This window comes from Agelaius tricolor, unplaced genomic scaffold (genome assembly GCF_023055355.1).
Source record: "Agelaius tricolor isolate 1412-34295 unplaced genomic scaffold, bAgeTri1.0.p SCAF_48, whole genome shotgun sequence".
Taxonomy (NCBI): domain Eukaryota; kingdom Metazoa; phylum Chordata; class Aves; order Passeriformes; family Icteridae; genus Agelaius; species Agelaius tricolor.
In genome coordinates this window covers 2,163,550-2,233,689 of record NW_027269308.1, presented here as the reverse complement: position 1 = coordinate 2,233,689, position 70,140 = coordinate 2,163,550, and the positions used below count along the sequence as shown (strand labels likewise).

At 50.2% G+C, this 70,140-nt stretch overlaps 1 protein-coding gene and 1 pseudogene across 1 annotated transcript; one reads left to right on the top strand and one right to left on the bottom strand.

Annotated features, from left to right (window-relative positions):
• Positions 1-2,433: 2,433 nt before the first annotated feature.
• On the bottom strand, positions 2,434-8,053 carry LOC139604250 (maestro heat-like repeat-containing protein family member 6). The gene is made up of 13 exons (XM_071455347.1): positions 7,375-8,053; positions 7,004-7,068; positions 6,748-6,897; positions 6,417-6,565; positions 5,282-5,419; positions 4,904-5,018; positions 4,612-4,731; positions 4,248-4,403; positions 3,958-4,113; positions 3,711-3,812; positions 3,242-3,344; positions 2,909-2,965; positions 2,434-2,636 (listed from the first exon to the last, which is right to left on the bottom strand). The coding sequence occupies exons 1-13, from the start codon at positions 8,051-8,053 to the stop codon at positions 2,434-2,436; spliced, it is 2,193 nt and encodes a 730-aa protein (XP_071311448.1).
• A 29,589-nt stretch (positions 8,054-37,642) lies between these two features.
• Positions 37,643-58,131, top strand: LOC139604249 (serine/threonine-protein kinase PAK 3-like; annotated as a pseudogene).
• Positions 58,132-70,140: the final 12,009 nt, after the last annotated feature.

The window sequence follows — 70,140 nt, the reverse complement described above, 5'->3', positions numbered from 1 at the left end:
GAGCCTCAGGTGGCCAAAGGCAGCTGCTCTTGGTCCCTCTGTGTGCCCGTGTTCAGCAGTGCTGCTCCATCAGTCTGTGCCCAGCAACGGGAAAAGCCTCAGCCCTGCAGGGCCAGGAGCTGCCGGGCTCTGCCTGAGCAGCTCAGCCAGCAGGAAGGGAGCTGCTCCACACGGGAACCAGGAGCAAAGGACATTCCTTTTGTAGGACATGTTTTCTGTTAAAAAAAAAAAAGAAAGACAAAGAATTTAATAAAAACACAGAAGAGAATGTGAAAGATAAAAACAAAACCCAAGTGTGTAAAGAAAAATAGTGCATAACTTTGGATTAAGAGGTAACTGATCTTTCTTAAAAAGAGAACTCAGGTATTTATTTTGTAAATGTGGTAATGGCATGGATCCATCTTACTGACCTCAGTAACCTTTTTAAAAAAGATTTTGGGGTTTGTTTCCAATACTGTAATTTTGAATTGTGGTGAAATTGGTGTGAAGGAAGAAGAAATTGCCTTGTGCCCTGCCAGCTCCAAGCAGGATTGGGAATCTAAACTCTGTCAAAGCCCAAATCCTTGAGAAGATGACCTTCCTTCTCAGCCTGGGAATGAGCTGCACATTCCCTTTGAAACTGCCAGGGATTTCTTAGAGTCACAAAGTCCCACTGAGAGCTTTTTGCTCTGGTTTGGCAGTGCAGAAGGGCAATTCTCCATCCATCAGCTCCAGACTGCACGGCCTCAGGAGCACGGCCCACTCGCCAGCTTTGGCCCACTCGTGGCACTTCTAGAGGAAGAAGAAAGTGCAATTGCACAATTCCAGCCAATCAAGAAGAAAGAATGGGACAGACAAAACACCCTGGGCAGATCCAGGCATTCAGCTGGGACTGTGGAGAGTTTGGGTCCTTGCCAGTTGGATGTGTGTCCCCAGCTGCAATCTCTGGGCCTGCAGCAGAGTCTCACTCACCTGCCAAAGCAGAAAGCTCAGGCGCTGTGCTCGCAACGGGCTCGTCTGATGCAAAGCTGTCAGAGCAATGTGAGGGCAGAGCCATCCCAGCTGGGCCCAGGGCAGAGCCCAGCAGAGCCCTGGCAGAGCCCAGAGCAGCCTCAGCACCCGCAGAGCCCGGCTGCAAGGAGAGAAAGCAGAAACCACCCGTCAGCTGAGGGCTCCTGTGCCCTTGTGCCAAGGCCTGCGGTGCCCAGGCCATGCTGGCTGTGCCCAGAGCTGTGCCCAGAGCTGCCCATCCCTGCTGCCTTTGGCAGCAGAGCAGGAGGGCAGGACATGTGCCCAGCCTGCAGCCAGCCACGGCACATCCAGCCCTCAGCAGCTGCCCAGAGCAGGATGCTCCTGTGCTCGCTGCCATCTCCCAAAAGCTCTGATCCCACCCTGCCAAGCACACAGGGACCCACCTCACACCACCCACGGCTGCAAGAAAAGCTGCTCCCAAACCATGGCCTCAGCCTTCTCCAAGGGCACGGCCCATCCACGCCACAGCTGCTCCCAAGCACTTCCCCATCCACACTGGACCACCTCGAACGCTTCCTCTGGAAAAATAAACAACACATTATTGAAAAGAGATTAGAGACAAAAAGGCAAAACAAGAAAAACAGTAAAAACTCTTATCTCTGTCAGGGCCTTGAGGAAGGCCCAACTCCTACATGGTGGGGAAAAACCCAGCCATGGCTGAGGGAAGCCCACTCTTTCTCTCTTCCCCCCTGTACTGCCTCCCCCAAAATCATGGTGATCCCAAAGCAAACAAGGGCTGCTTGTGGCCTCTGACAGCCAATTGCTCAGGGCTTGCCAGCGCCCCAGCCCCTCAGGCTCTGCCCCAGCCCGGCCAAGCTGCCCGGCAGCAGCTCCAGAGCAGCCCCATCCAGAGGCACCTGGGAGCCCTCAGCAAGGCAGCCAGCAGCACACGGGCAGGAGGACACGGATGGCGCTTCCTGCCTGGCACAGGGCTTGTGGCCATCTCCAGGCACCGCTCTGGCAGGGATCCCCGCAGCTCCGGCCCCTGCCCAGCCGCTCTGGCGGCACCACAAAGGCTTCAGCAGAACCACCACAGGCCAAGGGGCTTCTGGCCATTTCCCCTGGCCCACTGCACGCTGGGCAGCTGGATGAGCACAAGCACCCTTTCCCCTTCAGGGCCCCACCACCCCTCAGCCTGCTGTGCTGCTGAGCACAAGCACCCTTTTCACCCTTTCCTGCCTCTTGCCCTGCACACCCTGGGCAGCAAAGAAAAGCTCCTGGCAGTCTGTATATCATAACACATTCTAGAATTGAGGTATTTACAGTAATCTATAGTATATAATAATATATATAATTATAATATACTCTAGAATTTATTTACTTACAATATAGACAAAAAATGGAAAAGAAGAAAAGAAAAATCTTGAAGAAAAGGAAAATTACCCCTGGCTCAGGTTGCCCCAGCAAAGAAAGCCTCCCAGATCAGCTCTCCTCCTCAGTCATCCGGCAGAGCAGGCAGCCGAGCCCCGACAGGCGAGGCCGAGTCCTCCATGCCCTGCGCAGCTGATCTTGCAGCCTCTGCATGGTGGAATATCGCCCACGCTGTATTGCCCGGAGGACATGCAGTGTTTCAAGTGCCAGCGCTGACACGGCACTGCTCCTGTCCTTCGTCCGGCGTTCCAGGGCTGCAAGAAAGAGGAACAGAGCCACGGTCAGAGCCGGATCTGCGGGGAGCCCAGGAGAGCCCCCTGCAAGGGCCATCGCAGCCGGCTCTTGCCATGGGCAGGAGGGAGCAGGGAGCAAGGGGATCAGGCCGAAGCTGCTGGCCACCAATGGCCCACGTGGCCCTGAAAGCTCAGCGCGCTCTGGCCACGGGAGCAGAGCCCTCCGCAGCCGGGGCAGGGCTTGCAGCTCTCCCCCCGGCAGCCCGCGCTGCCAGCCCGCTGCCCTCACTCACCTCTGCAGATCAGCTGCAGCTCTCGCTGCTGCCCCCTCAGGCGCCGCCCGGCCATGCCTGTGAACACAGAGCCTGTCACGGCGGCAGCGGCACAGCTCCCTGCCAGCGGCGCTGCCGGCGCTGTGGCCACACGGGCTGCTGGCCCGGCAGGGCTCAGCCCGGCCCTTGGCGCACGCTGCCGCCCCAGGGCACGGCTGCCAGAGGGCGGCAGCAGCAATGCCCAGGCCAGGCGGGGCTCCACGGCGCCGGGCCCGGCTGGCGCTGCCGGGGCAGCAGGCGGGGCCAGGGCCGAGCTGCGGCGGGCCGGGGAGGGAGCCCGGGCTCGTGGCTCACCCATGAACCTGATGGCCGCCTCTCGCAGGGGCTTCTGTGGGCTCTCCAGGTAGCGCAGGGCCCGGCGCACGTGCTCGGCCGCTCGGCTCCTGTCCTCTGCCAGCTGCAGAGAGCGGCAGGAGGGAAGGGTTGGTGCGGGCTCAGCCTCTGGGCCGGGCGCTGCCTGCGCCCAGCCCCGGCCTCCCCTGCCCGCACAGGCCTGAGGCGCGGCCAGCAGCCGCTGGCCAAGGGTTCCGGGGGCAGGGGGCAGCGGGCCGGCTGCTGCCCGGGGAGCCGCGGTGCCGGCCCACAGCCCCGCCGGGCCGGGGCTCCATGGGCACCCGGCTCAGGCCCACGGGAGCCTGGAGCAGAGCCTGTGCGGCCTCTGGCTGCAGCAGCGGGCGGGGACACAGCTGCCCGCCCCGCACCCTGAGCACCGCCCTCAGGGGCCTTCTCCAGCCTGAGGCTGGGGCTTGCAGGCCATCCTTACCAGGAGCTCAGTGAACTTCGAGAGTTTCTCTTTCTTCACAGTTTTTTCAAGATCCTTCCTTTTCAGGAACTTGACCGCACAAAGCAGCGTTCCCTGAGAAGTCTGGAGAGCAGCAGAGACGTGGAGATGGCCCCACAGCCCAGGGCACAGGAGCCGCAGCCTGGAGGAGGCTGCAGTCCAGCAGGCGCAGGGCAGGAGGCAGCCGAGCCCCCTGCCAGGGGGACAGCAGCAGCCCATGAGTCCTCACCTGTGCCACACGCAGATTCTCATCATGGCAATGGAAGAAGAGTGGGAGCAGGCTCTGACACACTTGTGTCATCAGGGGCTTTTTTCCTTCTTCTTCTACAGCAGACATCAAGGTGTGAAAGAGAATCATGGAGAGCTGCTGCACCTGGCAATCGCCCTGTAGAACAGGAAGGCAGCAAGAGCTCAGCATCAGCTGATTCTGGCCCACATTTGGTGCAGGCCTGCATCTCCACAGGGCACCGAGTGTCCAGGCAGCAGCCAGTGGCTGTGGCTGGGGGCACAGAGCCTTACGTTGTCAAAGAGTGGCAGGAACAGCTTAGCCAGGTCCAGGGCCACGGGGCTGGGTATCCTGGCACCATCATCCAGGAAGAGATAGCCCAGTATCCTGGTGGTCATCCAGAGCAGGAACTCCATGAGCCTTTCAGTCAGGCTCCGCCTTCTTTCAGCCTGTGCGGAAGGCAAGTTTGTGAAAGGCCACCCTGCTGCCGCAGGGCCCAGAGGCCAAAGGCCTGTCCTGAAGCACTCGGGCAGCTGAAGCGGGAGGGACGAGAGCTGGGAGCAGCTGCCCCAGTGCCCAAAGCCCAGGCAGGGCCAAGCAACTGCGTTGCCCAGCCCCACGCTGCCTGCACGGCTTCCGCCACTGCCCCCTTCTCACCAGCGGGGAATGGTCCCTGAGATGCTGGCTGCCAGTGTCTGCGCGCTCCCTCCGCAGGTGCCTTGGCAAGACATCCATGATGCTGTCCCTGCATTCCCTCAAGTCCAGGCACTCGAGGCCCTGAAAGGCACAGGCCAGTGACGGGGGAGCCGGCCGGCAGGAGCCCGGAGCCGCACAGGGCTGGGCCCAGGCAGCAGCACAGGGCGCGGGCACCGTCCCAGGCGGCTGCGGCGACGAGAGGGCAGAGAGCTGGGAGGCAGCTCAGCCAGGTCATGCTGGCCTTCAGGCTCACCTCTGCAAGGAACGCCAGAGCAAGGAAATCCCAGTATGGCCTCTTTTTGCTGAGCATCTCAAGGAGGCAGTCTAAGATCCTTATACACAAGGGCCTGGATGCATGGCACATCTCCCTGGAAGGTGGAAAATGGCACTAAGACCCTGAGCCAGGGGGGAAGCCTCTCCCAGCACTGACTCACACAGTTCTTGTCTTTCCCCACCACCCTGCCAGGGGACCTGGGCCCTTTGAGATGTGGCCACTCCTGGGCACCCTCCTTTCCCAGCCTTTTTCCAGCCTGCTTGGCTGTCCCTCGTCCCTTTGGCCCATGGGGACTGTGTGGGACAGCCCGGGCACAGGGCGCAAATGCTGGGAGCAATGGGGACAAGGGGGTCTCACCCGGCCAGCAGAGCCACGGCACAGTGGTGGGTATCAATGCAGAGCAGCGTGTCCCAGCCACGCTTGCCTTCCATTGACACCACCACGTGCTCACACTGGAGAAGGCAGAGCAGGGACTTCAGGGTCTGCACTGCAAACCTGTGTGCACAGCAAAGCCCAGGTCACACTGGCAGCACTGGCTCCTTTGCGGGCCATGTGGCAGGGACAGGAGGACTGGCATGGAGCACCTGTTGGGGCTGGTGGCAAGGCCGTGCTCTTCCTGGCATCCCTTCCAGAAGGTTTCAACCTCCTCTGGCATCTCTTCTGTGCTGAAGAACACTTGGAAGAGCAGATGCACAAAAAGGTGGGGAAAATACGGCTCCACTACACGTGGGACAGGGGGCTCCTGGAGGATCTTCCACATCACCACGGTTGCCTGCAAGGGACAAAGCCCCCCAAGACAGCGCTCAGTGCCGAGGTGTCTGTGTGGCAGGGCCCGAGCATGGCAGGGAGAGGCCCGGAGAGACCTTGGCAGGGCGAGCACGGGCCCTGGTGGGCCTGAAGCTGCCCCTGGGCCAGGTTTCAGGCCAGCGCCTGAGGCAGGGAGATGCAGTGGAGGAAGGAGGATGGAGAGCTGCTGGAGAGGCGGCCTTGTGGCCAGCAAAGGCCACTTGCAGAAACTCACAGCCAGGCCAAAGACACCCGTTTTGTCCCCATCGGAGGTGCACGTGCTGCGCTCTGGCCAGCTCCCCAGCACATCCAGGAGTATCAGCTGCACTGGCTCTGCAGTCCTGGACGAGCACATGATGGTCTTCCACATGGAGATGGCAGCTCTGCGGGGTTAGAGCTCTGTCTCAGGGGGGTCTCAGACACAGCACCGTGGCCTGGGCATCCCTAGGGGCCCGGGCTGACCGCCAGCTCTGCCTCTGCCCACTGGGCCTGGCCAGCAGCAGCCAGGCAGCCCAGCCCTGTGGGGACAGAGCCCTGAGGGGCGGCAAGGGAACATTGGCAGCAGGCTCGGGGGCTGACGTGCCAGGGCTGGGAAAGGCAGCAGCCAGAGGGCCCTGGAACTCTCTGTTGGTCAGACACCTGGGACAGGCGGTACAGGGTGATGAGCTGGGGAGGCCTGAGCCCTCTGGGCAGGTGGGCCCCATACCTGTCACAGGAAGGGGCCACACGCAGCAGCGTCAGGACTGTGTCATCCGGGTGTGCTTTGGTGACATTCAGCAGGGCCTTGTCCAGCCTGTGCTCGGCAGAATCATTGGCCTTGAGCCATCGGTGAATGTACCTCACCGTGGCAGGCACCTGGAGAAGGCACGGGGAGACTTGGAAAGCTGCCAGAGGGAGTAATGTCCCCAGGGTCCCCAGAGAATGCTTCCCTTGCCAGGGCACTGCCATGGCCTCAAAGGCTCCCAGGGACCAGCAGGCGTGGCTGGGGAAGCCACGGGACTCATGGGGACACTGAAGCCTGGCCCCAGGCTGCTTACTTGCTCTGGCCTGGCAGCCCCCTTCTCCAGGAGCAAATCCAGCAGGGCGGCACTGGTCTCATGATTGAGGAGCTCCGAGTGAGCTCTGAGCCCAGTGCCCATGGTGCTGCTCTCTTCCTGACGAATGCTCCTGATGAAGTCGCCAACCATCTGTAGAAGGGCAAGAAGCCAGGGATATTGCATGGAGTGCTCCACACACAGGGCTGGGCTGAGCAGGGACAGCAGGCCCAGCCCAGCTGGGGGTGGCTGCAGGTACCTGCGCTGTTCTTCGGAAGCGGCCTCGGGTGCGTTCCTGCTCTTGTGTGCGCTCCAGGGCTGCATCTGGCAAAGAGCGAGCGCAGCCAGAGCTGAGGGGCTGCGGGAGAGGCCGGAGAACACAGCCCAGCCCTGCGCTGCCCAGGCAGGGAGAGCCCTGGGATGCTCCAGGGGGATGGAGCATGGCCACTGCGGGGTGTCTGCCCGGCCCCTCTTCCGTCCTGTCCGTGGGCATTTCCCCAGGGAATGGCATGGCATGGCATGGCATGGCATGGCATGGCATGGCATGGCATGGCATGGCATGGCATGGCATGGCATGGCATGGGACGGCATGGGGCCAAGTTGGCTGGAGGTTCCAGCCCTGCCACTCACCCTCCTGCGGTGGATGGAATGGCACCACCTCTTCAGTCTCCCGTGCTGGGATAGCTCCAGGGCCTTCTTCCTCCTCCTCCTCCACGCAGGCCAGCTTGGGCACTCTCGAGGCTCTGTGCTCCATGGCTGTGCCTGGCCCGCGCCCCAGCAGCGAACCCCGCCGGTGCCGCTCCTGCAGGGCCTGGTGCGCCTTCCCTGCGGGCGGGACGCGGCTGTCAGCGCTCGGCCCGGGGCCAGCAACGGCCCCCGAGCGCCCCTCAGCCGCCCCGGGCCGGCCATGTCCAGGCGTTCGCTCTTTGGAACGCGGCACGGGAGGCTCGGGGCCGGCGGCCGCGCTGCCGAGCGGCGGAGCTCGGGCCGGGGAAGCCGCAGCGGAGGCGGCGGGAGCGGCCGCGCCGCCTGTGTCCTCCGCGGGCCCCGGGAGGAGCCGGGGCCGGGGCCGGGGCCGGGGTCGGGGCCGGGGTCGTGGTCGGGACTGGACCCTGCCTCGGGTCCGGGGCCGGGCTCGGGCCAGGCGCAGCCGAAGGGCGGCGATGCCGCCCCCGCACCAGGAACTGATGCCCGCCCAGCAGCGCCACCGCCAGTAGGGCCAGAGCCGGGCGGAGGCGAGAGCGCGGCGGGACGGCCGGGGCCGGGCACGGGGCAGCCCCGCCCGGGGCCGGGGGCGGGCCGGGGGCATGGCCCGGCCCGGCAGGGGAGAGGGAGGCAGGGAGAGGAGAGGGACGCCGGGCAAGGGACCCCGAGAGAAGGGTGCCCGACAGCGGGAAAGGGAGAGAAAGAGAAAGAAAGAGAAAGAAATAGAGAAACAGAAAGATTTTTCTTGTCTATCTGCTTTTGCTTCCGCTTCCGCTGCTGCTGCCGCCGCTGCTGCTGCCGCCGCTGCTGCTGCCGCCGCTGCCGCCGCTGCAACTGAAGCACCGGGGCCGTTCGTCCCCGTGTCCGTTCCCCTCTCGCCCCACGAGCCCCACGTTCGAGCCCCGCGCGCCCCGGGGGCAGCCCCTGAGTCTGTCCAAACACGGGAACTTTGCAGCGGTGAGCCCAGATGCAGAGCCCTGACTCCTGCACACTGGCACAGCAATCCCCTCGCTTGCTGCTCTGCATTGGCCTGGATGAGGGTCAAACACTGTCGGGCCACCTTCCCTTGGGCTAGGATTCCTACCTGACCCCAGCACTGCACTTACGCTTCCAGTGTTGCTTTCCCGTAAAAACAGGGGAAGGAAAACTGTGTGTGGCTCATGGTGTTTTAGAGTGTCTAAAAATCACTAAGTCACCGATCTTAGAGGTGAGGTGCATCTGGAATTACATGGAAAAGGGGAGCATAGAAATAAATAGAGGAAAACATCTTGGATTGTTTCTTTCATTTTCATTTCACTTCTGGAAAGCTGTTTCAGTATTCCAGGAATCTTCTCCTGTCTGCTCTTCTCACAAACCTCTCCTGGAGAGCAAGGTTGAGCTTCTGTCACAAGATTTGCCACCAGCTGCAGCTTCTCTTGGCTTTCCACACTGCACAATGTGTGCAGCCTGACTTTTGCAGCAAAGCAGGACAAATGTTTGGAGAACTTTACATGTCCTTTCTTTTCCTGGTGGGCTGGGGAGTTGTGCCACTGGTGAAGTTTTCATTGTGACTGTTTGTGCTGGTTTAGGGCAAATTTTGGGAGGAAACCTCCAAAAGGGTCCATCTAGAAAGCAAGTTCAAGCGGCCCCTCCCCCTACTAGTTCAGGAAAAGACTTCCCTCGAGAAAAGTGAAAAAAACCCAGTTTATTTAACAAGTAAAGTATTCACAAGGATGAAAAATGAATAATATTAAATGAAACCTCTGACAGTGCTGAAGAGATGGCAAATTCAGAAAGTCCTTTTTGTGGCTTGTAGTTGGCTCACTCGGTCTCTTCTAAGTCTCTTTGGTGCTGGAATGCAGTGTCCCAGAGCTCGGTGGGCCACAGGTGTGAGCTGCCGGTGTTTTTCTGGGTTTTCAGTCCAGAGCAGGTTTAAACAGTTCCAAGAAAAAGGAAAGTCACAGTCCAAAGGAACTTCTCTGCCCCAGCTAGCTAAAACCAAATTGCTAGACCTGGGCTGTGAAGGCACCAGGATATTTCCAAATCTGGGCACTGTCAGTCCCAGCAAACACCAGATCTGGATGGTGCTGGAGCCAGAACCTGCAACTTTCCAAATTTTGTCTTTCTGTGCCAGCAAATCACTGGACTTGGGCTGTGCCAGCACCAGGAAGTTTTCAGATCTGGGCATTGGCACTGCCAGCAAACACCAGATCTGGGTGGTGTCGTTGCCAGCGACAGAAATCTGCCAGATTTGGGCTCTGCTGGCATCGGGAAATTTCCAAATCTGGGTTCTGGTGCAGGAAACACAAGATGTGGGTGGTGCCAGACCCAGTAGCAGGAAGCTGCCATGGCTTTTGGATTTCTGTGCCAGCAAATTGCTGCATTTGGGCTATGCCAGAATGGGGAAATTTCCAGATCTGGGCACTGGCAGTGCCAGCAAACAGCCCATTTCAGGCTCCAGGCTCCAGGAAGGACTGGATCTGGATGCCTTCTTCTTTGCCTTCCTTCTTTCCTTCCTTCTTTCCTGGGGTCCTGCTGCCAGCAAACCCCAGATTGGGTGGTGCTGGCAAGGGGAAATTGCCAGGTTTTAGCTTTCTTTACCAGCAAATTCTGGACATGGGCGGTGCCAGAAGAGGGAAATTGCCAGATGTGGGCACCGGCAGTGCCAGCGCACACCAGATCTGGGTGGGGAATGTGCCAGCACCGGGAAATTGCCAAATGTGAACTTTCTGTGCCAGCATATTGCTGGAATTATGCTGTGCGGGCATCTGAAAAATTCTGGATCTGGGCACTTGTGGTGTCAGCAAACACAAGATTGGGTTGCTGTAGGTACCAGGTATTTGCTTGGTTTTGGCTTTCTTTGCCAGCAAATTGCTGGACTTGGGCTGCACCGGAACCACAAATTTTCTGGATCTGGGCACTGGCGATTCTGGGAAACTCCAGATCTGAGCAGTGACAGTCCTGGTTCCAGGAAATTACTGGGTTTTGTCTTTCTGTGCCAGCAAACTGCTGGACTTGGGCTGTGCTGCCACTGAGGAACTGCTGGATCTGGGCACTGGCAGTGCCGGCAAACACCAGCTCTGGGTGGGGCCAGCACCAGGTATTTGCAAGGTTTTGGCTTTCTGTGCCAGAAAATTACTGGACTCGGGCTGTGCCAGCTGGGAAATTCCCGCAACTGGGCACTGGTGGTGCCAGCAAACACCAGATCTTGGCATTGCCAATGATGGTAGCAGGAAATTGCCAGAATTTGGCTTTCTGTGCCAGAAAACTGCTGGACTTGGCTCTGCCAGAACAGGGAAATACCAGATCTGAGCACTGGCAGTGGCAGTAAACACCAGGTCTGGGCGCCTGTATTGGCATCAGGAAATTGCCTGATTGTGGCTTTCTGTGCCAGCAAATTGCTGGACTTGGGCTGTGCAAGAATATGGAAATATCAAGATCTGGGAACTGGCAGTGCCAGCAAACACCACATTTCAGGAAGGATTGGATCTGGACCCGTTCCCTCCCTGCCTCCCTCCCTCAACAAGGTGCCAGAGGGGCTGGAGAGCAGCCAGGCAGAAAGGGACCTGCAGGGACAGATGGACAGCAGGCTGGACATGAGCCAGCCGTGTGCCCAGGTGGCCAAGAAGGCCAATGGCTCCTGGCCTGGCTCAGGAATGGTGTGGCCAGCAGGGGCAGGGCAGGGATTGTTCCCCTGTGCTCAGCACTGCTTGGGCAGCACCTCGAGTGCTGTTTGCAGTTCTGGGCCCCCAATTTAGGAAGGACATGGAGGGGCTGGAGCGTGTCCAGAGAAGGGCAACAAGGCTGGGGAGGGGTCTGGAACACAAGAGCTTTGAGGAGCAGCTGAGGGAGCTGGGCTTGTTTATCCTGGAGAAGAGGAGGCTCAGGGGAGACAAGGCAGTGTCAGGGCACAGGTTGGACTTGATGATCTCCATGGCCTGTTCCAGCCTTGCTGATTTGGGATTCTCTGAAAGAACCCTTGGAGCAGCTGCAGGATGAGCCCTGGGCTCCTCTTCAGGAGCTCCAGCAGCCCAGGTCCCTCAGCTTCTCCTGGCAGCCCCAAAGCCCATCCTGTCAGTCGTGCAGAGCGTGTGCAGCTCCTCCTCACTGCCCAGAACAGGGAGCCCCAGAGGCAGACACAGCAGCCCAGATGTGCCCCCTGGCCTGGGGTGCCTCTGGCAAGGGAGCAGCAGCAGGCACTGCAGGAGCCTGCAGACAATTCCTGCAGCACTTGTAGGATGATCCTGCTGCCCAAGGGATGTTCCCATGGGGCCAAGTCAGGAACTGCAATGGGCAGTGGGGCCAGAGATGAAAGGGCAACCAGGGATGGGCTGTTTGCAGGGGAGGGAACGGGGGTGGCCAATGGGAAGACATTTGTATCAGGAAGAGGAAAGAAAGCAAAGGTGAAGCAAAGGAAATGCTCAGGGCAGTTTGGGGGTGGCTGCCAGGCAGCCCTGGCTCTGAGCAACAGCGTCTGCAGTGGCACAGGGAACTCCCAGCTGATGGGAACAAACTTTCTGGCTGAGTGCAGAGGCCAGGACAAAGCTGAGTGGTTTCCCTGGTGTCCCCCAGCCCTTGCTGGCCCCAGGGCTGATGTTATTTGTGCTTCCTCAGGTTCATGTCCCCACAGCAACAGCATAGGGGTGCTGCCCCTGCTGTGGGCAATGCAAGCAGGGGCTGCTGAGCCAGTGCTGCCGTGTCTGTGCCTGCAAGGATGGGGCACCTGTGTGAGCTGGGGGAGAGGCCAGGGCTGCAGAGGGGGGATGTTGTTGGCAGCTGCATGAGGACGCTCTGGGACGCTGCCCTGGGCTGTGCAGCGCACTGGGCATGGATCAGCCCCTGCTCTGCTGCTCCTTCCCGTCTGCCCCAGGGCCCTTGCAGAGCCCCAGCCGTGCTGTTTGCCCCCAGTCTGCCCACGGCCAGCCTGGGGCTGCTCACGGGGGTTTCTGTGCTGAGCATTGGCCTGGCCGTGTTCTTGAGAGAGCCTGGGCCAGGAGCCTGGAGCCCCCAGGGCCTGGGCTGAGGCGTCAGCGCTGCCCCAGCAGTGCCCATGGCCTGTCCCTGCTGCAGCCCCGGCACTGCCACCCCCAGGGCTGTGCCCGGCCCCGAGAGCACTCAGGCCCTGCAGCAACACCAGGGCCACCAGGGCAGCGGGGCAGGGCCACGGCAGCAGCACTGGCAACACCAAGTGCTGCTGCTGCTGCTGCTGGGCACAGCTGCTGGGCCAGCCCTGATCTGCCCCAGCTCTGCACACAGACATTGCTGCTGCAGCTCCACAGAAGGCAACAAAAGGGCATCTCTGCAGAAAACTCTGCTGGGAGATCCTTTAGTTCCTTTAAAGGCACCAAGAGCTCATTGACACAGTCTGTGGCCACAGGGAAGACGGAGAGAAACAAAATGAGAAACGGCACAAACAATGACATTTCTTTGTGGACAATATGAAAAAAACTAAAACAAAGAACTGCCAAACTGAAACCAACAAGAAGTATTAAAGATGACTTTAATTACAAGTGATTTGCTGAAATTGGCAAGCAGATTAATGTTCCTGAAAGCATCCAGTCATCAGTCTCCACACTGCAGCCTTGAGCTCCTGGTTCCTCAGGCTGTAGATGAGGGGGTTCAGGGCTGGAGGCACCACTGAGTACAGAACTGACAGGGCCAGATCCAGGGATGGGGAGGACATGGAGGGGGGCTTCAACGGAGCAAATATGCCAGTGCTGACAAACAGGGAGAGCACGGCCAGGTGAGGGAGGCAGGTGGAAAAGGCTTTGTGCTGTCCCTGCTCAGAGGGGATCCTCAGCACAGCCCTGAAGATCCGCACATAGGAGAAAACAATGAACACAAAACAACCAAATACCAAAGAGGCACTAACTGTGATGAGTCCAACTTCCCTGAGAGTGTTGGAGTGTGAGCAGGAGAGCCTGAGGATCTGTGGCACCTCACAGAAGAACTGGCCCAGGGCATTGCCATGGCACAGGGGCAGGGAAAATGTATTGGCTGTGTGCATGAGAGCATGGAGAAAGGCACTGGCCCAGGCAGCTGCTGCCATGTGGGCACAAGCTCTGCTGCCCAGGAGGGTCCCGTAGTGCAGGGGTTTGCAGATGGACACGTAGCGGTCGTAGCACATGATGGTCAGCAGTGAATACCCTGCTGTGATAAAGAACAGAAAGAAAAAGAGCTGAGCAGCACAAGCTGAGTAGGAGATGGTGCTGGTGTCCCGGAGGGAATTGTGCATGGCTTTGGGGACAGTGGTGCAGATGGAGCCCAGGTCGCTGAGGGCCAGGCTGAGCAGGAAGAAGAACATGGGCGTGTGCAGGTGGTGGCCGCAGGCTACGGCGCTGATGATGAGGCCGTTGGCCAGGAGGGCAGCCAGGGAGATGCCCAGCAAGAGGCAGAAGTGCAGGAGCTGCAGCTGCCGCGTGTCTGCCAATGCCAGCAGGAGGAAGTGCCTGATGCAGCTGCTGTTGGACATTTGCTGGGGCTGGCCATGGGGACCTGTTCATGGAGAAAGGACAGTGAAGTGTTAGAGGAGATCCCTGTAACCAAAACCAAAGCCATTTCCCATACACTCTCCCCAAAACACACACAGAGACATCCTTTTGTGTTCAAGAGTTCTGGGGTTTTTCTTATAAGCTTCCCCACATCTCTTCTGGTGTTTTTGGATATCAGAAGCCCTCAGCATTTCTGCTGCACTCAGGGAGAACAGAGCAAGTTCTGTGAGGCAGAGTGATGAGTGGAGACTGAGGAGAGATGGTCTGTCATTGTGACCTGTTCAGAGTTTCTCTGGGCTTTAACCTGTCTCAGGTGGAGGGTGATCACCTTCCCATGCTTCCCCTAAAATGTCACCAGGTACTGCTGAGAGCAGATGGATCCACCCCAGCCCAGCTGCACATTTGTAGCCAAGGACTTGCATTGCTCATTTCACCAACCCAGCAGCATTTTCAGAGTCAGAACACCTCTGCCTTTCCCCATCAAGCTCATGACTCAGAGATGCTCTAGGACAGGTTTGCACCCTGGTTTGGAGCTCCCAGCTTGGACTGAAATCTCAGGGAGACTCCCAAGTGTCCTTCTGATGGCATTGGATTGTGGGAGATGCAGCTCCTTCCCTGGCTGCCCTGACAGCATTGCCCAGAGCCGGGCCCTGGGGACAGCGTCACCCTGAGCCAGCTGTGCCCCCTCCAGAGCCCCCAGGGCCAGGCAGCTGCTCCCAGCCCTGTGCTCTGCAGAGGGACCTGGGCCCGGGGCTGCAGAGCTGCCCCACGGCTCTGCTGCAGCTCTGCCTGCACAGGAGGGGCTGCACGCCTTGGAGCCCCGGCCCTGAGGGCAGAGGCTTGGCTGGGGCACAGGAGGGAGGGGGCTTGTTCAGAGGGAGAGGCTGCACTGGAGGGGATCCTGTGGACATCTCTAATCTTAGCCTGCCACAGCATTGCTGGGTTTTGTTTTCTCTCCTTCCCTGATCTTGTCTCTGTTTCCTGGAGACTTTCCTCCTGCAGGTGTTTCCCTGTGCCCGATCTCTCCACACCAGCACTCACAGACCCCAAATCTCTGTGCACTCCCTGTGCCCCTACAGCCTGTTTGCAGGGCATGGGCTGGGGGCAGGTTCTGTTTGCAGCTTGGAGAAAGGACAGCTCAGACTGAATCTCATGGGTCCAGCAAAGGTGATGCTGGTCTGGCCATGGGCAGAGGAGTGGCTGAAAGCACATTAGGGATCTCCTGTGAACCTATTGATCACTAAAAGTAACAGTTCAGGTGTCTCAGGCACTTGTCAAAATCCATAATCATCCTTTAATAGTTATCCCCCCCTCCCTGCCATTCTCCAATAGTAGGAAACTGAATACAAAGTCTTAGGAAATTTCCTCATTTTTATCAAAATCCTTGTCTTGGGAATATTCTGTGATTGATCAGAGCCCCTCAGTACATCAGAGCTTCATGAGCATTTCACCTCCCCTGCACCAGAAATACCCAGAGTAGTACTCACAGAGTCTGCAGGCATTGGGATGTTGCAGCTTTAGGAGATCACTGAAGGAGAGAGAGGCTGGAGAACTGGCCAAGGAAAAGCCTGCTCTACTCCCCTGGAGGACCAACCCCTAAGCCATAACCTCTGGTTAGGGAGAGCAAAAAGTTCACCCCCAAAATCCTTTGTTGCTTTATGTTGATCCCTTGCAATCCATTGGTCCTTCCCCTTTGCTCTGCCCCTGTGCCCTGATCCCATTCACTCTAGTGTTCTGTCCTGCCCTTCGAGACCCCAATATAAACCCCTGCTTTCCCTGCCTGAGTGGCTTTTTGTCCCTGGACCCTTTTGAGGATGAAGCTCAGGAAAGGTTCTCCTTGGAACCCCACACCAAGACCCCGTCTCTCCTCCTGCGTCACCGGGATCACAGAAGAGCTGAAATCCCTCGGCATGAGCACAGACATTGCCTGTGCCCCGAGGTGTCTTCTTCAAGAAGTTTCTTCGGGAAGGTTGCAGCGCTCTGAGCACCACCTGCCACAACCTGTGGCGCCCAGCGTGCGGCCTCTGCAAAGAGATCCCTGAAGAAGTGTCTCCTGCAGCCTCCCACTGCAGGACAAAAGTCGCTGTTGGCGCAGCCGCTTTCCCCAGGAGAAGCCCTCACGTTTTAGTGGGGGCTGTCCGAAGGGCGACCGGGACCCTCCGAAGACTGAAGAGGCCAAAGAGCTCCCGGAGTAGCAGAGGCCAATTGAGGGGCTGAGCACCTGCCCAGCAGATTTTCATTGACCCGATGGGCAATGGCCCAAAGAGCAACTGTAAGTTATAATATATATATATATATATATATATATATATATGAGGGTCTTCTGTTTTTTCATTTTCCTTGTTCTGCTGGGTGTGGGAACAAAGTCTGAAGATGGACAACAACCTTAGTCATCCTAAGCTGAGTCCTCCTCAAAGACACATCTATTCCAAAGTTGTGGGTGCCCTTGTTGATTGGAGAAATTGTTTTTTTAAGGGAAATTGGAAAGCTTTTGTTCATTTTCTTTCCAAATACTTTGTGAATGTTATGAGGGAATCAGTTTTATTGCTTGAGTTTTGGATGTGGTTGGGATCAAGTTATTTGTTTTACAAATGGAGGGAAATTTTTAAGTGGGGAAGTTTTATCCTCTTTTCCATTTATCCTTATTTTCATTCTATTTATGATTCAGTTAAACAATCGGGGGAAAATTCAGGAAAAGGTTTTGATCCCCAGTTCAAAACCACTTCCCCTTCTTCCTGTCCCCATGTACCCAAAACCCTTCCTCACCTGAGGGGCAATGGGCTGGCAGTCGTTGTCACTTGGCCCAGGGTTGCTATCGATCCCCTGACGCCTCCCGATCCCCTCTCTCCCTTTGCCTGGACAGCAAAGCGTCTGCTGCCCTGGACCTTCCCCTCATCCTCCCTCCTGTGCCCCTTTACCCACTTCCCCCTCCTGTTGATTCCCCACTAAACAGTGCCAGCAACGTATCCAGCCCCACCATTTTGTTGCCTCCATTTCCAAGTTTTCCTGCTCTTACACCCCAAAGTGGCCACCTCCCCACCTCTCCTCCTCCCTTTTCTGTGCCCTCCATTGCACTCGTCTCCCCCCTTCCCCCCATGTTGATGGGTGTAACCACACCAGGACCCCCCCATTGGTCAGGAATCCCCTCCCCATCGTGGACCCCATTGCAGTTGTGTATAAACAGGGGAGAAGGACAACATCACCCAGCTCCTGGGACCCCATCCCCTGCAGGGACACCTCCTCAGCAGAATGTCCCCGGGTTGTCCAGAGCCGTGCCCCTGCCCCAGGTGGGGATGGCGAGCTGGGGGTGCCCTGCTGCTGCACAGACCTGCAGGGACAGCCCCTGCCAGTGCCCGTCACCAGCGGAGCACACTGCCCCTGGAGCAGGCAGGTTGGAGCTGGGAGACATCCTGCCCCGTTTGGGATTTCAGGAGGCAGCACCCACTCGGGGTCACAGGCCCATGGACATGAGCACTGGGTGGAGGAAAGATCTAATGTTAAAAACATCATCCAGGCAATGCTCTTTTGACAAGTTCTGCCCTGAGTTTTCCTTAAGAGGATCTGAAATGTTCAATGTCACCAGCAAAAGCTCCTGCAATGGCTGCAGGCCAGCAGAGCAGGGCTGTCAGCTGTGAAACAAGTGCTGCCACAAGCAGCAGCTCCCCCAGGGCAGCAAATCAAGAGCTGGGAAGGAGCTGATCTGAAGGCCAAACCTCCTTAGCTCCTTCTGAAAGAGCAGGAACAGTTCCTCATTCCAGTGAGGTGGAATGCTGGGCACCACAGCTCCAGGTGAGGACTGGACACAAGTTTGCTCCCACTGAGTGCTGTGATGGGTTCTGCAGGAGCTCTGGGCTCCTGTGCTTGCCATGCACAATGAGCAGAGAAGGAGCCAAGTGCACTGATGTGGGAAATGGGTTTGTAGAAAGTTTTCAGGGCCTAATAGAAGGCCCACACAGTATGAATCTGTTTATAAACCTTGAGACAAGAAATGCTAACTTAAAAATGCCATGGAATGCTAACTTAAAAATGCCAGGACAGATATTGTTGAGAGAGGAATGGAGCTGGAAGAAAGTTTCAAAAGATGGCCTTGCAAATAAGACTTTGGAAAAATAGAGCTAGGAAAGATGCATTGTAGAGGGACCCACAAGGGGTAGTTTTAAATAATTGGCTTTAAGGCATCTACAACATGGTGTGGCAAAAAGCTGAAAAACGAAGAAACACTTATAATGTATTGTAATTAGGAAATAGTCAGCTTCTGATTGAATTATAACATCTGTATTGTCTCATCCTTCTCATGAGACTGAAAATGGAATACAAGTTTTTAAAACACCTCTCAGTGTCCCCATCTCTAGGTCAAGAAAAGAGTATTATCCAACACACTGACACACCTTTGCCTCGAGCACAACCCAGCCTGGACCAAACACACTGAAAGGTTTCCCCTTTGGGCCATGACTCGAAACGTCAGGTCTGCTGTTTGACAACTCAGGTTGGTTTGGTGTCAAGGAGTTTCCCTCAGAAATACTGGGTTTGTCTTCCTCTGTGCCTTCCCCTCAGCAGCCTTGGGGATGCTCCTATGTGAAGCCATCTGTCTCACACAGTTTGAGACAACTTAAAACAGGATATTGTGCAATAAGTCATCTCCTCTAAAGTGTTCCCGCAATCCCTTTCCAGCAATAGGAAATTGGTACTAATAGATGAAAGTGGAAAAACCCCAGCAGTTCATTAACAAACAGAATCCCCCCATGACACGCGTTCCAAGAAGGCGCCGGGTTCTCTCTCGGGAAGAACAGGAGCTGTCACGGAGCAGTTCCAGCAGCTGATGGAAGCTCGGTGGCTCGTGCGGCGTCGACTTTCTCCCATGGCAGAGCTCCATGGAACGGTCAGGGCAGGGGAAGCAGCTGGGCTGGAGCCCCTCGCTGTCTTTTCTCCCCGGTGTGGCTCAGCTCACAGACTCTCGGGCTGGGAGTGGGGCCGCTCCGCTTCTGCCGGCACCATGTCCCTGGGCTTGGACAAACAGTTTTCTGTCAGGAGAGCCCTGCACACTGCTCCGCAGATCTCCCAGAAAGGCCCAAACCAACTCCAAACACTCTGTCTGCAGCAGCTTTTCACAAAGGGCTGCAGAAATCCAGGACAGCTGCAAGGGAGTGTCGCAAGGCTCTTGTCTTGTTCCTGACAGCAGAATTCTTGATGATCTGATGCAATTTTATTCAAATGTAACAAGAGAGCTGAGATATTTTGTTAAAATATTTCATGAGGAGTAACAAGCCTTGGGAGCATGAGGTACAGGACTGACATGCAAAAGCATGAGCATATCCTCCAAAGTGGCCAGTTTAATTGTCCATTTTATTACTCTTGTATTTACTCCACACTAATGAGGAAAACCAAGCTTTTCTTGGAGGCAAAACAGGCATGGGATACACTACAGTCCCTCGCAGGCTCACCAGGGCTGGCAGTGACAAAGCAGGCAGTCTGCTTCATTGTGAACCACTACAGAGCCACATCCCAATCTGGTTTAAGTAGCGTGGTATTATTAAGAGCTCCTTTTCTGCATGAGATACAAAAAGGAGATCCCAAATGATCTTCATGCAAGCATGCAGTCAAGAACTGGTCCTGCTATGCTAATGAAGCGTTTGCTTTGGCAATTACACTCTTCCCATTCATCTTTGGATGCAGACACTTCAGGTTCTCCCCTACATCCCTGCAAGGCTGGCAGTCGCTGGTTCCCATTTCCTGTTCTTCCCTAGAGATGGTGCAGTGGCTGCTTTGAAACAAAAAGCCCTGAGATCTGGACAGCTCGAAGGAGCATGAAATGCTAATTAAGTGCTCATATTGGTAATACCCAGGTCTGCACTGCCCAGTGCTCTGAAGCAGCAGCAGCAGCAGGACCATGCATCATTCCTGCTGGTGGATGTTCATGTTTCTGGTGTGCAAGAGCAATGGCTTTGAGGAGGGACAAAAATGCCCCTCTTCAAACAGTGGGTGTGCAAGGAGATGTGAAGTTTCACAGCCTTTTCTAGGATATTTCAGAAAGATCTAAGAGAATATTGTGTCATGGAGTAGGTCCCTAATTTTGTCTCCAGAGAAATCCCCAAAGGGCACATTCACTCTGCTGCTGATGGCAACCCCATAAGCTCATGGACCCGTTTTCCCTGCAACATGCCACCCTGCCTGGGCTTTACTAGGCCAGGACTAGACCCAGAGCTCAGCAAACACATGCAGCCAGGTGACATTGTGTGACATCAGAAGCTGGCAACCATGAGGACTTTGCTGTCAAAAGGTTACAGTTTGCACTGGGCCCAGAAGTGTTCTTCCCTAAGGCAAAGCACATTGAAATGTGAAGTTTAAAAGCTTCAAATGATTATGAAAGGAAACTGCAGAATCATTTCTGGGAGGGCAGCATTGTCAATGACCATGCAGCCCACCAAGAGCTGGAGCTGAATCCAGAATTGCTTCTTCCAGCTGTGCAGGAATTCATTACACTGCAAGCACTGGTCCATGGGAACAAATGATCCCCAGGCTCTGGGCTGAATGGCACCCAGGCTGCAGTAGAGATTGGAGGAACCCTTGGCACTTGTTATTGGCCTCCCAGTGCACTCATCTTTCTGCAAACAAGGTGCAAACAACACAGCTGGACTGCTGTCCTGGGTAAATATACATACAGGTGACTCTGCCAAAGCCATGCATCATTTCCCAGGGAAAGACATGACCTCTTCTTACCTATGGAATTGTGATTGAAGACACCTGTGAGCCAGATCTGTGGGAGATTGCAAAGGAGCAAAGCTTTGGCATTTGGGCACACTTCTCTTGGTTTCTTTGCTCAGGCCTTTGGTGAGCCCAGAACACACCTAGGTAGAAAACCTTTGACTAGACAGGATCTTTTGGATCCATTGTCCCCCAAACAGGTCAACAGGAGACCCTGTTGTAATGCCAAGTAACAAAGAGCAGCACAAATGACACAAAGAAAACACGGCCAAAGAGGAAGAGGAGAGGCCCAATGAGGAAAGGATGTGGTGAGACACTGGCACATTGAGTGAGCTGCACTCCCATAATCTCTAGGCTAGCAGATCCTGGTCTCACATTCTCCTTTTGGTTTATTTAAATTTAATTTATTTATTTATATACTTTTTTTTCATCATCAAAATAAAATATATACAATTAAAAATATGTCATCAAATTTTAAAGACAGAATCAAAACACATTAGTTCAAAACTACATCTAAAGATCAGAACATATGTACAGCTTTAACTACGAAGCCTAAGGCATCCATCCTGTTCTTCAAACACTCTTCATACAGGTGGCAGCTTCTTCCTGAGCTTGGAGGAAAGAGAGCTCTTCTGGACGGGAGGCGAGGACTTTGTGGGTGAGGGAACATTGGAAGTGTCCCGAGAAAACTTCTCGGTAAGACTGTAACCAGCCAGATCTGCAAAATGGAGACACAAAGTTTAACAGAGGCCACCATGCAAACCTAAAGCAGCTGCAGCTCCATATTTCATGGGACACATTTCCTGCAAACTTCTAAACAGCTGCACAGGGAAACATGCTCCTGCTGGCAGACACTTGAGGCAGGCCAGGGCAAAACCCTGAGCCACTTGCCCAGAGCTAGCACAGGCACAGCCTGGCCTCTGGGCTGCCCTGGGACAGCAGGGAGCCCAGAGCCCTGTGCTCTCCAGGAATGGCTCAGCTGCACATGCACCCTCCTGCTCCTCTGCCTGCCCCACAGCTCAGCAGCCCTGCAGCTCCAGGGGCACTGGCAGCAGCACAGCTCCTTGCAGGGGCACATGCAGGGCACAGCTGTTCCCTGGCAATGTGCACAGCCTCTCTGCACTGCCACAAGACCCTTCCTCCCAACAGAGACTGGCCCAGCTCCCCCCTCACCTCTGTGTGAGGCTGAGCCATGGTTCCCTTCACCTTGTCCTCCATCTGGAGCTGCTCCAGGCCCCCCATGCCATGACCAGGAAGGGCAATGGAGAGAGCGGGGGCAGATGCAAACCCTTCCTTTGGATTTGGTCATTTTTGGCACAGCTAAAAAGGCAAATCCAGAGGTGTCCAACTCAGCGCTTCCTCAGCTTTCTGGAGAACATCTCGCCCTCACCAGCCCAGCATTTTGGAGAGGTTTTCCCGCACGTGTGCAGGCTTGCTGGCAGCACATTTCTTCAGCTGGGTGCCCATCACCTTGTAGAGGGCAGAGGCGAGCTTGGTGGCCACGGTGCGGACATTGGCGCTCCGCACGGGCAGCGCCTTGTTCTCCAGGAAGGACCAGAGCACGGGCAGGGCGTCGCGCTGGACGACTGCAGGGCTCCTGGCATGGACCCACTGCACAAGCACTGCCGGCACAGAGACACAGCTCCTTAGCCACAACCTCAATGCAAACAAGCATCTACCTCTGCTTTTGCTTCTGGCAAGCCTCTCTGGCCAAGGTCAGCAAAACGGCACACAGAGCCCCTTGATCCAGAAACGGGCAAAGCAGCTGATCATCCTGGAAACAGAACCACCAACCCCTCAGGACTAATTGCTCCAACCAGAGCCTTGTCCCTGTGGCAGACTTTGCACCTTTACTAAATTATTTCACAATCTCTTTCTGCATGAACAATGAATGAAATGTCCAACTGCCATCTATTTCCATTAAGAAGTTGTCTAACCCCACCCTGAAGATTTGGAACTGCACCACAGAGAGGAAATGGAGAGATTTCTAATAAAAGGGAAGATTCCATTTTTGTACCTTTGATGTCAAGTGCCAAATGCCTAATCTGGCTCTTCCCTTGGCTCAGTGGCACACAGCAAAGGGCAGGATTAGAACACACCTCAAAACTCCAGCCCACCAGAGATGGCTGCTGCCTGACAGCTGGATGAGAAACATCAGGGACCAGCTGGTGTCTTTGGCAGAATGCTTTTGGGGCTTCCTACAAAGAGCTGTTTCAAACCTCAGGGTGTCTTAGAGAATTACCCAGACCCCATTGCTGTGGCATTTGGGCATCTCCACATTTTAATGCCACTTCCCCTCTCAACGTTAATGGCATTTTTTCTTATAATGTCCACTGAAATAGGGGCATAGAGAAAGAAAAATGCTACACAGGGGACTGAAATGTAACCAAAACACAATTGTTTTCTCATATTGTCTCTGAAATCTCTCTGCCCATTTTCTGAACTGAACTGTATCAAACACAGACAAAAAGTTACTACCAACAGGCTTCTTGCATGGCAGATTTGGCTGAGAGATCAAAACCTGAAATGCTCTGGAGACCATTCTTATTTTCTGATCAGACAAAATGTTATCTAGCAGCCATTTAATATTCTGTGGTGGAAGAGACTTCATTTTCTTGATGCTGTTAATCCACCAGCAGTCATCAAGATTGAAAGAGCTCCTGCAAGTACCCAAAACCAATTCTGCTAAGCAGGAAAGGGTTATGGTACCCATTTTAAAGTGGGAATTCATTTGAGTTTAAATGCAATTAAAGACATTGGTGACTACTGAACATGAGGAACAGCTGTCTGTTCCTACTAAATCTCAGAGAGAACATCTGCTCTTTCTAAAGTAGTCCTAATTTATGGTTAATTCCTTTATTTGAAAAAGAGATCAAAAGAACTGCTAAACTAAATTCCCTATTGCTGGAGATCTACTTTATTCAAATGCTCTTTAAAGGGCCTTTGACATTCTCAATTGCTGAACATGCCCTTTTGAGATTCCTAATGAAGACACAAAGTGTATTAAACCTTGCATTCAAAGATGCTGGCATCATTAGCAGTGGATTTAGCCCCAGGTAAAGCAAGGCTATCAATCATCTTCTCTACTATATATTGAGATTATCCTTTTTCCATTCCTTGGCTATTGCTGACATAGCAAGCTCCTCTGAGGAATCAATTATCAGCTGCATTTGTAGCATTTTGGACAGTGCTGGCACAGGCAGACACTGTTTGCACACCCTGAAAGGCTCAGTCCAAGGCCACTTGGACAGCACAGGCAGGGAGCCTCAGCCCTCTGCTTCTGTCCCTGTGCCCCAGAGGCTGCCTTGCACTAAACCCGTGCCTCTGATGCCTCTGTTGAGTTTTGACCTAAGCTGTGACCCCCAGGCTCTGCACGGTTCAGCCTCAAAACTTTCCAAGAGAAAAACAAGAATTCCGTGAGGACAAAACAAACTGATGCCCTGAAAGAGCATTTGCCACCATTTCCCCTCAAAGATCACAGATGTCCCTGAGCTTCCCAGAGAGGAGCCAGCTGGGGTATTTGTAGCCCCTCCCTTTGCTGGAGGTGGTTCTGAGATGCCCCAGTGAGAGCTCAGCCCCGAGGCCGAGCGCTGCCCCCATCTCAGATGCTGCCCAGCTCTGCAGCAGCCAGGGCAAACCTGCCAAATCCACCTGCCTGGGCTATTGGGCAGCAGGGACAAGCTCAGCACCTCCTGATGTGGAGGAGCTGCTCTGCTGTCTGTTCACAGGCATTCCCTGTCAATACTCCCTGGGCAGAGCTCTTGGCTTAGAAGGGGAGGCCATACCTGTGATACGCTCGGTGACATCCAGCAGAGCTTGGCCACTCAGGTGATTCCATTGGTAGCTGAACTCTTTCAGCAGTGACACTTGATCTACAAGGCAAACACATGGTTCTGCTCACTTTTCTCAGGTCATAGGAGAAAGGACAGTGGGGAGGCAAAGGGCAGGGCCAACCCCATTTTATAAAATCAAGTACATTTCTGCTGGGTTTTGAATCCTTTTCTTCATTCCTTCCAGCCTACTTGGCAGGGTTTTAAATTCCAAAAGAAAAGCTCTCCTTTCACATTTGTAAATGCAAACTTGTCTGCTGTAGCAGGAGCTGTGTTAAAACATTTCACATCAGGGACCTCAAGAGTTCAGTCACATGGAAGCAGTGAAAAGGTTTTGCATCCCAGAGCAAAAAGGAAGAAGCCCATACTTGGGTCACAGAAAGGCACTGAGTCAGGCAGCTCCTGAGTTCACAGAGCAACTGGGGAGGAGAAAGTGCAAACTCCCCTTGAAGACCTGCCTCTTCAACACTCCTTTTTCCAGGCATATTTCCCAGGTGCAGCATTCTCAGAGCTGACATAAATCTGTGTGGCAGAGGAATTTAGAGCAGCCCTTGCCTATGTAGTTAATTGCTGTGGCCATCTTGCCCCATGCAAAACAACATGTGGAACAAGGCATCATTGACAGCTGGGTTTATACCCATTTGTTCTAAAGAAATGAACTTGGTGAATCATCAGTTCCCCTTTGAAAACAGAAGACAAAGAAGAAAAGTGGAAAATAGGCAGCTGATGCCTCTAATGTAGAGCCTTGCAGGTGGCTGCTCTGCAGAAGCTCTGATGGGTCAGTGTCCCTTCATGCCAACAGCAAAGCTGTTCATTTGGGAAATCAGACAGGGCCCAAGCAAACTCCAAACCCCCTTTGCCTCTGAACTGCAGCAAAGCTGTAGCCCAGGACCTGCTCTTCAGACAAGCAGCACAGAGCCAAGGGCTCCTGGGACTGTTGGGAAATGCTGATCACATTCCAGCCTGTTGGGGATGGTGCATAAGGACTGCAGCTGCACAGCTTCTGGTGGGTGTCAGCTGCAGTGTTCCACAGACAAGAGCAGCTGTCAAGGCACTCAGCGCTCTCTTGTGCAGGAGAGACAGAGACGAAGTTGAGGAGAGTCCCTGCCAGGGCTCAGCCTTACCCAAATGAGCAATGGATTCTTCCAGTGCTTTCACAGCTGCCCCACGAACCCTGGCATCCTTTGAATTCAGGTTCTTTGTTATTCCTTCCACCAAACCAATGATCACCGGGTTCAGGGCATCTTTCAGGGCTCCTGTGATTTCAGCCAGCACGTCCAGCGCCCTCTGCTTCACTTTCTTGTGGCTGTCAGATATTCTCAGGACAAAATAATCAAAAATCTGTGAAGAGAACAAGCAACGTGAAAGCTGGATTCAAATGTCCTTGTTTGAAGAGTGGCTGTCGCAGTCAGCAATGTCAAAGATGAAAGTGATCCTTTCTCTCAGGCCAGCACTCGCTTGCACAATTGCACTGTTTTCCTGTGGGCCACTCACTGGAATGGTGGCCCAACCTCATGCTGGTTGAAAGATTTTCTTCTGTTTTTAGGAGGTTTGGCTGGGGACAGAATAGTTCCTATGGCATTTCTCTCCATCTCTAAATCATTAAATCAATTCCATTGATTAATGCTAAAGAGTACCTTTGCTTTGAATGGAAGCAGATGTTTACAATGCCCAGTTTTCTATACAGTTGCCTCAAGTACTGAGGGCAGTTATGATTTTGCCAAAACTATGGCTGGAGGAGATCTGTGTTTTCTTTTGTTTGTCTCAGAGCCTGTGTCTGGAGAAGAGCAGGGCTCTGATCAACTCTTCCAGCATCCAGACCATTTCTCTAAGTAACAGGTGGACTTCTGAAATGTCATGTGCTGTACAGCTCTCATTAGAGCAGGCTCAGTCCCTTGACAGCCTCATTGTCAGGCACCTTTTCCTGGAAAAAGGGAAAAAGCAGCTACTGGGAGGAGAAGGCAGAGATGAGTCCTTCGCTGTTTTCCTCCTTTTCCAAAGAGAAAAAAAGACCCCCAAGAAGGGTGAGCACTGTCTTTACCAAGAGGAATAGGAACAAGGATGGAAATGAGTAGCCAGAGCTGTGCCTGTGTAAGACAAGATGGAGTTTACAGAAGTATTCTTTAAAAAAAAAAACAACTGGGTTTAAATCAACCAAGCCTGATACTTCTTTTCCCTATGCAAACCCATTTTTGGTCTAGAGAACAATTGCCATGCTTTCAGGGGCTGGATTCCCTTAACCCAACTGGGAGTAGGAGAGAGCAGCAGTTACACCAGCAGAAAATTCTGCCATCATCTGATGAACAGCATCGATAGGCACCTGCCAGACAAATACAGCTGGACTGAAATAACTTGTCCTGAAGCCTGGACCTGAATTACATTTGTCTGGGTAAGAGGGACCAGCATGTTCCAAACAGCCAGGACAGAGTGCCAAGACACACTGAATTAACTTTGCTGCTACAGGCTTAGGAAAGGAGCTAAAGGAAAGGAGCAGTGAAGATACCCTACATACTTGGACAATGTTAGTGGAGATGAGCTGGGGGTTTGTTCTGCACAGGTCTTGGAGGAGTTCCACTCCTTCCATCCTTGTCTGAAACCCCTTGGCTTCCAGGAGATGGTAAAGCTTCTGGAGCAGCTCTGTTTCTTCCACAGCTGGAGGTGACGTGACCTGGGCTTTTGCACGGTGTAGGAGGTGCCCATCAGAGGGAGATTTCACCCTGGAAAATAAAACCAAATGAGGACCTGGTGGTGATAATTATCATAGCATGGCATCCCTGTCGAGGAAATAATTAGCATTGCCTCCATGATTCCAGAAGGCTGAGGCTGATCAATCACTTTATTATACTGTACTATACTGTACTATACTATACTATACTATACTATACTATACTATACTATACTATACTATACTGTACTGAAACTCATCACCCTTACAGACAGTCAGATACAGACAGACCAGATTGGTCAATTGAATCCAAAACACCATCACCAGTGGCCAATTAAGAAACTACCCTTTGGTAAACAAATCTCCATAACACATTCCACATGTTCACAACAAGAGGTGCAGCAAGTGCAGATAAGAATTGTTTCTCATTCTTTTCTCTGATCTTCTCACAGCCTTCCCCAGGACAATGCCTGGGAAAGTTGTGCCTGCTGCTCTCTGTGGAGAGAGCTGCAGCCACAGACAATACCTTCAGTTAATTGTGAGCAAAACATCTGAAGCAGCTTTCCCAATTATGTGATTTCAAGCTGGAAAATCATCAGGCTCTGAAGAACAACGTGGACCTCATGACAATCATTATGGCAGACAATCTGCAAGTGACATTCTCAGCACTGCTCACTCAGGAAAACCAAGGATGAGATGCATCTGATCTATCTTCAGATGGCTGCCAGGGCACACAGGTCACATTGCTTTGTGGAGAAAGAGAGACACTACTTCCAAGTTTAAATGCCTCCTCATCTGGGACGTGTGTGTCTTACAATAAGGAAACTCATCACTCTGGAGAAGTGTCTCTACAACCAGGCATGACAATCTGGAAAAGTAGCTCAGATGCATCTGAACAGATAAACAGGGCCATATTTGAAGGATTCAGAAAATCAGTAACAGAGATAAAAACAGAAGCCTGACATGCCAGAACTACACTCACATTTCATTTGCTTCCCTAGAGACTAGATGCACAGCTTAACAACCCCACTGGGAACAATTCCCCTGATCAACCTGTCTCTTCCACGAGCACAGGAAGATGCTAGCTGTGCTACTGAGGCATGTGGTCACTTTCCTGCCACTGCTGAGCAGGACAGAGCTAAAGAAATCCCCTCTGCTATCAGAGGAGAACAGGTACAAGTAGCTCTGCCAGTGGCATGAAGAGACAGCAAGGAGAAAATTCCTGTCTTAAATGCTGATTGCAGCACAGGGGGAAATAAACCAAACATGCTGTCCATCAAGCAAGTTACATGAAGGACAGGAATATCAAGACAAAAAGTCCACATTCAGACACCTGTTGACTGAAGTTGTTCAGAAATTGCCTTGCTCCTTACTACTCAAACTTGGTACTGTTTGAGGGTAAGAAAACCATGATTCAGCCAGGCCAAACCCCATGGATGAGAACTGCATCTTTGTGGAATGGCATCTTGCATCCAGACTGAGATTTCTCATCAAAACACCCATCTGAAAAAGACTCCACTCAGATGGAAAAAAAGCCCTGGTTGAATTTACTTGTCCCAAGTCAGGCAGCAGAAACTTGGCCCTCTCCCAGCCTCCACAACACTGCCCTTGCCACTGCACTGCATCGTCTGAGCTGCAACCAATGGGTGTCTTTTTGTCTCTCCATTTTTGTGGAAACCCCTCCAGAGAAGTTGTGTTCAGCACAATGCAGAAGTCGACATTTTTTATCCTAGAGCATTTGTAGGGAAAGGAAACAATCTGTGGCACTGGTCATGTCTTCCAGGAAGATTTTCCTGAGGAAGAGACATGTAAAGCTTGTCATGTGCTTTGTCTCATCTGACAAAAGTGCTCAGTACCGTTTGCTAGAAGACAATGTGGCCTGGGGCTTCTTTGAGCCATCGCTCCTCTCCTTCACCGGCTCCTTGACAGATGGGCCTTCAGCCTTCTGGTTTGCCATGCCCTACAAAGACATAGAGAAACCCCATCCATCTTTAGAATATAAAACAGGAAATTCCCTGTTGAAAACACAAGTTAGAACCAGGATCACTGCTACCAAGGCTTAGGGAAACATTTCCTAACTTACAGATGGAAACAGAGCAGAGATTGAGTGATGCCAACTCTTTGTTTTCAATAGCCCAAGGCAGGTTATGGGTGCTACCAGACTGAGCAGCAGTCTAAAATCCCAAATTCCTTTGTCTTGAGCATAAATGGGAATAATGCAAAGTGGCAGGCAATGAGTGTTTGTGAAGGAAGCAGCCGAACAAACTGGACTCTTTGGGGGTTGGCCCATTGTGTTGGAAGTTGATTTGGTTCAACACTCACTCTCCCTGTGCCTGCACAAAGGCAGGCTCCCTTCTGTAATGTTGATAAAAAAATAAAATCCCCCCCATCAAACAAACAAAGGATTTTCCACTGGATGCTGCTGAATTCACCAAGCTCCTTCCAGCTCCACAGGGCTTGACAGCAGGGCAGCATTCCCAAAAGACAGACAGTCATTGTAGTAACTAGGATTGACTTGGACATCTTTTGTAAATTTGGAAATTTTCTTGGCGCTACTACTTCCAGTGTCCTTTGCAAAGACTCTGTTATCTTCAGAAGCACAATTCTCACTTAATTGCTTTACAGGGGGCAGAGTAGGGAGAGCATGGTGGGGGTTACTCTTAAATGTAAACCCATTTTCTCCTCTTTCCCTTCCCTCTTTGTGACCAATATTGAAAATATTCAAAACCCCACTTTGTCCCTAATAATATCAGTTCCTTTGTGGCCTGCTGATGAACAGGCTGAGGATCAACAACTCATTCCCAGGAGCAAAATGATTCAGCAGAAGATGAATGAGCTAAAGACAGATTGGGTATGTTTGATCTCATATTAGCAGTGGCAATACTTGCACAAAGGAGACATTTCTCCTGCCAAGCACTTACTTCCTTCTTAATTCTTGTCAGAATATCTTCCAGGTCACGGGGGGAAAGAGATTGTTCCAGAAGCATTTTAAATTGTTGATGAGTGAGCAACATCTTCACCATCTCCTGTCCATAATGCCTAAGGAAGGAAGGCAGGAAGGAAATGAAAAAAAAGGGAACAAACACAGGAAGAGTGTTAACAGAAGAGGCTGATACCTTAAACTCATCAGGTGCAATCCCTGCATGAGAAGACATTACCTACTCAGCAAAGAGGGAGATTTACCTCACTTGACACTGCACAGTGCTGTCAGCTGAACACAAGAGGCTGGAGGAGAATGTGGAGCAACAGAAAAATACCATTTCACTCTGAAACTGGGGGTGTGCTTCTGTGGCATCAAAGGATCCCAGGGAACAAGCAAAACACATCTGCTTTGTTGTAAGAGCCTCTTAGCAGTGTCTTGCTGCCATTGCACAATAATTTGCCTTTCTTTAACTGGCAGGGAAGCCAGGACAAAACACCTCATGCATCCTCTTGATTATTCTATACTATGTGTATGCACAGGGACAGCTAGTTGCTCTGGTGTTCTTGGCAGCTATTCATGGGAATTTAATCCCCAAAGGAAGGAGATTTAGGTGGTTTGGGTTGATTTTGCCACTAGGAAACCACAGTTTTCTTCAAGAAGAAATGTGGAGCTCACTGAGGCACAGATAACAGCATTCTAGAAATCTGCAGAACAGGTTTAGAAAGACTGAATATGTTGGCTAAAGACCCCTGAAATATTTCTAGGAAAGTCTGAAGTTAATGAGAAATGGATGTTTGGGATCCTTCAGTGATGAACATTAGCCAACACTTTGGCTTTGTGTTGTGCACCTAAGGCCAAACAAGACTGTTGGACTGGCTGATCTGAGCTCTTTTGATCTCAGTAAAGAATCCTTCAAGCCACAGGAAAAAGTTGGCAATGCTCCTTTTTGCTGGCCAACCTCAGGTTTCCCAGTACAGCCATTTGCCCAGGCAGCCCAGAGCAGTGGTCACAGCACCAAGGCTGACAGAGCTCAGGAAGTGTTTGGACAATGCTCTCAAGCACATGGAGTGACTCTTGGGGTCACTGCACATGGCCAGGGGATGGACTCCATGACCCTGATGGGTCCCTTCCAACTCAGCATATTCCATGATTCTACGACCTTTATTCACACCATGAGGTAACTTCATATTCCCTTTAGTTTCCACTCTTGTGTGGTTTCACCTTTATAGCCAGACACAAAAGGGTTTTCCTGTTTTAGGAGGTGAAATGAAGATCATTACCTTGTGTCCTTGTGATAGTCCTGAGCAAGCTTCCCTGCCACGTGTGCCAGCCTCTCAGCCCAGGCTGTGCCTGCGAGCTTGGTGACTCCAATTGTCTGCATCAGGGACAGGAGGAGTTGGGCCGCACACTGCCGCACCGGGGCGGGGCGGCTGCTGGGGAGGAGAGAGCAAACCCTGGGCCACAGGGACCAGGAGCAGCAGCAGCACAGGCCTTGGCCAGAGCCTGCTCCCTGCCCGTGCTGGGGGAAGGAGCCTGGGCTCTCCCTGCACCTTCAGACACCTGCAGAAGGTTCTGTCCTCAGGTAAACACAAAGTTAGCATTGTACACAAGGCCTGCCTGCACGGAAGAGGGAGGAATTCAGTCTCCCTGCACTGTCTGATACTCAATTTCTTTCACAGTATTTACTCGGAGAAAGATTCAAGAAATAGATGACATATGAATAATTTAGAGATTAAGGACAATTCATGCTGACCATCAGAGGGCACCCAGTACACAGAGCTGCAGCAGGATTGAGGCTCTTTCCACCCATTTATCCCCAAATCTGCAGACCTTTGGAAAACAACAAATGCAGGGAAAACACATTGTGGGCCGTGAAGTTGCAGAATATCCAGCAATGCAGCCTGTTTCTTCTGTGGGGCTTGGCAACGGATCCATCTGAATGTTTTACCCTATTCCAAAGCTGAGGAAAGGGTGGCAGGCAGTTTAGCCAGGTTGTCCTGTTCTAGGGAGTGTCTCTTGGGAGCTATCAGGCCCAGCACCAACATTTAAGGCAGCATTTGCTTCAACTGTCCCATGGCAGTCAGCCTGTGAAGGTGCCTGTAAAGTGATTCATCATCTCAAGGCTAACATGAAACATCAGTTTGAATAGAAAGTAGAGCTCTAAGGCCAGGACAGTCATACAAGGCTTCTTTGGCAGGAGCTGCACCTGCTGTGCAGGCTGGGCCACACCCAGCAGATTATCCCCCATGTGCTCCACGCCCCAGCAAGGACCCTCCTCATTTCTCAAGTTAATGGCATCATGAGGAGCCATAGTTTTCCCAGGGCCTCTGTGGTTAGTGCTGTGAAATACCAAACACTGCTCACAGCTGCAATTGCAATTGTCCCTCTTCCCACAAAAGCCCAAGGCTCTATCCTTGGCCTTTGCAGGCACTTTCACTTCCCCACTGATCACCACATCTAGGAAAATCTGACAGGCTGGGAGAACTCCAGGAAGCAGCAGGAAGCTGGGTCAGAGGAGCTTTACTTTGGGTATCAGGAAAAAGGGTTTTTCACCCAGAGGATGGTTGGGCACTGGAACAGGCTCCCCAGGGCAGTGGTCACAGCACCAAGCCTGGCAGGGTTGAAGAAGCATTTGGACAACAATCTCAGGCACTTGGTGTGACCCTTGGGCTGTTCTGGGCGAGGCCAGGAGCTGGACTCGATGGTCCTGATGGGCCTCTTCCAACTCCCCATATTCTACAGTTCTGTGATTCTGAGAACTGATAGGCTGCAGGAGGGCAGAAATAGGTGACAAGAGGAAAGAAGTGAGGTTGGTCAGAGAATCAAGTCACTGAGTCCACAGAAGATGCAGGATACAGGACCCTTCCCTCCCACCATTCCCATTCTCTGTCTCATCCCTTCTCCCTCCCACGCACACGAAGGTGAAGAACATCACTAAAAGAAGAAGAACCTACTTGACTCCCATGTCCATGAGAGCAGTCATTGCTCGTGCAGGAGTCACATTCTCCACCATGATCCCCAGGGTCTGACTGGCTGCTTTCCGAACAAATTCTGGGGAGTTGGACACCATCTGGAGAAGGACCCGAGCAACCTCATCCACCTCAGAGTCCATGTCCTTCTTCAAGGTCACAAAGAGCTCTCCCAGAGTGACAATGGCAGAGTAGGACACCTTGGAACGGAGGTTGGTCACCTGGGGAAATCATGAGGGGAAACATAAGAATCACCTTGGAAAGAAAACCAGTTGCCTTCAACAGAAGTCCCAGGAAATGACAACACATCCCACTGTGTCCAGAGGAACATACAAGTACAGGGAGAGCAGGAGAGCACAAGCACAGAAAGGCACTTACTCTGGCACCAATTTCTGGCCTCAGACCTGCTCACTGCAGGCCTAAAATAAAAATTTCATTAAGTGTTCTACTTGACCCTTCTAAAATGTCCACAGCTTTGATTTTAGGCCCTTTTACTAGAAAATCAAAGCAAGAGCTGCTTTCAAATCATAAAGGCACAAGTGATAAAGATAAAAGAGTCAGGTGCTCCTGTTCAAAAAAGCAAAAAAGCAACACCAGCAGTTGAAGCACTCAGCCAGGAAACAGAAAACACAGGCTCAGCTCTACAGATTCATTTGCACTGTTGAATTACAACTTGGGCAGAGGTTGGGACTCTGGCAAATAACAGCATTAGTGTCTCAGTTTCTGCATTTGCACATTGCATTATAAAGGCACCACACTCAAAGATGAGTGTCAGATACCCGACCTGCCAGTAAATACAGCTGCATGTGCCCACAGATCCTGCAGATAGCTGAGAGACATTGGAAATCTCAGGTCTAAAACCAGAAATGAAGGCAGACCCTGAGCACACATGGAGATGAACAAGCTCATCCCTACTCTACTCACTGTGTATCAAGTATGGGGGACAATTCAGAGCAATGTTCTCACCTCGCTGGTAAGTGCCAAGCAAACCTCACGAAGTCTACAAAGCAGGACCTCTGAATGGGACCCAGCCAGGTGTTGGATGCTGAAGAGTCCCTTCTCCTTCAGCTCCCTGAAAGGCAGAAGTGTTGTAGTGCGTTCTTATATTTTGTAATACTTTGAAGTAGTTTGTTTTGTATTCCCATGTTTTTCCCAAATGGTTTATCCCAGACTGTATCCCCCCCCCCCTCCTTTTCCCTCTACTTGTGTTATCCCTTTCCTGGGATAAGATCTCCAAAACCCCCACCCTGGCTCTCTGTCAGTCACCTTGGCATCCCAGCCCCCTATCCAGAAGTTTCGGTCCAAGTTGTCGAGTGATTAGCCAGGGGCCAAGGGTCAACCCCCCAAGTCCTGCCCCATACGCTGTTTTGTATGTCTATCCCCCCAGCACCCATCCCCCAGAGATACCTATTGGTCAGTAGGATTTTATCTATGTTAGTTTCCTCCCCCCTTTAAATGTGAGCTCCGGACATCCCCCAGCGCTCTCGGCAGGAGACCCCTGGGGTATCGGAGCTCCCTCGGGACTCCTTAATAAAACCTTGGAATATCCCCTGCTGGGAGCCGGCCCCTTTCCTCTTCCACCGACGTCTCGGTCGTCTCTGCTGCAGCAAAGGCAACCAGCCTGAGTGCCCTCAGCACCCTCGGGGCACAGAGAGTGTCTCCCCGCAGTCGGCCGTGGTGGGGCTGCACCCCCCACTCTCTGCCGACCCGGGTAAGGCCCAGGGACTTGAGAGGCTTGCAGAGAGACTGGGACACAGAAGATTGATGTTTCTCTCCACCAAGGCAGCAGCCTCTGAAATGACCAGGCTGGCAGCTCAGTTGAACAATGAGAGGAGCTTTTCAAGGAGTATTTAATGAAATCGTGGAACGCGTTGCCCCAGGATGCTGTGGCTGTCAAAAGCATTCACAAACCCAAGAGGCAAAGAGAGGGGTTTCAGAGTGGCCATTTAAGAAGACAGCCTTTCTGAAATCTCTGGCACATGAGGCCCCTCTGTCACTGCTTCCTAGAAGCTGTGAGACCGGGCCATGCTGCTGTTTCTTGTCACCTCCCTGTACCTGTCCCTGAGACACAGTGCCACCGGGCTGTTATTGGGGCATTTTCCTTCTTTGTCAGCCCCAGCAGGCATTCAGCAGGGAGAGTCTGCACTGCCACTCTGGAGCTGAGTTTCCACTCCACAATCTCAGCCTCTCTGTCACCCCCTCCACTCCACCTCACACATTCCCCAAAAAAGCAGCAGGATGTCTGCTGGGACTGCCTCAGCCTGCAGGAAGGCCAAGTGGGTCCTGGCCTTTCCTGACCCACAGCACAGCTTTCTTTCATCCCAGCATGGAAATATAAAAACTGTATTATCACATCACACAGAGGGCCAGGAGCTTTTTATTTTGGCTGCAAGTGTCCACAGGCATTGGGGAAGAGGAGAAAAAGAGTGTTTTGCAGCAAGCAACCCAGCTACTCAGGCAGGATGGTAGGAAAAGTGTCTGGAAGCTGCTTTTTAGGACTTTGGTTGTTCTGCTGAAGCCTCTGACAGAGCTGATGGGCAGATCCCAGAGCTGTGGGGCGTTCCTGGGAAATTTGTCCTTGGATATGTCTACGAATGCTCTCCCAGCCATGAACTGCCATCTGTGTCCTGTCCATATGTCACTGCCTTGACTGTTGAGTGTCTGAGGTGCCTCTTGAGGCTGCTATGGACCTCCTTCACCAAGGAATGGATTGTGATACAACATCCCTTTCTGCTTATGTTTGGGCACTGACAGAGCCTGGAGCCCTCTGGCTGAGCTTGGGCTCTCGCCAAGCAAGATTGCAAATGAGAGCAGCTCATGGTCCTCAGCTCCTCCCTCCTGCTGTGACAGACAGACATGGCCATGGGGACAGAATGGAGCTGCCCCATCTGCCAGGTCACTAAGAAGGATGTGAATTTTTCTCTGCCCTGTCACCACCAGTTCTGCCTGGGCTGCATCCTGCAGTGGGCAAAGAGAAATCCAGCGTGCCCACTCTGCAGAAGAATGATAGAAGCTGTCAGGTTTTCTGAGTAGGATGAACAGGACTACATACAATTTGCCATCAGCTCCCCCAAACAATTGCTAGAGTCCAGCAGGGAGAGAGCCTGGCCACCTTGCTGAAAACAGCCCCCAAGACCCTGAGATGGCTGCTCCATCTTCCCCACGGGGAACACTGTCCCCAGCTGAGCAGGGGCCTGCAGGACCAGAGCCTGTGGATGGCCTCCTGCCCAAGGTGTGGGCCGAATTTTTCAAATAACAATGTCATCTACTGGACCAAAGGTGGCCCTGGCTGCACCAGAAGCTGGAGGGAATATGCCAGCACCAGAGATGGCTGGTTAAAGAATTCATAGAGCAGCATCCTGCACGCCCTCTGTGCCTATGGTCAAGTTGCCAAAATCTTGGTGCCAGTACTGCAGCTTGTCCTCTGTAGCAATCTGAATTGCTGCTAGCATAGTCCAGGGTAAAGAAGCAAAAAGGACCTTTGCATCATCTCCACAGATGTTTTATTCAGCTGTGCAGGGAGATGTTCAGGTCCCAGCACCCACGCACAGAGGGTCTCACTTTGTCTCCACAGGGGCCTGGGGGCTGACCCTGATCTCGGGGCAGTACAAAGATAAGGGGGGCACTCAGGGAATAGGGAAGGTGTGGCTCAGGAACACAGGAGCAGACACAGGAACAGGGGAAGGAGCCAATGGGCTCTAACAGCTTTTTGAGGGAAGCTTCTCGTGTCTCCCTAGACCAGGGAATGGCCCCCCAGGGTCTCCACAATTCCCCGTGTTTTATATTATTAGGAAAGCTTCTCTGAAGGATCAACTGAATCAACACAAAATGACAAAAACAATCAAAAGCACTCATAAGACAATTGTTCAAAATGCAAACAATTCTGAGTTCCCAATGTGCCAACAGATTTCTTGGAGTGTCTTAGATATGGCAGGAGGGATGCAGGGTTTTCTTAGCACAGTTTATCAGGAAACTGAGTCATTCATACTGACCCTCTGGTCCATGGCCTCCTCACTGTCATTGTGCAGCAAGGAGGCCCAGAGGCTGCTGTGCTCTGGTCCTGTCAGGGATGAGAGCAGCGGCTCTGTGGCCAGCGCCAGCTCCAGCTCCAGCAGCTCACAAGAGGAGGCTCCTTCCAGAAGCTCTGTTGGCTGCAGTGTGGCAGACCAACAGAGCACACTGGAAGCCACCCCCCATTGCAGCCACCCCCCAGCTGCGCCCATCATCCCTGCAGAGCAGGACCTGCCCCAGAGGACCCGCGGCAGGAGCTCAGGACAGTGGCAGGTCCCTGTGCCCAGGGCAGAGTCACAGAACCTCTGCTCCTGGCTGGCACAGGGGCTGCTTACCCTGGTGTCCCACGGAGAGGAGGGACCCCGGGCCCCAAACTCTGCCCAGCCCTGCAAAAGGCCACCTTGCCAGCAGTGCTAGCAGTGCTAGCGAGGTTCCTGCAGCCATTCAGTCAAATAAGAGGAAACAAATGTCTCTTTATCTGACACAGTCTCTGCACACAGCTTTCTCCCCCTTCTCCTGGTGCCTTTCCCTGACTCCAGGAAGAGCTGCAGGAAATGCTGTGTGAGCCATAATAATGGAAGAGTTACTGATAAAAACACTGGGGTGATGCTTTCAGAGGAGTCATGAATGGAAGATTGACCAACCTTCCAGCCAATGGTATGCCAAAAGTTTCCATTCTTTAAATAATTGACTGCAATAAATTAGTAAAAAGAAAGATAAAACAAATTAAATCTCCCACAGCTGCTGGCTTTCCTCAGGCTCCATGGCCTATGTATTGCTAGACTTACTTCATTTAGGCAGAATATTAACTGCCCTGACTTGTTGGAGACTGACCACAAGGTCTCATCTGTGGTGAGCAGTCACTAAAATTAGCTCAGCAGAGGCATCTTCAGCTGTCCAAGTGTAGCAGAAATACATATTCTCTGCTTCATGACTGTGTGGCAACAGCTGCTGGTGTGGATTCGTCAGCGTTGCTTCATGGATTGCTCCTGGGAAGGAACTGTGTGCACAGGCACAGAATGATGGCTTCGATCTCCTCTAATTACTCCAATCGGATGATGGCCAGAACTTTTAGGCAAAAAGCATCATGACAGAATAATTTACAATATTCTCCAAACTACTCCTGTGGTTTTGATTTTCTTACTGATTAGGTTCAGTGTCTGGCCTCAAGAAATCAGTCCAGAAATAACAGGCAAACCTCAGCTTGCAAGTTAGAGTGCAAGTCTTTAATCTGCCATTTTTGCAGTATCTACAAACAACTTTTCAACATATTTGCAAAAAGAATCTCTTAGTTCTTGCTATACCTATCCAGAACCTGACTCTCTCCTTGTTTCATTTTGATTTGAGATCCAAGCATGATTTTTTTCTGGACAGGGAAGTAAGAACCAGCTGCAAGTACAGACTACAAGTGTGAATCTATACTGCAGGAACTGAGCTGTAGCTTGGAATTAAAGGCAAGAAGTGATGCCATGGTAAATGTGAACATTTAGTGCTGACACAGGAGCCTTCTGCAATGCTCCACCAACCCATGGTTCACCTTGCTACAAACTCTCTTTCTGATGTTACAAAGAGTGTTGAAGAGCTGACGATAAGTAAAAAAAAATAGCCAGAATGTTAATTTTTGTTATTATGGTGAACAATGACTATCTAATAATTCAGACCTCATAGAAGTGAGTATTCAGATTTCCACTTAGTACATGCTGGCAATTTTAATTTGAAATCAACAGGTTTATCCAAATCAAGTTATCCATAGGAATTAATTTGCTCTATGATCTAACTAAAAATGCCTCATTGTGTGATAAATTTAGTAGAATTTTGCAAAGTCAACAGTCCACAGATTTTCATTTCTTGTTTAGTAGCTATTCTGCAGGAAAGCTTTTACAGACTAATCAGTTTGGATGTAATTAAATCTAGCCATTTTGGTATTAGAACAAAACCATATGACTGCACAGCCTTTTAAAAAATATTTTAAAATAAATTTTCAAATCAACAGTCTGAATAGGACTCAGAATAAAAACTCTACCACACTTCAACTCCATTGGAAGATTCCCTTGTCACCCTGTGAATCAACTCTGCATTCAGAAGATTAAAAGTCCCAATTATGGTGGTATTTTTTGGTATGGTTAGGAATTGGGGAAGGGTCTTCTTCCTTCTCAACTCCATGCTGCAGTGCCTTTGGGATGTGGCCTGCTGGCCGTTGTTTGTGCAGCCCTGGTATTTCTACATGAGGCAGAAAGTGCAATTGCATTTCCAGCCAAAAGCCCATGAGGAGTGGGGCAGCCGGAGCTGTGCCAGACACAGGCCAGCAGCTGTGCCGCGAGAGGGTTTTGGTTCCTGCCCGGTGCAGCTGGTGCATCTCTTCCGTGACTGCCTCCCCTTCCCAGGTGCCCGGGGATAGCAGGTGCAGGGTTCTGCAAGGGCTATGGAACAGGGTGGGGATGTCTGCTGGCAACAGAGTGCAGCGGAGAGCAAACAGCCCAGGATGTTCCTGGAGTGTGTGACAGAGAACTTGTGACACAGCTGGTGACTGAGCCAGTGAGGGAAGGCACTGCTGGACCTGCTGTTTGTGAAGAGAGAAGGGCTGGTGGGTGACAGGAGGGTTGGAGGCGGCCTTGGGTCAGTGCTCACAAAATGCTTGTGTTTGATTCCCAGAGAAGGAAGGAGAGACGTTGGGGAAGTGTTTACCTGCAACAAATGGTGAATTTGTTAAGCTTTAACAGGCGGTGCTGAGTCATACCTTCCCTCACACCAGTGGTTAATGTGTGCAAGTGGATATCTTAGCCTTGAGAATAAAGACAGTGGGCCTACTGAGGAGGTAGCTGCAATGCATTCAAGGAGAAGAAGGCTCTTAACCATGGAAGGAGAATTTGAGGAATGGGATGTTCACCACATGACCAGCAGAGACCCTCAAGAGACCCCTACTCTAAATGTCAGTAATTTTGGGGAAGTGATTTAAACATGTCAAATACTTTGTGAGAATGTTTAGCCTGTGAGTTTGAGCAAAGTAATGAATAAAAGTAATGAAAGGAATGTCTTAGTTCCATGGATACACACACGTGGGTGTGCATGTTTCAGGGAAGTGATTCCCCACGCACCCAGCACTGAAATAAAGTAATGCCTCTTTTCTCACACTGAGCTGGCAGTGTGGATTGGGCCCTGCTCGGTAACTTTCATTTTGGTCATTTCTATTGAAGCATAAAGAATGGTTGAAATGAGATCTTTTCCAGCTGTTTCCATCTTGTTTACCTTTTGGGGGACCAAGGTTCTGTGCTGCAGGTGAGCTGGGTGTGTGCAGAGCAGTGCAGCCCCAGAAACCCCTTGGTTTGCCCAAAGGTTGCCATGCCTTGCTCCCAGGTGTGCCCAGCTCTGGCAGGAGAAGGAGCCCGCAGCGCAGTGGGCACCGTGCCCTGCCCAGCCGGGGCTCTCTGGCACAGAGCAGCAGCAGCGCCAGCGCCGTTCAGCTGCTCCTGCCTTGGCTTCCCTGGGACACAGGAGCCTCTGGAAATCAGCACCGCCAGCCGCGTTCCCAGCTTGGAGCAGCTGCTGCTGGCGGGCAGATGCTGCCAGTTCCACTGCTGCCAAAGGGGAAGAAAGGCAGAGCAGGGGAAGAGATGTACATACACAGCAGCCCTGGGAACATCCAATAAACATGCAGATATATGGGGTGATTTTTAGGAATTACTTCAGCTGCTATGCCAATAGTGCTTTCTCTCCTGGTTCTGTACAATGCTTTGGGCCATTTTCTTGGTCTGGTTTCCTTTGCTTGGGTCCCATCTGAATGCTCACTTGGGGTACAGGCTGTAGGTGCTTGGGGCACTCTTGGAGTTCCTCTTGGATCCCTTGAACAACAGGGTTTGGCCCATGGGGGGAGTTTGTGCTGCTTTGTGTCAGAGGAGAACTTCCGAGGCCATTTTGTGTTTGCTGTAGGGGAGGTTGGTTACTGCTTTGCATAAATTCACAGACTAACATGCTTTGTGATGCTTTGCTTTGTCATACTTTGCTTTGTGATATCAGGGCATGGTTGCCACATCGTTGTGGTGACATCAGAAGGTTGCCTTGTTGCACGGAAGGCCTCAGTGCCAGAGCAGCCCTAGGGCTTGCTGAGATCAGGAGCATCCTCCTGATTGTGGCCTTTGTCAGTGTGTAGCTGCACACTGACAGGAGTCTTGGCTTTTGTAGTGTTGGGGTAAACTTGAACAACAGTGCTACAATGATTGAGCAACTCGCTGCTGCAGTTTGCACCATGTATGGCACTGTTTATTCCGCCTATTTCATGACTAGCCTGGCAAGTAAGTAGAGGTTTCAACTCTATTTAGGTTAGGGTGTAAGCTAACCTGGCTTTTGCATGTCTTCTTGCTCTTTCTTAGTGGCTGGGTTGATTTTGAAAGAGAAAGAGCATTAGGATGCCAGTGGTTTGGTAAAGCTCCTGTCAGGGCGTTCAGCTAAAAAGGGGGTGCCTGTAGCCACAGGGGCAGCATTTGCAAGGGAACCTGCAGGGCTTCCGTTCCCTCCACGGGAGAGTCTGTGGCAGCAGAGTCTGTCATTTCCTCAGTTTGCTGGATCAAGCAGGACAACTTCCAAAATGCAGACTGGGAGGCCTTCTCAGAAGGCCTTCTAAAGACTTTGTAGTTCTCCCCAGAACTGAGGGACAGCTTCTTTTATTCTAAATTTTGTAATGAAAGGATTTGACTGTCTATTTTGACCCTTGACTGAGTGCTAAAATAGTGATTCCCTTTGCAGTGAAGTGCAAACTCTAAAGCCGTGAGTGTCTGCTCCTGAGCCCTGGAGCTGCTGCTGTGCTGTTTCACAGTAGAACTGCCACAGCTCAGGGGGATTTTGGGGAAGCTTTTCTGGGTGACTGTTTTCAGCAACTTAATGGGAATTAGTGCATGCAACTTCTGTTTTTTAAAAAAGTACCTGAAAGACAAGAGAACAAGAGCTGCTTTATCCGTTGAACAGAACAGAAGCATGGAGTGTTGAAGAACAATTTGCGTTTTCTTGATCACGTTTGTATTCATTTACTGGCTAAACAGGCCGAAGTGTAGGCACAACCAAGATTATTGTCCTGATCTCTTGCTGGCTGTGTGAAAGAAGTATGTCACGTGGAGGGATGTTGATAAAGAAAAATACTCTCTGTTTGGGTTGACTTCTTCTCTTCTGTGGGATTCAGCAGCCCAGGCAGTTTTCTCACAGCCCTTGTTCATTTTCCCTTGCCCACTCCAGATCACATGATCCGTGTATTCAGAGGTGCTGATCCTGAGGTGAGTGAGAAAGGAACATTTCATGTTCCTGGTGCTTAAGAATTGGAGAGCAAGCTGTGAGCTTGGCCTGTGGCAGCAGTGTGTAGAGGGCCAGCTGGGTAGGCTGAAAGAAAATCCATTTCCATGTCTGCAGCAGCAATAACAAAGGCATCGCTGGCTTTTTCCTGATTTTCCATTTCAGAACTTTCAAGGAATGAAAAGCTCATTTTGCAGAGAGAATGTTGCTTCTTGATAGTAGCCAGGGCATAATGTCTAATTCAGAACTATTAGCAATTCTGTTGAATTAGCCCATTTAAATTCAGTCGCAGTGACTTAGAATCCCATTGTTCTCAAAGTTTCTGATTTGTCCTTAGTACAGCTGGTTGTAGAAATAGAGCTGAATAGAATAAAGTGCTGAATAGAAATAAGGTTATAAATTATAGGTAACTTTCTGTCCCTCACACTGCTGTCTGTCCACAGATCACAGAACCAACAGCAGTCTCTCCTCTGGCTCCCTCTGCTCATGGAGAGGAGGCCAAAGAGGAGGCAAATGAGGTGGATGAGCGCCAGCCTCCAGCTGTGGTCACACCACAGCCTGACCATTCTGAGCCAGTAAGTGCCAGTTGTGTGTGCTGCTGTCTTTGGTGCAAGGCAGAGCTGCAAGTTTCTGACCAGCCGGCACTTGCTGTTGCTGGCTGAGGATGCTGAGTGCTGGAGTCCTGCCAGGACCTGGTGATTGCCCCCAGCCTGTGACAGCTGGACAATGGGCTTTGATCTGTCATGCTTAGGCAGCAGCTTCCTGGCATTTGGACAGGGGCCAGCCTGGAGCATGAATGCTGCCTGATCCCAGAGCAGGGAGCATGTCAAAGACACTGTGCTCAGCCTTGTCAGATACACAGGGGACACTGTGGCGTGGAGGGACCTGTCCCCCTGCACGGACTGGCCAAGTAGCTGCAGGCACAAAAAAATGCTGATCTGACCACACAAGCTCTTTGTGGTGCTTTGTCCCCACAAACTTCTTGGGTGTGCTTACTTGGGACTATTTCAGAGACACGCTGGGGATGTAGAGCTGCTGCTTGAAGTCAGGGATTTTGGTGCCTTTGTTGTCAGGTTGCTCTTCTGCCTCTTCAGGCAGAGCAGCCAGTAGCAGAGCAGATAGGTGCTCTGAGTCTGCCTGTTTCTTGGTCTTTGATAAGCTGCAAGGAGATGACTGTGTTGTCCATGAAGCTGGGGGGGGCCATTCTTGTCTAGTGTGGCAAAAGAAACAAAGTGAGTAGTTCTGAACCCTTCTTCTGAGGCAAAACCCAGACGCTGCATGTGTCTGTTGATACCTTCTATTGTGTAGTTTGCTTTGAAAACTGCATTGGAGCCTGGAGTGGGAGCAAAGCTGCAAGTCCTTGACTGCTGTCTTGTAATGCTAAAACCAGGATGTACACCTTGCAATGATGCCTGCTGTATCTGAAGTGAAATGGGCACCTTTGTGGCTGGGGAGCTGCGTGGGCCAAAAGGACGCAGGGCTGGCGGCCTTGAGCCGCTGAAGATGAGGCAGCGTGTGGCCAGGGGGCCAAGAAGGGCCAGGGCACGGTGGCCGTGTCAGCAGCAGGGGGGCAGCAGGAGCAGGGCAGCGAGCGTGGCCTGTGCTGGGCAGCGCTGCGGCCACCGCTGCAGTGCTGGGTGCAGCTGTGGGCCCTGGGAAGCAGAAAGTCCTTGAGGGGCTGCAGCGCGTGCACAGAAGGACAGGGGAGCTGGGCAAGGGGGTGCAGCACAAGGCCAGCGAGGAGGTGCTGAGGGAGCTTTAGCCTGGACAATGGGGGCTCATGAGGGACCTTCAGGCAGACTTCCATAGATCCCTGCCTTAGATCCAGAGATCCAATGCTCAGCACAAGGGCTGTTTCCCTGCCAAACATCCCTTCACTGCATCCAAGTGCTTTAGACACTGGAGTAGGTAACACTTTCATATTTTGTTTGTTTATTTGTTTGTTTGTTTGCTAGAAGGAGAAGCCTTGTGTAATTTCTCCTTCTCCAGGGAGCAAGGGAGCTTTTTCTCAATCTTTCCTGCCCTTTTCCAGCACTGGTGGAAACACATCACTTTCAGGTTAACGGCTCCCGTGTCTTTTGGCAGCCCAGGGAATCAGTGTGTGTTGTATTTGGGAATTGAGCAGGAAATCAATGCCCTTGCATTCCAGCTGGTGCTCAGAGATTAGAGGAGCTGGGAGGGGCTGGGCTGCATTTCTGATTCCAGCCACTTTAGCACCATCAGTGTGCTCGAGTCCAAGAGAAGAACTTGCCCGAGCACAGATGCACAAAGAGTGCAGTTCCCAGTGCAACGCTCTGGGTCTGATTGCATTCCATAAGGACCCACACGCTCCAGATTCCCCAAGAGTGTGGGTTACTGAAGCAACAGGAGAGCAAGTTCAGGATGGCTGCAGATCGGGGCACTGCTACCGAGTGTTGATGTGTGTAGCGACAGAAAGGACAGTATTGATTCAGGGTGACCCCCACGTGGTGAATAATGTGCTTTGACTCTATGATTTAGAAGGTTAAACAAATGCTTTCTTAAGCTACGTTATATCACACTAGTACTATATTAAAACTATACTAAAGAGATACTATACTAAAAAGCTACTAAAGAAAAACTTGTGACTGTCTCCAGACAGTCACGACACAGCTTTTATCTAATTGGCTAATCAAGCTAAACAACTATCACTAAAATCCAATTAACAAATCACTTTCAGTAAACAATCACTAGAACACATTCTACATGTACTAAACAACAAGAACAGCAAGAAGAGATAATAATTGTTTTCTCTTCTTCTCTAAGTTTCTCACTACCTCCCCTTAAAAAAAACCTAGGAGAGAGAATTATATCTCTCTGTGTTCAAAGAATGTAAATACCACAGTACAGTAAAGAGAGATTATAAAAGTGAGATCTGTCTGTCTATCTATCTATTTGAATCTTCCTGGCTCTGCTCCAAAGCAGTGGAAGATGCAAAGCTCACCTAAAGGCATCCCTTCAGGAGAGGAGTAGAGACAAGTTCCATTGACTGATCCTGAGCAGGCAGAGATGTTTCCCCCTCCAGAGATGGTTGTTTTTTCCCCTCATGTTTTCCTACTCCAGCCTTTTCTGACCTGAAGCCTTCTTTTTATCCTTTAAATTTTTGCATGTCCTAAGGGAGTGGAACTATCCCATGCTGTAGTTGGGGTCTGGTGACTTTGCCCATACATGCATTACATGACACATGGTTTCCTTCGCTGGCATCCCCAGGGCTGTGTAAGTGCATTTGTTAATGGGGCCTTATGAGAAACTCTGTTACTGCTGGTCAGAATTCTCAGTTGACAAAAGAGGGAGAAGAAACACCTTGGTCCTCCTCCATATACTGAGATGGCCATAGAGGTTCTCTGGCTTCCATCAGAGATCTTTGCATGCATCCTTATCTCCTGAATGACCCCATTTTCTAACAAGAGTGTAGATGTCAGGAAGGAGGAATGCTGGTGCAGGCCTGAAGGGAATGTGAACTCCAGAAGTGTCTCTCACAAGGAGTGAGCTCACCCAGGAAGCCACCTGCAGGGCCAGGATGGAGCTGTGGGACAGGGCGGGGTGTCAGTCACCACTGAAAGACAAAGAGGACATGGCAGAAGCAGAGGGAGGCCCTCACCAGACCCTTGAGAAATGCCACACCTTCCCTGTCAGCTGCCTGAGAGGCTGTTGGAGCTTCAGCCCCAGATGGCCCCTGATTGTAGGGCCAGGGTCACTTTGGAATCTGTGCCTCCCCACGGGCAGAGAAGGACCCAGCAGAGCAGCAGCACAGTGCTTTGGGAGCGTGTGAGCGTGTGAGCAGTCTTTGAGTCTTGGCCCACAAAGGTCGTACGGGAAGGTGAAACCCATCTTGTCTTGCTTTCTGTGCAGGTGCTTCTAGAGAAAGAGCAGGAGCAGACTGCCTTATCTGAGATGCCATGCCAGATTCAGGGAGAGCTGTTCCCTGCCCGAGAGCAGGAAGAGCAGCTCAGGCAGCAGGTGGAAGAGCCACAGGAGAATGGCCAGGTAAGCCTGACTGGCCAGGGGACAGAGGGAAGGGCAGGAAGAGGGGCATAAACCAGAGCTCCTGGGACTGAGGAGGCCAGGAAGTCCCACAGGCACTGAAAGGACAGAGCCTTGGAATCTGCAGAGACCAGCACCGGGACAGGATGGTTACAGTGGAAGCAGAGCTGGGGAGGGAAGCAGAAAGAAGGGGCTGAATAAATGTGATTTTGAGGCTAAAAGAGGGAAAAGCTGATCTTGATGGCAGCTCTCAGTCACTTGCTCTGCTTTTGTGTGTACAGAACATCAAGGCAGAGCCACAAGCAGAGCTGCCTGAAGCTCAGAGTGACATCATGGCAGCAAAGAGGAGGAATGAAGACATCCAAGAGGAGAAGAATCTCCCTATGCAGAGGGGCAATCAACAAAAACAGGTGAATGAAGGAATGGCAGCCACTCCATTCATGAAAGAGAGTCCTTTCCGTTGTTGTTTACAGAAAATTGATGAACAGGTGCAGGCACAGCTGCAGGAAACTGAGGCTAGGATCAAGGCAAGGAAGAAGAGGCTAGATGAAAAAATTAAAATCATCAAAGAGAAAATTAATCGCCTCCTTCAGGAACAAAAGGCTCTAGAAAAGCAAGTGAGTGAAACAGCAATAGCCACTGCAGTCACCCAAGGGGTGGTTTCTGCCCTCCTTGCCTTTCCAGTGCAGAGCAGCAGGGGGTGGGTGATGCCTCTGAGGCCATCCTGATGAGGCCTCTGTCAGAGCTGCTCTGAAGGGCACTTCCTGGTCTGCTGAATCTCAGCTGATGCTCTAGACAGTGGCATTACTCCCTTGGCCATTTAGCCAGCACTCATCCGAATGAGCTCCTGCTGGCTTCTTCCAGGTGACCTTGTTTCTTGAGGTGTTTTTGCAGGTGAACATGGTCACTCACATAGATCTGGAATACGAGCTACAAGCTGTCTGTATCCCTTGTGAATCTGCTCCTGTCCTTTTCTTTACTTTCTTCCCAGTCGATGACTCCTGGCTGACGGGGACAAGCTGTAGTCTCTGACTGCTTTGTTCTGTTTGACTTGAGGTGGAAGTGTTGCCATCCTACCTGGCAGCCTGCAGAGAGTTCCAGCAAATGATGGGCAACCAAGAGCCCCGAGGCTGGCATGAGGCCCAGGAACTGAACCCTCCAGAGATGCTGCAGGATGAGCACGTCCCGAGGAAGGTGCAGAAAAAGAGAATTTCATGGCAGGAGGTAGAACATTAGAATGAGGAGCTGCAAATGTATCTGCAGACCTAGGAGGAGGAAAGGAGTCTTTGGGAGGAAGTGGAGTGGTCGTTGCTGCAGTCATCCTTTAGAACAAGAAACTGGCTATGACCTCGAGTAAAACCAGCCTTTGGTTTTGACCATTTGGTTTCACAAGTGGACATCCAAAGCAATCCAGTTGAAGAGCTCTGCATGTCGCTGACAGCAGCTTCCTAAGGGCTTGCATTTCAAATGGCAATCTCTCTTGCATTTCAGGGCAATCTCTGCCACACCTTCCTGACATAAACTCATTTCTTGTCTCAGACCTACACCGACTCTGACACTGAAGCTGCTGCAGAAGCAGCAGTGCTGTCCCAAGGAGCCTTTGCTCTCCAGCTGAAGAAGTGGGGCCTGAGCACTTGGTTCACCTCCCGTGCTGACCCAGCTGCTGCTCAGCAACAGGAGATGGCGGGTGACTCCCTGGAGCAACTGAGTACGTCTGGTATCTTTCTTATCTGAGGGACAGTGTATTGTGTGCACGTGTCAGCATAGCTGTACCAAAGGGTTCTCCTCGGTTTAGTGTCACAGAAGTGCTGGCGTTGCTCCGAGGCAGCAAGAGAGAGCTCTGGGTGTTCCTGCTGCCTCTGAGGGCAGCTTAGACTGGCTGGAGTTTGCCTGGGCTTCCCTCTCTGCCAAAAGCAGAAGCAGGGATTGTTCCTGGATCAGCAGAAGGCTGTGACTGCTTGAGTCCTAGCCACTGGCAGAAGCTCTGCTGAGATCAGTCTCTAGGAGAACACATCAAGCCCTTTGTGATTCTGCAGCACAACCCAATGAATCTGCTTCTTGCCCTTAACAGCTGCCAGTGCTGTGCTCTCAGAGAAGATCTGGTAGGGTTGAGAAGAGAGCCCAGTGGATTCTGTGTCTACCATCACCTGTTGGGACAAAAAGGGCACTGATCTGCGCCTCGGTGTGGCTGATCTCAAAGCCCATCGTGTTGTGTCCTGAATGGGGGCAACAGCTTGTACAGGGCTGAGGCTCACTCTGGCTTCTTCCAGTCAGTGCCTGTCAGTGCTCATGCTTGGGCTTTGCCAGCCTTGTTGTGGTCGCTGCCCTGCCCCTGAGGGCTGGTGGGAGTGCAGAGGCTGGAGCCTTCCTTAGCTGGGAGGGTCCCGCTGCTGCCCGGCTGCTGCAGCGCGGAGCTGCCTGAGGCAGCAGCCCCTTCTCTGGGCCGGCTGCTGCGTCGCACGGCCTGGACTCACAAGAGGGTCAGCATCTCCTCTGGGCAGCTCTCTGTGTCACAGGGCACCTGAGGAGCACTGCTGTCCTCTGTGCCCATGCCCGCCGTGCCGAGTTGGGAGGATGGGGACGTGTGCGGTGCCGAGAGGGCGAGTGCAATGGGAGCGACTGATCCGCGCTGTCGGGGTGGAGAGAAGCGGCGTGGTTCTTCACGCGGGGCACGGGCAAGGGCGTCTTTGAGCTCAGCCTGCTCATAAAGGGTGAGGGCCCTGATGCTGAAAGCCCCGTCGGGATTGCTTCTAGCATGAGCTGCTCTGGTTTACAAATGCAGAGGCATTCTTCTGGCAAACTGCTGCAAGCTGGAAAAGATGGGAACACTTGGCAATAATTCCTCCTGTTCTGAACTTGACATCTGTTCAGAGGAATTGATTCTAGATGTCCAGGTGCATTTAATCTTAGCAAGTAGGAAACCTTTTCTAAATCTCACAGTGTTTATTCCCAAGAAAACAAAGGCACTGTTAGTTCCAGCTCTCCTTAATGTTTCTAGATGACAAACTTACTTGCCTTGGTAGGTGTTCTCTTCTGATCTCAGTCTCTGAATGTATCTCCCTGTGCTTCCCTGTGTGTCTGCTGTCAAGAGGTCTCTCACTTCAAAGGATGCTAGAAATCAGTCTCTGTGCCAGCCACTTGTGCTGTGGACCTGCTGTTCTTTTCTTGTTGTTCCAGTTCCTGTTCCTGTTGTTGTTAGCCAGCTGTCCACAAAGGGAGGGCTCAGAGCCCCAGACAGTGGGGCTGCCTTTTGTATCTCCTAGAAGCTGGGATCTCTGCTTTAAAGTGAACATCTTGCATTTTGTTTCCCTCAGGGAGAATGGTGAAGATGGAAAATCCTATTATAAAATACATTGAACTGGAAAATATTGGCAGTGGGTGAGTCCAAGCAATGTTAATTTTACCAAACTATGCATCAGGTGTTTTGCTGGTGGAATAGGTATCAAGTGTGAAGTCAGACAAGCTGCAAATGTGTTCAGGCACTGGGCTTAGATTGTCAGTGCTGATCAGAATTTCTAAGTGTGCTCAGAAGGCATTGTCAAAGACATCTCCATGCTTCCAGTGTCCTGCAGGTCTTAGGCATTTACAGCACAGATCTCCTGCGTGGGCTGGCTTTCACTGCAAGATCTAAATGGCTTCTCCTTTCTCTGCTTCTCTTTTGTTTCTAGAACTTTTGGAGATGTTTGTAAAGCACTCGACACTGCCACAGGAGGAGAGGTAAATGTCAACAGCACCTGCAGACTCTGCTGCACTCGAGGGCTTTCCCCTCTGGTGTGAGCTGTGGCTGGAGCTTTGGGCAGAGCTGTGCTGAAAAGGCACAAGAAGCACAGACTGGTGCCAGCCCGCAAAATGCATTTGGGACTTTGTCCTCCTCAGCTGCCGGAAGGAAGGCACGGAGGGCAGCGGTTCCTTTCAGAGAAGGACGCGCTCACTCGCTCTCCATTGCTGAAACAAAGGTGGTGCCTTCGAGCACCTCACTGCTCTTTGGGGCTACAGCTTCAGAGTCCTGAATTCTCATTTCTGGCTGCCAGCAAATACATCTGAAAGTTACTGGTGGTTCCTTAGCCACCTGCTGCACTTGGGAACTGCACACAGGGAGAGATCTGCAAGGCGTCCCTGAAAGCCCTAAGCCCTGCCCATAGCCCAAGATGTATCCACAGAGTTTTAAGGCATGGATTGCTTCTTCTGAGTCGCAAACAAAGCAGCAGAGAGTGTGGTCAGAGCTTTGTGGGTGATAACTGAGACACTGCTGTTACCAAGTGGTCAAGGCAAAATGTCAGTGGCCCCACGTGTCCTGTAAGTGGCTCCCAAGGGAGCAGAGAAATGGGCTGTTGGAACGTCAGTTCCTAATTACTGCAGTGCCTAATCGCAAGGCAGTTTGGCACAGCTCAGCTGTGTCATTGCAAAATCACTCGCTCCATGTGTCTTGTGGTCTCGTGCCACCAACCTCTCAAGTTACTGATTTTCAATGTCATTTTAGGTGGCCATAAAGAAAATACATCTTCAAGGACTGAGGAAGAAGGAACTAAAAGTCAATGAACTCATGGTCATGAAGGTGAATAGGAATCCCAACCTGGTCAATTGTTTAGACAGGTGAGTTGTGCTTTTGTCCCATGAATGTTTGTTCACATATTGCAAACATGCAAGGTAAAATCCCACTTTGGTCACTGGCAGAAAATAGAGCTGTAATTATTGGCTAATTATAACTGCTCTTTTCATCTCCAGTGGATGGGAAGAGATTGCATTTTGTCTGCATGAGTCTTCGCTGGCACATGGTATTGGAAAATTGTTCAAAAACCCGGATGAGTCGTGTCTTACTAAATCAATGATCTCTATATTCACAGCCACCACTTTGTTTTGGAGCTTGATTTTTTTCAAGTGTCTTCTTAGGTCCAGGTAAACTAACAAGGATTTCCCTTGGATTGTTGCCACTGTTTTCCATTGCTATGCATGCCAGGAAGACTAGGTGCTTTTTTCCAGAAACACCATGCGCGACAGGTTTTTTATCTGGGCTGTTACTAAACTGCACATTTTGCTTGCTGCCCATCTAAGACATCTCCTTTTTCACAGCTGTGCCTTTCTCCTTGAGACTGCACAGATGGCAAACAAAGCACAGCCAAGAGGGAATGTCTATTCCTTTATTTTGTCTTTGTCTCAAAGGGACCTGAAAAGAAGAATCAACCTGTCTTTTCCACACAGCAACCTAGCCATGTACATTCATCTCCACGCCCTTGTTTCCTTCTTTCAGCTACCTTGTGGGTGAGGAGCTCTGGCTGGTTATGGAGTACATGGATGGAGGCACTCTGAGCAATGTCATCAGCAAGACCTACCTGTCTGAAGATGAGATGGCAGCCATCAGTCGGGAGGTCAGCAATCCCATCCGTGTTTCCAAGGGCTTGGGCAGGATTGTCTGGGAAACAGGGGCTCAGAGCTGGAGTGATTTCCTGTGCCAAGCTTTGTTTCTGTGTTGCTGCTATTCTATGGGCAAGTAAAAGCATCTCAAGTGAAAGGCCTGCCAGTGCCCCTGCACTCCCTGTACTCAGTGCCAGTACTCTTATCTCCTGCTGTTGTATTCTCGCTCTGTCTCTTGTATTTGTATTTGCTGTTCTCCACCTTGCCTCTCTAAATGTTTGCCTGGAGTCTGTCTTCACTGCATTCCTTGCCTGTAAAAGCAAAGGTGCTGGTGGCAGGATTTGAAATGATCAGCAAAGAAAAAAGACTCATGTCTCACAGTCCTCAGCTGAAAAGGATAGTAGTGCAGCCAAAATGCTCTTTGCTCCCAGAAAGTGACTGGTGGGATACTTCCAAGCCTGTGCTGAGGCCAGCAAGAAAATCTTTGTCATGCAGCCTCCCACCCAAAAGTGATCCGCTTCACACCAAAGGGAGGGACTTTTCCTTTCAAAACCCCTCCTTTGTCCTCTGCATGGAAAAAGCACGTCCACTGCAGCAGGAGTCATCCTGGCTGGTTTGCAGGGCACAGCCTACAACAGCAGGTGCTGTTGCTCTTTCAAAAGCTGACGTGCCTTTCCTTAGAAAGGTCCTGCTCTGCAAGTGTTGGAGCAGCAAGCTCTTCCTCTCAGTGGCCATTACTGTTCTGCCATTACTCCCCATTCCCCTGGAGAGGGAATCTTTTAGATTCTTTGTTTCCTTTCTTGTGTGATGAAATCACATCACTCATTTTTGCCCTCCTGTTTCTGTTTTCTCGCTCAGTGCCTGCAAGGACTGCATTTTCTGCACTCAAACCGCGTCATCCACCAAGATGTGAAGAGCTGCAACATCCTTCTCAAAACCGACGGCTCTGTCAAGCTGGGTCAGTATATTCTTGGTCAGGTGCAGCGTTCCAGGGATGTGGGTGTGGGGCTGCTTGGAGTGACTGCCAGCTCCCCAGAAATGGTGCTGGTGGCAGTGCAGGGACCCCTGCTGCGAGCTGAAGGCACAGTTGCAACGTGCACAGAGGTATAAGGAACCACAAGCAGTCAAGAGTGGCGTTGCTCTGTGTGTGTCCCTTCCAGACAGAGGGAGCTACAATCTAAAGCTTCAGGGGCATAAAGTCCACTGCTGTGAGCAGCATTAAGAAACCTGGGTTTTTTTGGAAACGGCCAATTCCATACTCCCTTGGCTAAAGCCCCAAGGAAATCGAGCGTGCACAGTTCTCCAGGAGATTCAACAGCACATTCTTAGCCTGAGAGTGGGGAATTCTTTTGCTTGGTTTCCTAATTGGAGCTGGCTTTCATGGTTTGTTGTTTTCTCCACAGCTGACTTTGGCCTCTTTGCTCAGCTCACCCCTGAGCAGGGCAGGTGGAGCTGCGTGGCCGGCACTCCTGGGTGGCTGGCGCCTGAAGTGGTGACAGGTCAACCATATGGCCCCAAAGTGGACATATGGTCTTTGGGAATCGTGGGCATCGAAATGGTGGAACGAGAAGTTCCTCACTGGAATGCAACTCCTGTCTTGGTAAGGTGCAAATACTCACTGATCCCACTGTCTTTCTCACCTGTCCCATGTTCTGTGTGCCATTGGACAAAATCCCATTGCCATCTGCTGGCACCACTTCCACCAAGGTCTCCTTCTAAAAATGCCCCTGCAACACATCAGCATCTGCTGTAGCTTTGGTTGTATCAGAAAGGGAAGTGGCAGTTCAGAAACCTAACCAGTTCAGAAACCTGCCATTTTGGCCTCCAGCCATGCCTGACATTTCTCACTTGTTTTTTGAACAATGTTGGAACTCTGTTTCTGAAGGACAAGAATTTTTCAGTGGAGAGGGTAGACATGTGATAAATATCCTGAGAAATGGAGGTTAGACCTTCCCAGTTTCAATTTTATAGAAAACATAAGAAAAAAAGGAAAAAGAAAAGTAAACAAAAAAGAAAAAGAGAAAAAACCTACTACCAAAGCAATGCCCAAGCAGTTCTGCTTGCTTTCTCATTTTTTAAACACAGCTCTTCTCTTCCATTCTCTAGCATCTTTTCCAAATGCTGTGGGTCTTTGAAACTTTCAGGCTTTCAAGTCATCTGTACATGGTTCAGTCATGTGTGTGGGTGGCCTGGATAAGTTTAGGATGTGTTTTTCTCCGACTGCAGTTAGAATTGTTTGCCAAACCCTTGGCTGTTTCTTGGTACTTTAACAAGTTGATGAGCTTGCAGGCAGGTGCCTGGGCTGGGATCCAACGTGGGCAGTTGACACCGGTGCTGTGTTTCTTTACCACAGGAGCAGGGCCATCCCTGGCCTGCACAGTTCTAATGACAGGGAGGACTCCAGCTCCCCACCATGGCCAGTGGCTGAGCTCAGCTGAGAGTCAGGATAAAACCCTCTTTGTCACCTCTGGTGATGTGGGAAAAGGAAAGAAAGCCGCATAAATTATTTGTACACAAGGGGAGTGCATTGCCATTTCTGGATTTGAAATTCTCCTTTGGGTTAAAGAGGATAATAGCAAAGTCTCTTTGGTCACCATCTATTTCAGTGCCACAAGCACAGAGTTATCGTTACAGTGGTGGGCATTTTTATGGAGACTCCAAGGCCTCTTGCCATTCATATTTTTGTCTATTTGAGATGGATTCTGCAAGTTGAGGTTTGAATAGTTCCAAGTTGGTGTCCTATGTTTCTAAATACCATCTTGCAAAAGCAGAATGAGCTCTGTCCCTCTGACTTGTCAGCATGTTAGAGCTTGGTTCCACACGAACCACACTGGATAACGATCAGCCAATGTCTTGCCAATCTACACTGTAATTCCTTGGCCTGAGGAGTATCAGAAAGACCTGCTGAGCTCCATGGACACTGTCAGCTGCATGGAAGTGAGCATCCTTGGCCTTGCTGAAGAAACTGGAGCTCAGCTTAGGTTAGATGCTCTTGAGCAGGAGAAAGGCTGGGATCGTCAGGTGTTTCCAGAGGCCGGCGTGCCCAGAGGGACTGAGCTCTGGGGAGCAGCTGGATGTTTCTGCACATCATGGAAAGGGATTGCCAGACAGCTCAAGCCTCACCACAGGCAAACACTCCCCAGCTCTTCTCAGGCAACATTTGCTTTGGGTTTCAAGTTGTTCCCACTTGTCTGTCTGTGAAGATGCCCCTAAAACCACAAGGCAAGCCTCTCAGAACTGGTGTTACATTTCCAGAAATGAAGAAAAGAAGCCCAAACACAAGAAAGTTGCTAAGGCCTGGTTTTTAGAGAGGAACTTACCCCACTGTGCAGTTTCTTCTCACTGGGAAACATGCTTCAAACTGGGGCATGAGGGTGTAAAGGCCACAGAGTCTCTTCTGCTTCTTGTGCAGTGCTGCTGAAACACTCAGTGATCGTGTTTCTCTCCTAGCCCAAGCCACATTCTGCACGTCACCAAGCCAGAGCCTGGTGATGTGGAGAGCCTGCCAAAACCTCCCATTTGTTTCCTGGCACTTTCTGGGATGGGCCTACCATTAATGCATTGACTTGAGTAGCCAAATGAGTAGAGGGTGACCGTAGGGATGGAACCTCTCCTTCTGATTTGACCATGAAAAGTTTTTCTTTTCCATGTAAGGAAAGCAGAAATTTTCAGGCTGCTGAGAGACAGAGCTGCAGGTGGCTCCTGTGTGTCCAAGGAGGCGTCTTCATCCCAGTACATTTGTGCATGCATCTTAATGTGTCTGTGTTGAAGATGAGATTCCAAATGTTTGTTTCCTTACCTGAGGAACACCTGGTGGATTTCCTTTCTTTCCTTCCAATTCCCATTGTTTTCAAGAACAAAGCAAAAAGCTTGATTAGTTTTGTTTTATGGCAGCTGCTCTTAAGGGACCAAGAAGCACTGCAGAGATACTTTTCCATGTACTAACCCTTGGATATAGTAGAGTTAGTATAGCAAAGTCCTTCTTCCAAAAAGCCTCTCAAGCTGGTATGAATCTTCAGGGAAGGAAATGTGCTTGTGGTGACGTAGTTCCCACTAACTAGGTCAGTCAATGAAATCAGCTGCCAAGGCAAGATCTGTGGGATGTTGGAAAAGCTGTGGCTGCATTGGAGTTTGGGTTTTTGGTTGGTAAAGGAAAGTCATCTCTGTGTCTCTGCCAGGGCAGAAACTGCCACTGCAGAGTGGAGCTTAATCAATGGGACCCAAGAGAGCAGTTACAGATAGGAAAGAAGCAGGTGTAGCCTGGTGTCTCCTTTTTCCCCAGCCTCAACTCCTGATAGCCACAGGAGGAAGACAAAAGCTGCAGCAGCCCAACCTATTCTCATCTTGCCTGCGTGACTTCCTGAGCTGCTGCCTGCAGAGAGACGAGGCGCGGCGCTGGTCTGCCAAGGAGCTCCTGCAGGTAAAATGTGAAGGGGCTGCAGGTGAAACAGGGTCTGAGGGCCGGGCTCCTCCTCCACTCAAGTCCAAGGCATCAGATGAGCCCCCTTCCTCCTCACCTCCACTCTTGGTGCTCTTCAAATGAAAACAGTGAGGAATCCTAGACTGGGCTGGGCTGGCAGGGCCCTGTAAAGGTCCTGTGGTGCAAGTGTCCTGCAATGAGCAGGGACATCTTTAAAGAGATCAGGTTGCTCAAAGCCCTTTGCCATCGGAGCTGGAATGGTTGCAGGGATGGGGCACCTACAAGCTCTTGGGGCAAGCTGTGCCAGGGTGGCACCATGCTCCAAGTAAACAAGTTCTTCCTTAGACCTACTCTGATTTGATGCCCTTTGTGTTTAAAAATATTTGTCCATATCCTATTGTAACCGACCCTGTTAAAGATGTCCCCCACTTTCTTCAAAGCTACTCTGAAGTCTTGGAAAGTGGCAATAAAGTCTCCCTGGGGCCTATTCTTCACAAAACTGAATAACTCCACCTCTTCTCCGCATTTCCTGAGCAGAGAGGTGCTCTGTCCTCTGACTGTTTCTGTTGCCCTCTTTTCTAATTTGGTGGAGTGTTCAGTTTTATCCAATGGCAAAAGAATTGAAGCAGAGCAATGCAGGGTACAGAGACATGAAATGGTGGTGGAGGAACCCAAGGAAGCCAGTCCCAGCTGAGCAGTCAGAGATTTGGCTGTGGCAGGAGGGGCTGTGGGGGCTCACTGTGAGCCTCTGAGGGGCCCTGGTTTGTGCCCCCCAGCCCACCCTTGGAGGTTTCTGGCACGCAAACAGGGACAGCTGGGAGGGACTTGTCCCAGCCCCATCTGCTGCCTGGCACGCTCAAGCAGACGGGAACTGCGCCAGGGTTACTGCCAGGTTGTGTGGCAGAGAGGGAACTGCAGGACCCAGTGCCACTGGGCTGGCCCTGCTGGGAAGGAAGGTGCCATCCAGCACACGAGGGGCAGGGCATGGAAAGGTAGACATTGCTTTCTGTCCCTGTGGGAATTAGCACAGTGCCTGTCTTTCAAAGACAGGGACCTATGTGAGTTATTGGAGTTTCCTGAAAGGAAGATAACCCAGGGACAGAAAGCACCATTTCTAGAGCACTGACAGGGCAAAGATCCCAACAAGATAAAGAAACCTGAATAAATGGATGAGTGGGATTCTGGGCCAGGTTTGCCTGTGATGGCAGGGTCCTGCACATGACTGCTGGTAGCAGATGGTGCCATTGCTCCTCTTTCTGGGTCTTTTTAGGACCCAGAGCAATCCCAATTGAGCCTGTGAAGTACTGAGCTTGGAAAGTAATGGTTCACTCTTCACTGTTCTTTGTCTTTTTGTTGTTTGTTTGTTTGTTTTGGTTTGTTTTTTAATTTGTTTGTTTTCTTTTTTTTGTTTTTGTATTTGTTTTTGGTTTTTGGGGTTTTTTTGTGAACAGCATCCATTTGTAACATCAGCTGAGGCTGCATCCACCCTGAGACCACTCATCATCTCAATGAAGAGGAGGATGGAGAAGCAAACAGTGCTATAATCATATCAGGACCATTTTCTCCATAGCCATCTTAGAGTAGGATTTAGAGTAGGACTGTAGAGTAGGATTTAGAGTAGGAGTATGTGGAGAAAAGACAAAAGACTGCACAATTCAATGTGAATCAAGGACAAGCCATTTATTGTGCTTCTAAGCATAGTTTATAATTAGTTCCTATCCTAAAGGTTTCTATAGACATGCATTGTTTGGTTGGTTGCTGCACTTTGTCCAGCATCTCTTGACTGGTAGCTCTATTTTGTCCTGAGGCAAGCACGCATCTTTTCCTTAATCTAATTGGTAGATGCTGTAAGGGTCATTTTATTTGGGTTGCTACCCCTTTGTCTGTCAGCAACTCTTCTGCTTCACCTTTTTATCCACAAAGTTGAATGCAGCTTTATTAAAAACCTGACCTAGTTCTAGAAGGTTAGTTAGTTTAGTTAGCTCCAGAGGTTAGGCTGGTTCATTTAGTGCCTGTCCATTTTTCTGCAAATACCACCCTACAGGATTATAGAGTAGGATTGTAAAGAAATAAAGTTTCTGAAACTTTAACTCATCTGGAAGAATCCTTTCTTTCTCACCCTGTGAACAAGTGAGCATTTCCTTCTGACTTGTCAGCTGTCTATTAAAGGTGCAAATGGCTTCTTTGGTGTTGTGAAAAGTACATATTACAGGATAGGCTCTTCACAGATATTAAAATGAACATATATATATATATATAAATTAATATACTATATGTGTTATGTTATCTTAGTCAGTAGTACTGTATTTTTTTCAGTAGTGTGGTATGTTGGGGTGTGATGTCATGGTTTGCCTCAGATACCCCAGGTTCCTCCCTGATAATTCCCTGCCAGGTGTGTCAATCATCCCTCCTTTCCACACCCTGACCCCTGCTGAGCACTGTCTGTCAATCCTGGCATTCCAGAAGGGCGGCGAGTGATTGGCAGAATTCAAAAGATGCCCTCCCCTCCTGGAAGGACATTGGGCCATCCAGGTGTCCTCAGTCCCTTGAGACTTCCCCGCCCCGTACCTGGCTGGTGGTCCCCCGTGTTCCTTCCCTCACCCTCTCCCCCGGCTAAAAGGGCGAGCAAACCATGCGGTTGGGAGTTCTCCTGGAGCTGTTGATGGATTCAGAGGCCTGTGGGCCAGGAATAAAGCTCTGGATCGAAACCCTCCATCAGAACCAACTCCTTTCCTTCACCTCGCCTTAAAGCTTCTCCACCAAAGGTAAACCTGAACTCCTGCATGCCTGGACTTGCCTCCAAGCACCCAGCTGCAGCATCCAGCCAGCCAAAAGTGTCTCTGGGGTAAAATTCCACAGTTGCTGCCATTTGGTCAAGCAGCAAAGGCCAGACAAGCTCATGTACGTCCCGTCCGGCTATATTCACAGAATCACAGAATTTCTAGGTTGGAAGAGACCTTCAAGATCATCGAGTCCAACCCATGTTCTAACACCTCAACTAGATCATGGCACCAAGTCCACATCCAGTCTTTTTTTAAACACATCGAGGGATGGTGACTCCACCACCTCCCTGGGTAGATGATTCCAGTATTTGATCACTCTTTCTGTGAAAAACTTCCTCCTTAATTCTAGCCTGTATCTCCCTTGGCGCAGCTTGAGACTGTGTCCTCTTGTTCTGTCTGTTGTTGCCCGGAGAAAGAGACCAAGTCCCAGCTCACCACAGTCACCCTTCAGGACGCTGAAGAGAGTGATAAGGTCACCTCTGAGTCTCCTTTTCTCCAGGCTGAACAACCCCAGCTCCCTCAGTCGTTCTTCACACGGCTTGTGTTCCAAGCCCCTCAGCAGCCTCGTTGCTCTCCTTTGGACACGCTCAAGCATCTCAACGTCCCTCCTAAACTGAGGGGCCCAGAACTGGACGCAATACTCAAGGTGTGGCCTCACCAGTGCCGAGTACAGGGGAAGAATGACCTCCCTGCTCCTGCTGGCCACACTATTCCTGATACTAGCCAGGATGCCATTGGCCTTCTTGGCCACCTGGGCACACTGCTGGCTCATGTTCAGCTGACTGTCAACCAGCATGCCCAGGTCCCTTTCCTCCTGAGCACTGTCCAGCCACACCATCCCCAGCCTATAACGTTGCAGGGGGTTATTGTGGCCAAAGTGCAGGACTCGGCACTTGGACTTTTTGAACTTCATCCCATTGGATTCTGCCCATCCATCCAACCATTCCAAGTCCCTCTGCAAAGCCCTCCATCCCTCTGACAGATCGACACATGCTCCCAGCTTAGGGTCATCTGCAAATTTGCTAATGAATGACTCTAAGCCCTCATCCATGTCATCAATAAAAATATTAAACAGAACTGGCCCCAGCACAGAGGCCTGAGGGACACCACTGGTGACTGGCCGCCAGCTGGATGCAGCACCATTCACCACCACTCTCTGGGCCCGGCCATCCAGCCAGTTCCTAACCCAGCAAAGAGTGCTCCTGTCCAAGCCATGGGCTGCCAGCTTGTCTAGGAGTGTGCTGTGGGAGACAGTGCCAAAGCCTTGCTGAAATCCAAATAAACAACATCTACTGCCTTCCCTGCATCCACTAGGTGGGTTACCTGGTCATAAAAGATGACCAGGTGGGTCAAACATGACCTACCCCTCCTAAAGCCATGCTGACTGGGTCTGATACCCTGGCCATGCTGTAAATTCTGTGTGATGGCACTTAATAGAAACTGTTCCATTATCTTGCCAGGTACTGAGGTCAGGCTGCCTGGTCTATAATTACCAGGATCCTCCTTTGCACCCTTGTTGTGAATGGGTGTCACATTGGGCAGCTTCCAGTCATCCGGAACCTCACCAGTGAGCCAGGACTGTTGGTAAATGATGGAGACTGGCTTGGCAAGCTCATTTGCCAACTCTCTCATTACCCTGGGCTGGATCCCGTCTGGTCCCATAGATTTATGAACATCCAAGCATTTCAGTGGTTCTTTGACTGCCTCTTCTTGGATAATGGGGGGACCATTCTGCTCCCTGACACCATCAACCATTCCAGGCGGGCCGGTGTCTTGAGGGCAAGTCATCTTCCCACTAAAAACTGAGGCAAAGTAGGCATTAAGCACTTCTGCCTTCTCCTCATCTGCAGATGCTAAGTTCCCTCCCTTGTCCAATAAAGAACAAAGGCTGGTCTTACCCTTCCTTCTAGCATTAAGGTATTTGTAAAAACAGTTTTTATTATCCTTTACAGAAGTTGCCATTCTAAGTTCAAAATGAGCTTTGGCCTCCCTATTTTTTTTTTCTGCATGCTCCAGCAGCCTTCTTGAATACTTCCTTAGAGACCTGATCCTCCTTCCAATGCTGATACATCCTCTTTTTATTCCTAAGTACCTCCAAATAAAAAAATATTGGTAATTATTTCAGTGGTAAATATAGTTTTAGGTTATAACATTATGTAAAATAGAAGCTATGCGATGTAAGATACTTTTTTAACTAGCTCAAGAAAGGGATGGGATAATCAAGAAATTCTTTGCCCAGAGATAACAGCAACAGGACACCTAAAGCCCCAAGAGAAGAATTTTTGCGTCCTTATTGGAAAAGACCAACTTTCTTCCACCTCCTTCGCGACTTTGAGGAGCCAACTGGATTAAGGGGGAGAACTTGACAATAACCAGAGAACACCCTTTGTTTGAAAAGAATTTATGCATCATGGATGAGATTTATGAATATGCAACAGGCTATTGCTTTTAAGAGCTAATCCTTTGTTAGCCTGCGTGCTTTCGGGGCATAATTGCCCAGGAGGCACCAGGACTGTCTGTATGTCTTTGTTTTTATTGTCCTTTACTGTTCTAACTCTGATTGTCTGAATTCTTATTACTCTAACTTTTATTACTATCTTAATAACCATTTTATTGCTATTAAACTTTTAAAATTTTAAAACAAGTGATTGGTGTTTTTTGCAGTGTGCTTTGAAAGTTGGGAAGACTCTTCATTCATCATCTCCAGAGCACACTGCCCTTGGCCAGCACACTGGCCCGTTTTGGTTCATGTGTGACCCTTCTAGTTGAGGCAGAAAGGACAATGGCATTTGAAGACAAAACCAAAGGAAGAATGAGGCAGCCCAAACATCTTGTGCAGATGCAGGCCTTCAGCTGTGACTGGAGAGCATTGGGGTTCCTGCCACTTGGATTTGTATCCCTAGGTGCAATGTCTTTGGCGGGAGGAGAGCCTTGCTCAAGTGAGAAAGCAGAAAGATCAGAGAGGGTGCTCGGGAAGGTCTCCTGTGGTGCGGAGCTGTCAGCGCCTGTGAGGTGAGAGCGGGCCCGGCCTTGCCCGGGGTGGAGCCCCAGCAGAGCCCCGGCAGAGGCCGGAGCAGCCTGAGCCCCGGCAGAGGCCGGCTGGAAGGAGGCCCTTGGAGCTGCAAGAGGCAGAGCCGGGCCCTGGGTGCCTGTTCCTGGGAGCGGGCGAATCCTCCGCTCTCAGAGCCCAGGTGGCAGCTGGCTGCTCCCGAGGGGAAGCGCAGCCGTGCTGGGCACAGCCCAGCCTGGAGGCATTGGCCGTCCGGAGTGTGCCCAGGAGCAGGGAAAGGCCAAGGGCAGCCGAGGGCCGCTGGGCTGGCTGAGGATTCCTCCTCTCCTGCCGGCTGCCCTGCAACTCCTGGCAAAGGTCAGCAGTGTGGGCAGCACTCTGGGCACCGGGGCAGGGAGCCGGGCTGCTCGGCAGGCTGGAGCCCAGGGCAGCCTCCTTCAGGCCCGGCACTTGTGCCAGGGGAAGCGAGGCCAGCGTGAGGCAGGGACAGCTTGGCAGGGCACATCTGCAGGAGCCAGCGCCTCACGCAGCTCTGGCAGGAAGCGCCTGCAATCCTGCAGTTCTGCACTGAGCCAGAGCAAAGGGCTGAGATGCACAGTGTTTGGCAGAAATATTCAGGCCCCCCAGGCCAGCCTGCTTTGTGCTCTCTGGTGCACAGCAAGCACTGTGCAATGCAGCTCTGAGCTGCTGGGAGAGAGGGAGTCAGGGATGTGCCTGAGGTGAGTCAAGGGGTTAGCTGAAAATGTAATTAGGGTAATTGAAAAGTGCAGATGAGTCAAGGGGCCAGCTGGGAATAGAATTGGGATAGTAGAAAATTGCATATTTTAGTTAAGATTTTAAAATGAGGTAAGAAGCTAAGTTAGTAATACAGCTAGCAGAAATCACGCACCTTAGTTAAAGAGTACCAAATATATTAGGAACATAAAGCTTGGAGTGACAGGGATAGAGGAAGCAATTGTGAAGGAGCAGAGACCATAGAAATACCTTGCCTTGAGAATAATTGAACAGTTAGGAGAGGCTTGGACCATGACCAGCAGGTCAAAAGGTCTTGCCAACTGGCCATGGGAGAAGAGTTCACCATGAGGAAGACAGCTTTCTTCCTCCCATACAACCACTCCCTCATTTCAAAATCCCACCAACCCAGTTAAGGGAGTACGATTGCGCAGCTGTAATAGATATTCCGCTAATAAAAATACGAAGCAGGCAGGTAATAATTATGTATTATGGGTCCTTAGAAACCTAATGTAAAACCTTTTCTGTAGAAATAGTGAGCAGGAGTCTGCAACTCCTTGCACGTGTCTTTGGAAACATGTTCACATGTATCCAGCACTGCAATAAATACCCTTCTTTTCTACTATAATTAGTCTAAGAGTCATCTGTCCGTGCTTCAAGGGTTATGCTGGAGTAGTGAACTGATTTGGAAGGGAGCAGAAGAGTTTCAGCAGGCAATTTTTGGAAGAGATGGAAGGCTCTTGTGACTGAAGGGAAAGCTATTTGGAATGGAGTAATAATCCCAAAGTCCATACAATTGTATCTTTGTGTCTGAATTTAAATCAGAATTATTAGAGATAGCTTCATGCAATTTGTCTAAAAATTTATCAAAGTCTTCATTCTTCTTTGGTGAATTTGTGTAAAAGACATGGTGTGTAACCCATCTGGAAGTGCAAGGATAGCATTATATGTTAGTTGTTGGCTCATCTGCAGGACTTGATCAATGCTCCTAGCCTGGGCAGTCCAGTAGCCCAGGGCCCCTTGGCCAAGTAACTGCTGTGCTGTTAAACCATACAGAGGATCACCCTGCACTCTAGGTGCTTCCTGAGCACACTTTTCCTCCCAGCTTTTAGGACACATCACCTGCTGATGGGGTGGCATTATAAGTCTTATTAGGGTATGCACATCAGCTGGAATTAATGTGTTAGATGTAAAAATATACTGCAGAAGTGACTGTGCAAGTTGGGATTTTCAACCAAATTGTGAAATTGCAACTCTCAACTTTTCTAAAATCTTCCAAGTGAAAGGTTCTCAAACTCTACCTGCAGCATTAGTTACTACAGGAAAAGCCTCTCCATCATTTGAGAGAAAAGTCCCTTCTACAATAGCTTCTGGAATAACTTTTTTCTACCTTAGTTTCTGAGCTGCTTCTATTTCAGGGTCACATTCCAACTCTAATTCCACATTCTTTACAGCGTGAGATGCAGGATTTTGTTTAACCGGCTCGAATGCTGGCTCAGAGACAGAACATAGGAGTTTTTGCAAGACAAGGGCCATATTCAGCCGATGCACAATCCAGCCTGCTTGTAATAATGGACAATGGACACGTTCACAAAGAATGAATTATGGACATACTCAGAAATGGGGTCGGTATATCCTTGAAAAAGATACAAGAAGAAGAGTCATCAGGACTCAGCAAGTTTGTCAGCAAGCTTGGGAAAGTGAGCCATGGGTGGGCCAGACAACCAAAGCAAGACGCGTGAAAAATTAGATGATCCAATCAGCATTCTGTTTTAGACGTGTGAACAGCTAGGATAAACCAATCATGTATTAGCTAGAGACACGTGGACAGTAGAGATTTATTATAAAAAGTCTTTTTAGGAATAATAACTTTAGCTTCACTGGATCATATTGGTTATGTTGTGATGTCCGTGAACCTCTGCACCATGCACTTAAGGGTGTGATGGTGTTCCCCAGGAAATGTACACATTTGGGGAGGTGCCCTTGGAAGAGAGGGGCTTGATTCCCAAGGAAACTGCTTCCCCAGGAGCCCCAGTGAGATCGGTGCAAGTGTCTCCATTTGACTCCCTTTGTCTCCTTCAGTCCTTGGGGCCCCTTGCACTTTGCAGAGGGGCATGCAAAGGGAGAAGGCTGTGAAGAAATACGAATTATGTTCTCTTGATGCAGACTGTGGTTTTATACCCTCTCTCCTATGGTGCAGATGCTCTTCATTTCTACTGTGTTGATTATTCTTATCAATACATATTTTAACTTGCTCTGACATTCTTCCCATAGAAAAGCTTTCCTTGGGTATTTGATTTACGTCTGTAAATGTTGATACGTAACTTCAGGTATCTGAATTTAGCCCATTTCTCCTCTCGCTTTCATTTCAGAAAATGTCAGAATTACAGATGTACACACTAAAGTATCCAAGATTTCTGTGCAACAGAAAGATGAGAAACAGTAGTACAGCCCAATCTACATTACCTTGAGCAGTTACCAAAGCCAGTAGGTATTTAGAAAAGTGTGCCTTCTTTCAGCAATATTACAAATAGATTGTTATATACAAATTATAATATTATAATCTTGGCTCTACACAAATATTAAAATGGATTCTATATGTGTGATGTTAAAGTTGTGATCTTTATAACTTTGTTATAAAGATATAGTTTTTATTTCTGTTGTTAAATAAGCTTAGAGAGCTCCCAAGGCCTTGAACATACTTGAGACTGATTTTGCAATAAACTATCTTTTAAAACTCTGTTTGGAAAGCAGAAGGTAGGAACAGCAGTCATCTGTTGTGTTTGACTTTATTGTTATTTGAGATTGTAGTAAATACTGAGCACGAGCTGGGATGCAGATTGTAATTGCTCATCTTTCCAAAGATAGATATGGATACTATTAAACTGTGCCTTGTTTATTGTTCCTAACTGACTAATTTACTGCAGTAGTTTTATAGTGCTTTTTTATTGTTGTAATGTCTAAATGTAGTGGGAGAATATATATTTGACTTGGGGTAGTTTGGCTTTTGTTTTTCGAATAATAAAACCACTCTCTTCAGCCTGGTGAAGAAGAAATCTGCTTCTGTCCTTGTATACAGCTATGGGTTTGTTTACACAGCTTCTCCTTCCCTTCTCTGCCTAAGCTTTCTCACCTGCAGTTTTCAGTAGAAAAGCAACAAACCTTTGAAAGGCTAAACCTCAACATAACTGTGACCCTCAATCAATACTTCCTTCTTCCAGTTCTTAAGATCTCTTTGTCCTGGGCACTCAGTATGGCCTTTTTCCTCAAAGTTCTTTGGCTGTCTTGAATGCTTACAGCATAACAGGTAATCCCTGATCTATTTTCAACTCTCTGCTCAGATGCAGACTGCTGGAAGGGAGGTAGGACTGGTACTGGAGACCTGGCAGCTTGTCCAGGAAGCAAAATTTTTGAAAGAATGGTAATGTGGAGAAGCATGCAAGTCCGGGTGGTGAACTCATAGATGCAAGCACTTGCAGTTTCCTGTCAGGATTTTACAGTTCAAGGGTATGGTCTCTTCTTATTTCTGTCCCTTAATGCTCAATCCTTGCCACACTTCTTCAACTTCTTTTGCATTGTCATCTTCCGTGTTTTCTTCCTCTCTTCTTCTTTCTGTGACTTTCTGTGCAGGATGGATAACCTGTCATACACTGTCAGCTTGCTCAGTGACCGAGCAGTGAGTGATATGATGGTGTGGAAATTGGAGGTGCACAGTAGGCAAACGTGTCATGCTTCTGTGTGCCCTCTGCAGGCAGACCTGCTTCCCAAACCTTCAGTCAGACTTGGAAAAAAGGCTTGTCACCACTGCTTTGTTGTGGTTTGTGCATTGATGAAGAAACACTTCCATCTCAGCCCGCTTAAGCCACTGCAGAGCAGGAATTGTTGCTTTGGGAGCAGATGTGCTGGCAGGGTCCTTACAGCTCCACAAGATGTGCCTCTTCTGGAACAGATTTCTGCACCTTGGTGCAATAAAATCTATGCTTTAAATTGCACCAGGGCAAGTCATGCACTCATGTAGATGTGTTTTCAGACATAGATATTTCTATATATGCCTAGTGAATGGCCTCCTGGGGAGCAGGGACAAATGAGGAAGGGGGCTGATAAAACATGCTTCTGCTTCAAGAAAAACCCCTGTCTTCCCTTTCCAGAGAAAGATATAAACTTTTTCTTGACTGGCCTAAAGGGGATAAACAAGCCCCTCCATGTCCTGATCTTTTACTAGTCTCAAATTATTTAGAAAAGTTGTAATTTTTTGTTGTGGTGGGTTGGTGGTGTTCGGGTCTGCACTTCAGACCTGTTCTCCCAGCAGCCAGGGACCTACAGCTGCTGTGGGTGGGGCAGGTGCTCAGGTAATTACCAACAGGTGCTTGGTAATTGCTAACAGCAGTTGAGGTGAGAAGTTGGCTTGTGCCTGGCTGAGGGCTTGAGGACTGTGGGGAGAGAAGGGATAGGGAGTGGAGTGGAAAATATTAGTTACACAAGCAAATCTGAGGTGTAGGTGGCATTTAACTGGATTAGGTACTGCATTTCATGGACTTGATCACAATTTATGAAGAACTGAACATTGAACTATGAGATAGGACTATTTAGTTGCTATTCTAAATGCTGCATTTACTAATATGTAATGTAATTTCTTTGTATTTTGCTCAGAAGCTGTCTCAAAAACATTAAAGTCCAAATGAAGTCTTCATAAACACAAGTTAATAGCTTACTTGTTGTTAAAAACAGAAGCTGAAAGGGCCAATGGCTCTTGCATTCAGTAATTCACACATTTTAAAAGAAGTGGCTCTCTCCTGTTCCTGTGGCTAGCTTGTCTCTTCAGGCTAGGAACCATTTCTGGGAGCATTTCCTTGCTGCTCCTATATCTCTATCCCCTTGGAATCTGATGCTAATACTATATTTTTCTAAAATTAGAAAATTTGAAATTTCTGTAGGCCCTTTCATTTTGTCATTTGCACATGTCACTTGAGGGGAAAATAAGTCTGATAAGGTTTTTTCCTTGTAGGCCTCTCAAATTGCAGCCCATTGCATTTAGCTGCAAAATTCTTAGTCATGCTAACAGGATGCCTGAAATGGACACTGGTAGAGAGTAAAAGAAATTGCCTGGTACAGATGCTATCAACTATTTTTAGTTCCTGACAGTCCAGTATTTCCCTTACCCAAGGACTGTTCATATTTCTTTCTCTTTTTCTTGCAGCTCTCAGTTCTGTGATGACTGAGAAACAAAAATACAAAGTAAGGGTATCCAGAGTAGATGGACTTTATGAGAATTAGGGGGCAATTTGACCATACACTGATCTGTATGATTGCCTTCTTCTGTGAAAGATTGTAGTGGTGTTGTAATATATGTTGGGAAATAATTCATGCTCTAAAAGCATGTATTTCATCAAGATTGTGAAATCCAAACAAGTCTCTTACCACAAGCAGCCCCAGAGGCAGACGTCTATTCTGATTCCGAAATTCCTGAAGGCAGCAGGAGAACAATCAGCACTTAGCTTATGAATAGAGCACCCAGCACAATGATCACCATTATCCCAGTCATGGGAAGACACCTCAGAGCGATCATTGCCCTGTTGATAACATCGATCAAGATGGCCAAAGTGGCCAGAAAGGTCCATGTGAATACCCGACTTCCCTGATCCATCAGCGCTGGCTATCAACAAGGAAATGGCGATGGTCCAGCTCTGCACAGGGAAAGAACCAACTATGAATATGCAGAGTTACAAAAGAAACTGGGACTCCTTCGCCTCGGGCATAATAAACTGTACAAAGCATCCCTGCAAGAAGTGGCTCTCATGAACAATGAACGGGGCAGGGTCCGATGCGATAGAGGTGGGATCCAGGTTCACCCAGCGCCCACCCCGGGCTCGACGCTGTCTCTTTGGCTGTGGTGGTTTTGAGGATCGTATTTTGGTCGCAGAAAAAGATAAATAAATCTTTTCTCATTTATGATAATTTGGATTTTGATTGATCGTTTAATAGAGTGTGATTGCAATCATTTCTGCTGGTCAGTATTTTTAGTGTTAACACAGCTACCCAGGGAGCCAGACAGGTTTTATGACTCTCTTTGGAACTGAAAGAAAAAGAGAAGAAAATGTGTCTGTGGTATTTTCCTACAGCAGTTCCACATGCTATTGGTGGCATGTAACAACTGGATTTCACCCCTAGTAACTACTTGTGGTGCAGTCTTAAGCGTGCTAGTTGTGAGAGCTGCTTCTGTAGAAAGGTGATTTCTACTACTGCTGTGTTAATTCTTCCTATAAAATTTAAACAACCCAACAATTTCCTAGTTGCTTCTAGTTGTTTACACAAGTGCTTGTATTTGTACCCCTGTTCTTGGATCTTTTAATTCTGCACTCAGGATACCCAAAAGGTACCAGAGCTGTATGTACCCAAGCAAGGGTGTGTTTGGATGGTGGTCTGGGACAGAGAGTATTCTCCTCTGGAGTTAAAGCTGGCCAAGTTTCAGCTTTTTATTGGCAGGCATTTTTAACTGAAAAAAATAACAGCTTAGAGTTTTGAAATCCCCATAGTAGATAATGTAAACATAGAGCATAATTTACAAGCTCACTTTGGGAACTGGTTGTAATTAAGTGTTGCCTCCTGAGGTGTCTCATGTTGCGGGTGTCTTAAAGAAGAAGAGAAATAGGAATTTACGAGACAGGAAAGAGAACTCCAGAACTTTTCACTACACCAGGTCCAGTGGCTGTTGTGAACAATGCAGCCAGGACCATGGAACCGAGCAGTCTGAAGAAACTGCTGTACAGCAGCAGCTTAACTTCAATGTGCTTGAGCCAGTGCTGCTGGCAGCATTATCTCTGCATCCTGGGACACTTCCCGGTTCCTGTGCCTTGGCACTGCTTCCACATGGGCTGGGGATGGAGTTTGGGTCTATGAACTGGCTGGTGGTGAGGAACAGGTTCATTTTTGTCAGATGAGGTGATGGTGTGCACGTCTCCCTGGCTTAGTGCCCTTTGTGAGCTTCTTACTTCAGCCAGAATTTGTGGAGTGTTTAAAGCTTGCTGCTTTTTGGGGGGGGCGGGATTTTTTGGGTACTATTAAGAGAAATGAGTTGTTGATGTCCCTGAAATGTTCCATTTTCATCCTTATGCAAGAAAGTGAGGAATAGATTCTTCATCCCTTGCAGTAATAATTTGCTTTATTATTGCACTGAAGTGAGATAGGATTAATGTAGGTTACAGGTAGTAACAGAATATGAAATAAGACAACAAAAAGCACAAGAGCAAAAGATAAAAATAGTCTCAGGAATTAACCTAGTACTTTGAGAATCTATGAATTTTCAAAATGCTTGCAATGATGCCTAAATCTATTTTTCCTTTCAGATAAAGAATGTGTTTTCAAGTATTTTGCATACAGGATTCACTGGGGATGTACAAACTTGAAGAATTTCAAGTGTGCGGCTTCAGGAATGAAGTAATAAACTTTTGACTCAGGTTCTCAACCTGAATAAACTGTTGAGTACCCCACAGTAATTGCAAGTTATATATTTATATATATATATATATATATATATATATATATAGT

What these genes read in the sequence shown, in the direction of transcription:
- LOC139604250 (XM_071455347.1), bottom strand. Translation starts at nt 8,053, where the DNA reads ATGCCCCCGGCCCGCCCCCGGCCCCGGGCGGGGCTGCCCCGTGCCCGG. An exon ending in GCTTCCGAAGAACAGCGCAG is followed by an intron (nt 6,898 to 7,003) that starts GTACCTGCAGCC and finishes GCCCTTCTACAG; the next exon opens with ATGGTTGGCGACTTCATCAG. An exon ending in TCCTGCCACTCTTTGACAAC is followed by an intron (nt 4,114 to 4,247) that starts GTAAGGCTCTGT and finishes CCTGTTCTACAG; the next exon opens with GGCGATTGCCAGGTGCAGCA.